General features: G+C 40.9%; 1 protein-coding gene across 1 annotated transcript; it reads left to right on the plus strand.

The window, feature by feature from the left end:
* The first annotated feature begins 14,201 nt into the window (after nt 1–14,201).
* On the plus strand, nt 14,202–54,069 carry dipk1c (divergent protein kinase domain 1C). The gene is made up of 4 exons (XM_043688446.2): nt 14,202–14,623; nt 34,187–34,882; nt 38,389–38,553; nt 46,353–54,069. Exons 1-4 carry the CDS (start codon nt 14,435–14,437, stop codon nt 46,554–46,556), a joined length of 1,254 nt encoding a protein of 417 aa, XP_043544381.2. The 5' UTR covers nt 14,202–14,434; the 3' UTR covers nt 46,557–54,069.
* The last annotated feature ends 18,020 nt before the right edge of the window (nt 54,070–72,089 follow it).

Genomic DNA, 72,089 nt, shown 5'->3' on the forward strand with positions numbered 1-72,089 from the left:
AAATGTTCAATGGTACTCACAGTGTTCATTTTATTAATTCATTTGGTGGGATGTGAGCATCGCTGGCTGGCCAGCATTTATTGCCTGCCCTTAGTTGCCCTTGAAAAGATGGTAATGAGTTGCCTTCTTGAACTGCTGCAGTCCATCTGCTGTGGGTTGACCCACAATGCCATTAGAGAGAGAATTACAGGATTCTGACCCCAGCGACAGTGAAGGAGTGGTGATATATTTCCAAGATGATGAGTGGCTTGGAGGGGAACTTGAAGGTGGTGGTGTTCCTATATATTTGCTGCTCTTGTTCGAAAATTGCCCAATTGTTCCTAACCACACATTACAAAAACAGATCTTGGACACATTAACCAAAAATTAACAATTTATTATTAAGAATGTAAATGTACTAGAACACATAAACAAGATAATTTCATTAATACTGATGATCTAAAACTCAATCTGTTCTGTTCATAATCCAAAAACACACAAACAGAGTCACACAGTTATGGGATAAATCAGAAAGAAAATAAAAGAACTCTAATTCTTTTATCCAGAGGAGGGGTAACCTGGAGTTCGGAAAAGGTGTGGGATTAAGGAAGCAGTCACAAGGGGACTCGGGCTCCTGGCAACACCAGAAAAGAAGGTATGCACTGGGGAATGGGCTGAGAGCAGCAGTTATAAGGGGTATTGGAATGATGCTGGAAGAAGAGAATATGCTACCAGGAGCTGCTGAAGTCATCACAATGAGCAGTTGCGAGGGGACATGGGCTGCAGGCAATGCCAGAGTGGAACGGTACACTAACACAGCCAGCATGAGAGTGGCTGATGTGGACTTCAGGCTGTGAACAGCTACTAGACTCGAGGTGATAGGAAAAATTCCTGCCAGCAGGCAAATTGGTGTGTTGCGACCATTTGATGATGAGTGAGAAAATTGGACTTTATACACAGAAAGCTTTAACTCGTTCTTAAAGGCGAATGAAGCGTCTGAGAACATCAAGGTACCATTTTTTTAGCACACTTAGGAACAAGACCTTTGCAATTCTGAGGAGTCTGGTACAATCAGAGAAACGTGTGGTGAAGACATTCCAAGAGCTACGCAAAGTGTTGGGGAGTTATTTCACACCCAAGCCATTGACGATCATGGAATGGTTCTGGTTTTAAAAATGGGTATGGCTAAGAGACCAGTGTGCATTTTACATAGTAAAAGACAAAATTCCTGCCTTATTCAGACCCTCATGGTTACAAAACTTAAGATTGAAATGCAGCATGGTGAAGAGACAGGCGACTCTAACATGAGTTTGCAAGAGATCCTGGACAAGTACAAAGATATTTTCAAAGGAACCCTGGGGGAGAATGAACAGAGACAAAATTAAGTTACAGCTGAATCCGGAGGCTCTTCCTAGGAATCTGAAGGTGTTTGGGTACCATACGCCATCCGGCCTAAAGTGGAGATAGAACTGGAATAGCTGGTGGATCTGGGAGCATTGGAACCAGTAACCATCAGTGAATAGGCTGCTCCCATCATTCTGGTCTTAAAAAGAGATGGCCTGATAAGGATTTGTGGTGACGTTAAGGTGATGATCAACCCAGTCCTGAGAGCAGATCAATTCTTCCTTCCACTATAGAAGACCTATTCAGTGGTCTGGCAAGTGAAAAACATGTTCAAAAATGGATCTTTCGCAGGCCTGGGTGTTATATTGGTGTCACAAAGAGGTTTCAGCCACTGCTGACAATAGTGAGACACAGGGGACTTTTTCACTGCAGCCAACTTCATTTTGGATTCATGTCAGCATCAGCTCTATTCCAGAGAGTCATGGATCAGTATTAAGAGGATTGCCAAGAGTCCACTGTTGTCTGGATGATATTTTGATTACTGGATCCTCCAAAGAGGAGCATTTGAAAAATTTAGAAGGAACTGTTAAAATAATTGCAGGAATACAGCCTACAAGCGAATCAATGGTAAAGGACGATACAAAGATTTTCATCCAAGAAGATCTCTAGATCAGAGAATGTGTCTCAGTTGAGATTGTTCTTGGGACTTGGAAATTACAATGGCAAGTTCATATCTGATCTGGCAAGTGCATTAAAATTCCTGGTTATTTGCTGGAAAAAGGACGGCTGTGGAAATGTTCCCAGGAGTGTGAGGTGGCTTACTGGGATTTGAAGCAAACCTTAAAAAGGTCTGAAGTGTTAACCCATTTTGACTCAATTCTGCCACCACAGTTAGCAAATGATGCCTTGCCTTATGGGGTTGATGCTGTAGTGTCGCACATCTAAACAATGGAGAGGAAAGGCACATTGCATTTGCATTGAGGTCGGTAATAAAGACGAAGGAGCATTACGCTTAAGTTGAAGAGGAAGGATTGAGCATCGTGTTCAGAATTAAGAAGTTTGCCCATTTCCTTACCAGCAGGCACTTTGTGCTACAGACTTCTAATCTCCATTTTTGGCCCATTTATGGGAATACTGTCAATGGTGGCAGCATGCTTGCAGAGATGGGCTCTGGCTTTGTCAGTTAACTCAAATGGGATCAAATATCAACCGGGGAGAAGCATAGCAATGCAGATGCGCTGTAAAGGCTGCCATTACCAAGGAATGAAGATGTTCCTGACTGGAACCTGAAAATTATTTACTTTTCCAGGATGACATGGTACTGTTGTCAGAGAATCAGTTCCTTAGATAGCACCTTCCAAGCCCATGACCACTTCCAACGACAAGGACAAGGGTAGCAGAAACACAGGAACACCACCACCTGCAATTCCCTTCAAGCCACTCACTATCCTGACATGGAAATATATTGCTGTTCCTTCAGGGCAATATGGATCAACCTAAAGCACATGGGCTGTAGCAGTTCATGGAGGCAGTTTATCACTACCTTTTCAAGGGCAACTAGGCACGGGCAATAAATGCTGTCCAGCCAGCAATAGCCACATTTCACAAGTGACTTAAAAAAGAGGAACGCAATATATTATTAAGGTTAACTCCAGTCCCTGATTATTAAAACAAGATAGAGGTTAGTTAATTACTACTTAACATGTTCAATTATCTGATCGAGCACTGCTTCCAGACATTTCTGTTTTAAAGTGAATGGGTTCCCCACACACAGAGTCTGGCAGTGGACATGGCAGTGATCATCACATTCTCTTGGGAGTTGCTCTGATTTTCTCACAGGATTTATGCTGTCCTCAGCTCATTATATATGCTTGCACAAATAACCCACTGGAAGGTGGGCAGAAAGTTCTTGCTCTGTGGCAGTACCTTCTGGGATTGATGGTCCAGGCACCATATTTTGAGGCCAGCCTTACAGCCCTTCACTTACTGCAGTATTGCTGGTCCCTATGTTAGTCACCTTCATCCTGCTCAGAGATGTATCAGAACAGAAAGATTCAGGTTCCGCTGATCAGAGACTCTTTATAGCTGATTCCAGGCTGTCCACAAAATATTGGACTGGCCATTATCGTTTGATGAGTTGAATAAGGCCCACAGATCTTCTGAGAACAGTAAAACTCCCAAAAGCAATGACTTACCAGCCAAGTTATATTAAAATATGTGGGACTTGATTGGCCAAAACCTGCTGGTGTACACAAGTCTTGCTGGTAGCAAATGTAAATCCATGAAGAATAGCATCATGATCCTCATCTACAAGTGGAAGCTGGAGAGGGAGGAAATTAGAATTTGGTGACAAATCTCACAGCTGGATGTGGATTACAAAGTCAAATGCTCTGCAATCAGGTCAAATGCTCTGCAATCACTGATTTACTGTGCCCAAATCTGCATGAGAGCCTTGTGTTCCTCAGGGATACAATTGCCTACATGCTGAACAAGACAGTTAACACCTGTCTCATCAACTTGGATCAGGAGAAGACCTTTGACAGGATATTGCACACCTACACGAGGGACATACTCTCCAAAATGGGCTTTGGGGAGGGAATCCACAATTGGATCCAACCGCTTTACACAAACATCATTAATGCAGTGTGAATCAATGGGTAGGAATCAGAAAACTTGCTGATCGAATCCAGAGTCAGGCAGGGCTGTGCCCTCTTCTGTCTTTTTAGTGTGTTGCATAAAACCTTTTGCCAAGTCAATCAGGTGGAATGGCTGAGGCGAGCCTGAGAGAAGTGCCTATCCCAGGCAGGGGAAGCCTGTAGGTCAAATCCTCCCTCTATATGGATGATGTCGCTATTTTCTGTATGAATTTGCTGTCAGTGCACAGACCCTTAGCATCTGTGACCAGTTCGAACACACTTTAGGACCCCCCAGGCTAATTGAGTCAAGAGGGAGGCCATTTTCTCTGGGAACTGGCTGACCGATCCTTAAACCCTTTGATTTCACAAGAGATTTCTGCAAAGTGCTAAGAATATGATTCAGAGGAGCCTGGGTGTATGCTAAACCAACGCGAGGCAGAAATTGAGCAGGTGAGAGCACCGTTCCCTTTCCACTTCATCTGGAGATCAAAGATGCACTGTGTATGCAGGAACGCCACATACAAAGCTCTGGATAAGTGAGGGAAGAACGTACTTAACTCTGCCGTTATCTTATGGTTGCCATTGTGTACAGTCCCATCAAGCTGTGCATAAAAACCTGGTACACAAACACCAAACATCACTATGTACTGAGTTTTGGCTTGTCCAAGTGTTACAAAGGATGGTCTGGCCTTGTTGTTATGGAATGTTGCAAGTGGTTACACAGTACTATATAACTGTCCTGAAGGAAAAATTGCAAAGGTAAAGCAACTTTGATCATAAGTCTATCATATGTCTTTCAGACCCTGTGGGGAAAAGAAGAGGGTTGATCCTGTTGGGTGATTCCTTGGGCAGACTGTCAAAGTCATTTGGCAGAATGCTTCTCTGCCAGAACTTTTCAACAAGCACCAGGACAGTGATTGGCTACTGGTAAGAAGGGCATTCCTGGTCAGATCTTTTATGCATATCTTCATTCTTTACACCACCACACACTGCCTTCGTAGTGGCTACGGATGGGAGACTGCCGCACATTCCTTCTGGAATGTGCCTTTGGAGAAAGTGAGGACTGCAGATGCTGGAGCTCAAAGTTGAGAGTGTAGTGCTGGAAAAACACAGCAGGTCAGGCAGCATCAGAGTAGGAGAATCGACGTTTTGGGCATAAGCACTTCATCAGGCTTGTGGATCGAGGCTGAGATAAATGGGAGGGGGTGGAGTTTGGGGAAAGGTAGCTGGGAAAGTGATAGGTGGATGAAGGTGAGGCGATGGAAGGGTCTGCAGGATGGTGCCGAGTTGGAGGCTTGGGACTGGGGTAGTGTGGGGGGAGGGGAAATGAGGAAGCTGTTGGAATCCACATTTATCCCGTGTGGTTGCAGGGTCCTCCTCCAGGCTGGCATTCCTCCTCCAGGCGTCAAGTGGTAATGGTTTGGCGGAGGAGGCCTAGGACCTGCATGTCCTGGAGGGGGAGTTACCTTCATCCACCTATCACTTTCCCCGCTACCTTCCCCTCAGCTTCAACCCACAATTCTCATTCTTGATGAATGGCTTATGCCCGAAACATCGATTCTCCTGCTCCTCAAATGCTACCTGACCTGCTGTGCTTTTCCAGCACTACACTCTGGAATGTACCTTTGCAAAAAAACTCTGGAGAGAGGTGCAATAGGTTTTTTTCCTGATTTTCGTCCCAGCTAAGTACACAGAACTCTGTGGTCTACAGGCTGTTCCCTGGGACATACAAACATCACCTGGAAGACCATCAACTCAGTGAACAATATGCTTGGGCTTCACAAAACCTCTTGGTCTTACAGTGGAAAGCACTGACTTTGACCAAGTGTTGCAGACTGACACATTTCAAGATCCAGGACTATGTACTGAGGAATGACCATAAGACATAGGAGTGGAAGTAAGGCCATTCAGCCCATCGAGTCCACTCCGCCATTCAATCATGGCTGATGGGCATTTCAACTCCACTTACCCGCATTCTCCCCGTAGCCCTTAATTCCTTGTGATATCAAGAATTTATCAATTTCTGCCTTGAAGACATTGAGCGTCCCAGCCTCCACTGCACTCTGAGGCAATGAATTCCACAGGCCCACCACTCTCTAGCTGAAGAAATGTCTCCACATTTCTGTTCTGAATTTACCCCCTCTAATTCTAAGGCTGTGTCCACGGGTCCTAGTCTCCTCGCTTAACGGAAAAAATTTCCTAGCGTCCACCCTCTCCAAGCCAATTTATTATTTTGTAAGTTTCTATTAGATCTCCCCTTAATCTTCTAAACTCCAATGAATACAATCCCAGGATCCTCAGCCGTTCCTCATATGTTAGACCTACCATTGCAGGGATCATCCATGTGAATCACCGCTGGACACGCTCCAGTGCCAGTATGTTTTTCCTGAGGTGTGGGGACCAAACCTGGACACAGTACTCCAAATGGGGCCTAACCAGAGCTTTATAAAGTCTCAGTAGCACAACAGTGTTTTTATATTCCAACCCTCTTGAGATAATTGACAACATTGCATTCGCCTTCTTAATCACAGACTCAACCTGCATGTTTACCTTTAGAGAATCCTCAACTAGCACTCCCAGATCCCTCTGTACTTTGGCTTTACGAATTTTCTCACCGTTTAGAAAGTAGTCCATGGTTCTATTCTTTTTTCCCAAGTGCAAGACCTCGCATTTGCTCACATTGAATTCCATCAGCCATTTCCTGGACCACTCCTCCAAACTGTCTAGATCCTTCTGCAGCCTCCCCACTTCCTCAGTACTACCTGCCTGTCCACCTAACTTTGTATCATCAGCAAACTTCGCTAGAATGCCCCCAGTCCCTTCATCCAGATCATTAATATATAATGTGAACAGCTGCGGCCCCAACACTGAACCCTACGGGACACCGCTTGTCACCAGCTGCCATTCCGAAAAAGAACCTTTTATCCCAACTCTCTGCCTTCTGTCAGACAGCCAATCCTCAATCCATACCAGTAGCTCACCTCAAACACCATGGGCCCTCACCTTGCTCAGCAGCCTCCCGTGTGGCACCTTATCAAAGGCCCTTTGGAAGTCTAGGTAGACCACATCCACTGGGTTTCCCCGGTCTAACCTACTTGTCACCTCTTCAAAGAACTCCAACAGGTTTGTCAGGCACTAAAACTTGGGACAGCTGTGTCAAGGCACAGTGTAAGGTCTGTCTGCCAAAGTATAACAAAAGCCTGTTAAGTTCTGAGATCTCATCATTGCCTCAGTGGGAATGAGAATAGTTTTCTTGCATGATTAGAAAATCCTTTTGTTTGCGACAGGATGGAAGCGCTGAAGAATGTCACATTCCAATGATTTTTTTTCTGCAAAGTCTGTACAGAACTGGTTTTGGATCTTTGTATTACATATAGATAATTTATGTATAAAGTATTTTTACAATTAAAAAAAGTTTCTCCGGGATGGCAGCAGGGCACCCCTACCTCCGTCACCGGACCTAGGCTGTCTGGATGAAGATCACAGCAGAAGTCAATGTCTATGGAATCCACAGGTGAACCTGGCTTCAGTGTAGGAAGAGGATGAATGGTGCCCTGTGCTCTACCAATGTAAGAGGCTCCATATAGTCACTGCAAAGGGACATTCATAGAGGCATCACTCAGCTTAATTATGCTAGCACACAGTGTGCTCACAAGGAAATATCAGGCCATTCATAGACTACAATATAAGATGGAAGAGATTGTCCAGTACCGATTGATGTTCTGGCTCCAGCATGTGTAGGACTGGAGTGGACAAGGTCAGAAGTCACACAACACCAGGTCATAGTCCAACAGATTTATTTGAAATCACAAGCTTTCAGAGCACTGCTCCTTTGATAAGTGAAGGGAAGCACACAGGCACAGGTTGAGAAATCAAAACGTAGTACAAATAGTGTGAGTGGAGTGCCGATAGGCTGAATAACAAGTCTGTGCAGGTGATCAAAAGTATCAGACAGTGTGAGCAAAGTGTCAACAGCTGAACAGCATGTGAAGGGATGACCTATAATCTGATTAATTGAGGCAAAGCGATCATTACAAAAAATTAAAAATAAGATGAACCTTGAGACAAGCCAAATAGCTGGAAGAACATGATAGGTTTAAGAGTCGCATGTCCCATTCTCCCACTTTCTTCTTGTAACCTTTGATCCCCTTGACAATCAAGAACCTATCTAGCTCTGTCTTAAATGTACTCAGTGACCTGGCCTCTACAGCCTTCTGTTGCAATGAATTCCATAGATTCACCACTGTATGGGTAAAGAAGATTCCCCTTACCTCTGTACTAAAGGGTCTTCGCTTCACTCTAAAGTTGTGCACTTCGGTCCTCGTCTCTCCTGCTAATGGAAGCATCTTCCCAATGTCCATTCTGTCCAGGCCGCTCAGTATTCTGTAACTTGCAATTAGATCCCCCCCCCCCCCCCCCCATCCTTCTAAATTCCATCAAGTATAGACCCAGACTCCTCAAACATTCCACAAATGTTAAGCCTTTCATTCCTGAGATAGTTCTTGTGAACCTCCTCTCACCCACTCCATGGCCAGTACATCATTCCAAAAGTTCATGGCTGCTTTGATTGTGGACTTAATCCCCCTTTCCCATCTGAACCCTGGATTCTCTTATCCCTCAAAAATGTATCTAACTCAGCCTTGAAGATATGCAGTGACTCAGTGTATTGTGTTCTGGGAAGCAAATTTCACAGGCAAACAACCATCGGAGAGAAAGAATGGTGGGAAGAAATATGAGCATTCACTTGCTCTGTCCACAGCTCCAAACCACACCAGGCATAAAAATAAAGTTATCACTGCACCTCTGCAGATTTTTGAGGTATTAATTTTGATCATCAAAATTTAGCAATCTAGTCAACAGCATGTTGATATTATTTTAGAATGTACTCATCGTATTGCTTTTCTTCTGCAATCTTCCGTCTTTCTTTTCCCTCCCACACTCCCTCCTGGGCCTCTGTGCAGCACTGAACAGCCTGAATTCTGATAATTCTGCAGATAGTGAATAGCAGATCTCCAGGCAACGTTACTGTTCATTCATTCTTCTGTGAATAGCTCCCAGTCACTGTGTCAGTTGAATGTGCCAAGTTTCCCTTGCCTGACAGAGCATTTTTGATGTTACTTTGGCAGTAGCAGCTGTTTGGTCTTAGTAATATTGACCCCAGAAAGTTGTAAATAATGGACACAGCTCTAGCCCAATTCATCCACAAAGCATGGAACACAAAGAGAAAAGTTAAAGCACAAGAGGATTCGGGATATGCAGAGCTTATTTAGAAGTCATATTTCGTTGGTAGATGTGTCCATAGGTATCCATTTAGGTGCAAGAAAAATAAATGAACAATGTTTTTAACAATTAAAGATTATTTCCTATGGATTCTGCAGAATTTATTTTCTGGTCTTGGTTTCTACATCTGGTTGATTTCAAAAAGCTAATGATTTAATGTAATATTGAAAATGGATGTTAATAAATGCAATAAGAATTGATATAAAAATTTTCCTGATAATTAGAATTTTTCTGTTATGTCAGGTTCAAGTTTAGGTCCTACTCTCTTGCCCTTATGTTGTTCATCCCAATATTTTGGTTAATATTTTAAAAAAGGTGCAGGAGTAGGCATTTAGCCCTTCAAGCCTGCACCACCATTCAATATGAACATGGCCGATCATGCACTCTCAGTATCCCATTCCCACTTACTCTCCATATCTTTGATCCCTTTAGCCACAAGCGCCACATCCAGCTCCCTCTTAAATATATCTAATGAACTAGCTCCAAACAACTTTCTGTGGAAGACAATTCCACAGGTTCACAACTCTCTGAGTGAAGAAGTTCTTCCTCATCTCACTCCCAAATGGCTTACCCCTTATTCGTAGACTATGACCCCTAGATCTGGACTTCCCCAATACTGGGAACATTCTTCCTGCATTTAGCCTATCCAGTCCCATCAGGATTTTATATGTTTCTATGAGATATCCCATCATTCTTCTAAATCCCAACAAGTACAAACTCAGTCAATTCAGTCTTTCCTCATATATCACGTGGGCGGCACGGTGGCACAGTGGTTAGCACTGCTGCCTCGCAGCGCCAGAGACCCGGGTTCAATTCCCGCCTCAGGCGACTGACTGTGTGGAGTTTGCACGTTCTCCCCGTGTCTGCGTGGGTTTCCTCCGGGTGCTCCGGTTTCCTCCCACACTCCAAAGATGTGCAAGTCAGGTGAATTGGCCATGCTAAATTGCCCGTAGTGTTAGGTAAAGGGGTAAATGTAGGGGTATGGGTGGGTTACGCTTCGGCGGGTCGGTGTGGACTTGTTGGGCCGAAGGGCCTGTTTCCACACTGTAAGTAATCTAATCTAATCTAATCAATCCTGCCATCGTGGGAATCAGTCTGGTGAACCCTTGCAGGACTCCCTCAATAGCAAGAATGTTCTTCCTCAGACTAGGAGACCAAAACTGTTCATAATATGCAAGGTGTGGCCTCACCAAAGCCCTGTATAACTGCAACAATACATCCTGATTCCAATTCTCAAATCTTCTCACTATGAAAGCTAGCATGCCATTAACTTTCCTCACTGCCTTGCTACACCTGCATACCAACCTTCAGCAACTATTCTACCATGACAGCCAGGTCTCGTTGTACCTAACCTTTTCCTAAACTGCCACCATTCAAATAATAATCTGCCTTCCTGTTTTTGCGACCAAAGTGGATATCCATATTATATTGCATTTGCCACTCAGCCAGTCTGTCCAATTCACCTTGCATCCTCTTAGCATCCTCCTCACAGCACATACTGCCACCCGGTTTAATGTCATCTGAATACTTCTAGATATTGCATTCAATTGCTTCATCCAAATCATTAACATATATTGTGAACACCTGGGGTCCCAACACTGAATCCTGTGGCACCCCCACTCATCACTGCCTACCACTCTGAAAAGGTCACTTTTATTCCAACTGTCTGGAAGGAAAATCCCTCGACATCAAACACAAATTCATACATACATGTTCAGAAATGCGCACATATTTTCCTGTTTGCTTAACAAGATTAAAAATAAAATCTCACGAGTTGTCAGAAGCTAAATTCCTTGAAAATGTTGCACACTGCCGAGACAGATCAAGCAATAAGAACTTAGTCTACTACATCAGGCCAATTATGCTTTATCAGAGTCTTTCTCCTTGAAAATTATCACAGCTCTTTATTCCCGCAGTGATGATGTTTTGACAGCTTTCCAACCGGAGGGACCAATTTACTCCTGGGAATGCGCTCAGTGTACCCGCTAAATCTTCAGCCTCTTCTCAAAAATAGACTTTCACTGAACCCCACATAGTATCTACACATGATGGTTTTAATTGTGTTGCTGACTGTTCCCCTTATATGTACCATGTGTAAAACCATTTATTTCAAGGCATTACTAAGATGACGATGCTTCATAAACTTATTTCATTGGCTATCAAGCACTGGTTGCCATAACAGGCGTAATGCAAATGCAAAGCTTTTCTTTTCCTGGAACACTGTCAGCAGGAAGGTTATCAACCAGGATAAAAGTAAATTATGGGAGAGCTCAGAAAATCAGAATAAAAACATCAGGCTGAAGCATTTGCAACAATCTTTAGAGCTCAACGCACCATCTCAGCCTCCACCAGAGGTCCCCACACCCCCACTGATCCTTCAACCCCACCTCCATTCTCATCCGATTATGATTCTCTAACCCACCCTACATACACCTCTCAAAACACTGATCATCCACTCTACCTTCGCCTCCAACCCGATTCTCATCATTACCAGACTCATTTATGCAGTCATCCACAAACCCAGTCATCAACCTACCAGCTCACCCACTACTCATTCTACCCACCTTACACTTTATACAGTTAGCACCCTTATTCACCTGTCACCCTATCCAGTAACTTAAACATCCTGTGTTCTCTTCATATGCTTTTAGCCCCAACATATCTCACAACGACTGAATCCTGTACCATCCTTACCATATACTTTCAAACTGGGTTGAGGTACCACTCAGCCTAGTACTGGGTACACACATACCGTGGGACTCCGAATCCTTCTTTCAAAGGACGAATCATTGAGCAGAGCCCTTCGACAAAGTTGACTAAGTGGCCCATTGCTCCTTTAAAGAGAAGACCAAAGTGAAAAATGGTGAGGGTTATCATCTATTATTACATAGAGGTTTAGTTATTTCATATCAATTTTTTAAAATTTCTTTTATAGGATTGGGGTCAGCATTTGTTGCTCATCCCTAACTGGCCTTGAATGGAGTGACTTGCTAGGCTATATCAGAATGCAGTGAAGAGTTAACCACATTGCTGTGAGTCTAGATCACATGTAGGCCAGACCTGGTAAGGACGCCAAATTGCCTTCTCTAAAGGGCATTAGTGAACCAGGTTTTAGCCATCACGGTTACCTTTGTATTCAGGTCACTGTTGCACTCAAACCTTTCCATTCCTCAAAGCTGCTCTTCATTTCCTGCTGGATCATCCAAGCCCAGCCTCTCCAGGAATGCAGAGCACATGTAGGGGAGAAAGGATATGCTCCCATTTTTGCAGCATTGACCAGAGTTTAAATGTGACCAGCTCTTAAGCCCAGTTGTTATTAATTGACTTGTACCATCAGCAGCCAAGATGGATTTTCAAGTTGCATTCTCAAGCATTTAGTCAAGACTTCTGGATTACCCAGTCCAGTGGCATTGCAATTATATTTGCAATCATCTCTCCATTTCTTAGGGAAAAACGGACAAGAAAGGAAACATAGATGTATAGGAAATAGGAAGAGGAGTAGGTCATTTGGCCTTTTGACACTGCTCTGCCATTTGATATGATCATGGATGATCATCAAACTCAGCACCCTGTTCCCACTTTTAACCCATGTTCCCAAATGATTTTAGTCCCAAATGATTTTTATCTAACTTCTTCTTGAAATCATAAAATGTTTCAGTCTCAACTGTGAATCCCAAAGGATCTCCACTATCTGGGTGAAGAATTTGCTCCGCAGCTCACTCTTAAATTATTTACCCTGTAATGTTAGACTGTGACTCATGTAGTATGGAAGACCAAGATATAGCTGGAGTTCACTTCAATCTATCCATGAAAAGCAAGACTCTGATTTAAAAGCTTAGTCTTGCAGCTGTAAAACAGCTGGTTGTTCAGCAGATCTGCATAACAGGATCTATAAGGAAGTCTGCAGGAGGGAGTGGAGGGATTTTGGCAACTAAATTTTGGAATCAGTAAATTCATTGTTAAGATCAAAAATTTGAGGCATAGTCCAGGCAGAATAAAATGGAAAGATGGTATTAAGCAATGTTGAGCTGGACTTGAGTGCAATGGTGCAGGAGTTGGTAGTGCATGGAGGTAAAATTGATAGCACTCTGACCTCTGAAGCATGAAATGTCCTAAGCTGATTCCAGGACATGTGTGTAAACCAAACTCTGACTTTCCAAAGCACTACTTAAAGTGGGCTGCATTGTTGGAGGTGCAATATCCTCCTTTGCTCTGGGAGGGGGGAGATGTGAAATCTGCTGTGAGGAGGGTAGGAGAGTTCTTCCCAGTGTTGTGACCAATATCTATCAATTCATCACAAAAAAAAGGTGATCTGGTCATCACTTCACATTGTTACTAAGTTACCTCTGAATGACATTCGTGGGATGCAAAGGGATCAAGGAGCAAAAATTGAACTAGACTGGCCCTAATGTCAAATCAAACCTATGGGTATCCCTTCTGTAATGGCTAGAAGCTCGTCATTGCATAGTGTTAATGAGGCTTTGCTGTGTAACTGGTCCTTCCACTTTCTGACCGAAACATGGAATTCTTTCTGGAGCCTGAACAAGTCGCGGATTCTCAGATGACAATTTATTCCTCAGATATCGAGGTTCTTGACAATCCACGTAATTCTGCATATACCTTTATCCTTTCCCTCCAGCGTTATACAGACATTTCATCCAATCGCGGTAATTGAAATGATATTTAATCAAGTTTATTTTCCTTTCTGTCTTCTTCAACCTCTAATTTAAAAAAAAAGTGAAACACAGGGTGAGGTCCCACTGGGAAACGTTATGATACTCTTAACAGTCTGATTCTGGCACTCGGGGTTGGGGGAAGGTGGGGGGAGTAAAAATGCGGAAGTACGTGATTTAAATGCAAAAGCAATCTGGGAACCTCCAGGAGAAATGAAAGTCTTGGGGGATAAACGTGAGCGGGGCCAGTGGGAGGATTTGCTGCGTCTCTTGTCTGTCTTTTGGGGCTGTCACACTGATGTGGTGTGTGGGTGGCATCTCGCAGGCGATGTATGGGAAGGGCTCGCTCCACTCAGATTGCTTGTGACTGTAATATTGCAGCTTCACTGGGACGTTCAGAGACTTGTGGCTATCTGAAGGCTGGCCCAGAGAGATGTCGGGTCTATTGGAAAGCAGCTCGGTCAGGACACCGAGCTCTCCCCCACTCGGTTCAGGGGGCTGAAGGCTGAAGGTGCTGGAGCCATGCCTGCAGTTATCTGGACTCCTGGTTTTAGGCAGTTTCGAGCGAAATTGCTCAGGAAACCTGTTTTCCTCTGCTTTCTCCTGTGGATCGGTTGCTGGCTGCTTTTGAACGCGTCAATCTTCATCCGCAGGAGTCTTTTCGCGGAATACTGCACTGATCAGAGGAGTAAAGGGATCCTCCGTACACTGGTAAAAAAAACTTTCACAATATAATGGGTGAAACAGATGTGCAGAAACTAATTGCTGCAGTAACCATTGATGCGGGAATGTCTGGACTTCGCCCATCAGGAGGATGCAATTTTACAAATGAACAGAAGCCTATTCTTTACTCTACACTTTATCGGTTAATCGTTCTATCCTAAGAGAAGTGTGTTACATGAAAAATAAGTAAAACTTTCCCAAAATATTCCGAAATTTAGGCGTCATTGCATAACAAAGCCCTCGGATTCCCTTGATGTTGTATGTCGGCCAGGATTTGATGCTCCAAGTCTATTTATTCAGTTGTTTTTAATCGGGGAAGTGGGAGAGAGGTAGTTTTAAATCGGATAATTATGTAAGACCATCAGGTATCAAAATAAGTAATCATTAATACATTATTAGGCGCCTCCAAGTTGCACGATAAGTTCTGTTCATTTTTTTTTTGAGTAACAGGGAGTTCTCACAATGTCTACGAAAAGCTGGGAAACAGACAAGAGGGATGCAGCAGCTTTATTTGGAGTCCGCGTTGTAACCTAATTTAAAGTGAGCGATTAATAAATGACTCTGATTGTGGTTATTTGCATAAATCTGCATCTTTGAAAAGTTACTAAATCAGTGCAATTTATCCCTATTCAAAAAAAAGTTACTAAAATATTATACAGGTTTAAAAGTCTTTTAGTTTCTATTTGAAGATAAATTACGCTGCTGCAACCGGGGCCCCTTTCTGACAGCGAGCGGTGCCTCTGCTGCGGACTGTCTGTGAGGAGGTGATTCAGAGGGTAACTAATGATACCTCCTCAACCCCACCCGTCCCGGCAAAGGATGAGCATCGACACCGAATCAAACTTCAGTTCATAAACTTTCAAGTTGCTTGTACACACCGTCACCGCAGCGAAGTAATTTTAACCTTTTCTTTGTTATTTATCGCCACCCACCTAACAATTTGATTTCTATCCCTTGTAATCGCAGAACAAGCAGTGGAGGGAAACTGGAGAAGCCTCTGCACCAAGCTCCTTACAAGTCACCCAGAAATACATTTGCCTTTAATAGTTAAATAAAGTCTGCCCCGAGGAAAATTATATTTAGCGAGATCGGTAGTTTAGAATAGCGTTTGAAGCTTAAAACAAATCACTCCCCCCACCCCACCCCCTCATTGAAACGGGATCGGATTTGTGTTTGGTTTAATTTTCGAAATATTATTCACCAAATGTCCAAACAAATTCCACTGATTGCCTTACTGGCTACTAGTAGCCACTGATTTAGGTCGACACATTGAGATAGGATTGTACTTTCTGGCAGAATTAGGAGCAGGATAATGCTATTCAACCCCTACGGACTGTTCTGCCATTCAGTAAGATCAAAGGTAAAGGTAGAGGTAAAGTCTCCCTTGCCCTACCTGAACATAAGGCTACTCTCTCAACAGAGAGAGAGAGAAATAACTGGTGATCACTTAACCTGAGGGCAACCATGCCTCAGGCAAGGGGAGATGTTGTAACCTCAACCTGGGCAGCAATTGAACCCACCTATTGGATTCACTCTGCTTCCCAACACTGAGCTAACAATCACCCTATGCCCTGAGCACCATATTCCTGTCTCCAGTAACCACTGATTCTCTTGTTCATATTGAATCTCTGTCTCCCTTAAAAATATTCAATGGCGCGCCTCCACCTCCTCGCTGGTAAGAGAATTCTAAAGACTCAAGACCCTCTGATAGAAGTGAGATACCCCATATTTTAAAACCAGGTCCCCGAGTTCTAGCCTCTCCTGCAAAAAGGAATATCCTGGAGATTATTCTAATTGAATTACTAAACCTCCATTAGCTGGATTCAGAGACTGCACCAATTGTAGATTACATTTTCCAGCCTGTGGCAGTGTCACTCTTTGCAGTTGTCCTGTAAGTAAAGTGTTCAACTAAAGATGGCCTAATTCCTGTTGCATAAATGAATTGAGTTGAATTTTGTAGTTGGCGTTCTCATGTCAAATAAGATTATTTCAATGATCAACAGTAAGACAGACTATTCCTATCTTCCAGCATGTGCTGTTTGTAAATTTGGTCATTGAGAATCATAGTATCATAATTGAACTGACAGTAATGAGTACTTATGGGAGTCACAGTTGAATACTTTGCAGGTAACTGTGGCTGTTTTTATGTAAAAATATCAAAACAGAATAAAGTCAGAACTTTTGATTTCTATTTTACTTGAACCACTGGCTGTTTAGAAGACAAAATAGGCCGATAAGAATTTTTACTTTGTTCGTATGTTTGGGTGCAGAAACAAATCTATTTCGTCATTAGTCCACTGTTGGTAAGGACAATGTATTGGATTTGAATTTTAGGTGGGTGTGGAGGTAAAAGTGTGCATCTGATTCTGAGACAATGTGACCGCTCCAGCAACAGATTAGGAGTAGCCCACTGGAAATTTTATAAAGTCTGTATTTAATTACTGTTTTGCAATATCACAGGAAAACCATTGCTGTCTCCCTGTACAATTCAATTTCATTTGGTGTGTGTGCTCATTGCATGTACAAAGTGTTCTTCATACACAAAATCATAATTAATTCAGTTTTCCAAAGCAGCAATGGAAAGCAAGGAAGCTGAGGGGTGACCTGGTGGAATACATAAAATTGAGAGGCATGGATAGGGTCATTTTCCCAGGGTGGATATGTCAAATACTTGTACTATGGGGTATAGTTTGTAGTGAAAGGGGAAAAATTTAAAAGAGATAGCAAGACATGTCATTTACACAGCAAGTATCTGATACCTGAAACACACTGCCAGGGAAGGTGGTAGCAGTTTTAGGTGTTGGAGGTGATTTCCTCGAATTCCAGGACCAGCAATTGCTGTTTTATATGCTGTTGCATTGTTTTGGAACTTTGGAAAAAAAAGTCAAAACAACAGCATTTTAAAAGGGAGAAGAACAGACAAAGGAAACACATGGTGAGGCCAGTGCAGGAGAGAGAGAGAGAAAAAAAGCTGCACAGTTACTGCCTTTGCTGTTTGAATTTGTGTATCGCTGGACATCGAAGTGCATCTGGAAAAATAACAAACAGTGAAATTCACAACTAATCTTGGAGGAACTGTTGGACGAAGTTCACAGCACAGAATCAGATAAGTTAATTGTTGTTTTAAGTCTGTCCAAGAGAAAGGCTGCAGTAGTGGGTACAGTGGATTCTTTCTTGATTATATCTTTTTGGAGATAAGTCTCTTGATTAAACTTAAAATATAAGCCATAGCTATTAATTTAACCTGGGGCAGTGTTTGTAGAGGAATAAGACAGTGTTATTTTCTGGGTCTGTAGATTGTGAAGGAGCAAAAATAGCCTTTACAGTGATATGTACTTCTTGTCAGTTGTGGGAGTTTAAAGAGAATTTAAGGGTGACTGCGGATTATATCTGCCATAAATGCTGTTGGATGCGAATCTTATCAGATCAAGTGGATTGGTTGGAGAGACAAATAGAAATGATGAGGAATTTGCAACAGCTACAGTATGTGATGGATGGCAATTAGAGGAAGGGGGGAAAGTCTCAGATACAGTCACATAGATGGGTTAACTCCAGGAAGGGTAAGAGAGGTAGGCAACTAGAGCAGGAGTCTTTTGTGGATATACCCATTTCAAACAGATATGCTGTTTTGGAAAATGTAGGGGGTGATGGATTCTCAGGGGAACGTAGCACAAACAGCCAAGTTTCTGGTATTGAGACTGGCTCTAATGCAACGAGAGATACGTCTGCTTCCAAGAGATCAATTGTGTTAGGGGATTCTGTAGTCTGAGGTACAGACAGACGTTTCTGTGGCGAGCAGCGAAAAAGGGGAATGGTGTGTTGTTTCCCTGGTGCCAGGATCAAGGATGTCTCAGAGAGGGTGCAGAATGTTCTCACAGGGGAGAGGGGCCAGCAGGAGGTCATTGTCCACATTGGAACCAACGACATTGGAAGGGAAAAGATTTGAGACTCTGAAGGGAGATTACAGAGAGTTAGGTAGAAATTTAAAAAGGAGTTCCTCAAGGGTAGTAATATCTGGATTACTCCCAGTGCTACAAGCTAGTGAGGGCAGGAATAGGAGGATAGAGCAGATGAATGCATGGCTGAGGAGCTGGTGTATGGGGGAAGGATTCACATTTTTGGATCATTGGAATCTCTTTTGGGGTAGAAGTGACCTGTACAAGAAGGACGGATTGCATCTAAATTGGAAGGGGACTAATGTACTGGCAGGGAAATTTGCTAGAACTGCTTGAGAGGATTTAAACTAGTAAGGTGGGGGGGGGTGGGACCCAGGGAGATAGTGAGGAAAGAGATCGATCTGAGACGGGTACAGCTGAGAACAGACGTGAGTCAAACAGTCAAGGCAGGCAGGGACAACGTAGGACTAATAAATTAAACTGCATTTATTTCAATGCAAGGGACCTAACAGCGAAGGCAGATGAACTCAGGGTATGGTTCGGAACATGGGACTGGGATATCATAGCAATTACGGAAACATGGCTCAGGGATGGGCAGGACTGGCAGCTGAATGTTCCAGGATACAAATGCTACAGGAAGGACAGAAAGGGAGGCAAAAGAGGAGGGGGAGTGGCATTTTTGATAAGGGATAGCATTACAGCTGAGCTAACGGAGGATATTCCCGGAAATACATCGAGGGAAGTTATTTGGGTGGAACTGAGAAATAAGAAAGGGATGATCACCTTATTGGGATTGTATTATAAACCCCCCAATAGTCAGAGGGAAATTGAGAAACAAACTTGTAAGGAGATCTCAGCTATCTGTAAGAATAATATAGTGGTTATGGTAGGGGATTTTAACTTTCCAAACATCGACTGGGACTGCCATAGTGTTAAAGGTTTAGATGGAGAGGAATTTCTTAAGTGTGTACAAGACAATTTTCTGATTCAGTATGTGGATGTACCTACTAGAGAAGGTGCAAAACTTGACCGACTCTTGGGAAATAAGGCAGGGCAGGTGACTGAGGTGTCAGTGGGGGAGCACTTTGGGGCCAGCGACCATAATTCTATTCGTTTTAAAATAGTGATGGAAAAGGATAGACCAGATCTAAAAGTTGAAGTTCTAAATTGGAGAAAGGCCAATTTTGACGGTATTAGGCAAGAACTTTCAAAAGCTGATTGGAGGCAGATGTTTGCAGGTAAAGGGACGGCTGGAAAATGGGAAGCCTTCAGAAATGAGGTAGCAAGAATCCAGAGAAAGTATATTCCTGTCAGGGTGAAAGGGAAGGCTGGTAGGTATAGGGAAGGCTGGATGACTAAAGAAATTGAGGGTTTGGTTAAGAAAAAGAAGGAATCATATGTCAGGTATAGACAGGGTAGATCGAGTGAATCCTTAGAAGAGTATAAAGGTAGTTGGAGTATACTTAAGAGGGAAATCAGGAGGGCAAAACAGGGACATGAGATAGCTTTGGCAAATAGAATTAAGGAGAATCCAAAGGGTTTTTACAAATATATTAAGGACAAAAGGGTAACTAGGGAGAGAATAGGGCCCCTCAAAGATCAGCAAGGCGGCCTTTGTGTGGAGCCACAGAAAATGGGGGAGTTACTACATGAATATTTTGCATCAGTATTTACTGTGGAAAAGGATATGGAAGATATAGACTGTAGGGAAATAAATGGTGACATCTTGCACAAATGTCCAGATTACAGAGGAGGAAGTGCTGGATGTCTTGAAACGGTTAAAGGTGGATAAATCCCCAGGACCTGATCAGGTGTACCCAAGAACTCTGTGGGAAGCTAGAGAAGTGATTGCTGGGCCTCTTGCTGAGATATTTGTATCATCGATAGTCACAGGTGAAGTGCCGGAAGACTGGAGGTTGACAAACGTGGTGCCACTGTTTAAGAAGGGTGGTAAGGACAAGCCAGGGAACTATAGACCAGTGAGCCTGACCTCGGTGGTGGGCAAGTTGTTGGAGTGAATCCTGAGGGACAGGTTGTACATGTATTTGGAAAGGCAAGGACTGATTCAGGATAGTCAACATGGCTTTGTGCGTGGGAAATCATGTCTCACAAACTTGATTGAGTTTTTTGATGAAGTAACAAAGAAGATTGATGAGGGCAGAGCAGTAGATGTGATCTATATGGACTTCAGTAAGGCATTCGACAAGGTTCCCCATGGGAGACTGATTAGCAAGGTCAGATCTCATGGAATACAGGGAGAACTAGCCATTTGGATACAGAACTGGCTCAAAGGTAGAAGACAGAGGGAGGTGGTGGAGGGTTGTTTTTCAGACTGGAGGTCTGTGATCAGTGAAGTGCCACAAGGATCGGTGCTGGGTCCTCTACTTTTTGTCATTTACATAAATGATTTGGATGTGAGCATAAGAGGTACAGTTAGTAAGTTTGCAGATGACACCAAAATTGGAGGTGTAGTGGACAGCGAAGAGGATTACCTCCAATTACAACAGGATCTTGACCAGATGGGCCAATGGGCTGAGAAGTGGCAGATGGAGTTTAATTCAGATAAATGTGAGGTGCTGCATTTTGGGAAAGCAAATCTTAGCAGGACTTATACACTTAATGGTAAGGTCCTAGGGAGTATTGCTTGGAGTGCAGGTTCATAGCTCCTTGAAAGTGGAGTCTAAGGTAGATAGGATAGTGAAGAAGGCATTTGGTATGCTTTCCTTTATTGGTCAGAGTATTGAGTACAGGAGTTGGGAGGTCATGTTGCGGCTGTACAGGACATTGGTTAGGCCACTGTTGGAATATTGCATGCAATTCTGGTCTCCTTCCTATCGGAAAGATGTTGTGAAACTTGAAAGAGTTAAAAAAAGATTTAGAAGGATGTTGCCAGGGTTGGAGGATCTGAGCTACAAGGAGAGGCTGAACAGGCTGGGGCTGTTTTCCCTGCAGCGTTGGAGGCTGAGGGGTGACCTTATAGAGGTTTACAAAATTTTCCCTGGGGTTGGGGAGTCCAGAACTAGAGGGCATAGGTTTAGGGTGAGAGGGGGAAAGATATGAAAGAGACCTAAGGGGCAACTTTTTCACGCACAGGGTGGTACGTGTATGAAATGGGCTGCCAGAGGATGTGGTGCAGGCTGGTACAATTGCAACATTTAAGAGGCATTTGGATGGGTCTATGAATAGGAAGGGTTTGGAGGGATATGGGCCGGGTGCTGGCAGGTGGGACTAGATTGGGTTGGGATATCTGGTCGGCATGGACGGATTGGACCGAAGGGTCTAATTCCATGCTGTACATCTCTATGACTCTAAGCAGAAATAATAGCAATGTTTAAGAGGCATTGAGATAGATACACAAAAATGCAGGAAATAAAGGGATTCTGATATTGTGCAGGTAGATGGGATCAGTTTAGAATGGCATATGGTTAGCATAGACGTGATAGACCAAAGGCTGATTCCCTTCTGTACTGTTCTATGTTCCATAATCCATAAAAATTAAGTAACTGTGCACATCTTTCAAAACAAATATTGTTTCCTAAATATTGTTAGCTGCCTCAATCATGTATGTTTTATCACACCATACGATTCTCCCCTCCCTTAAGGAGGATAACCTTTCTGATCTGGAGATATATTTATAATTTTTTAAAACATTTACATATATTTAAGCATTTAATTCCACACAAATATACGTGTGTGTGTGTGTGTGTGTGTGTGTTAAACATGTGCCCAGGTGTGTATAACTACACTCTGTAAAAACATCTAGTGAAGACATTTGGAATCTAAGAAACTGAGTTTTAATCTTTTATTCTTTCATGGAATGAGGGCATCATTGGGAATCCCAGCATTTCTGTTCGATTCTAATTGCTTTGAACTCAATGGATTGCTAGAGACTTCAGAGAGCAGTTAAGAATTAACCACATCACTGTGGTTCTGGAGTCACATGAAGGCCACACAGGCAGGGATAACACAGTTTCTTCCTTAATGAACCAGATTGACTTTTATGACATTCAATGATTGTTGTCATGGTCACCATTACTGAGACTATATTCCAGATTTTCATTTCAAAATTGAAAAACCAGCATCTGCTGTGGTAGGACTTAAATCCATAACCCCAGTGGATTCACATGAAATAGTGACTAATATCATTACCATTATGCCATTGTCCCCTCAACAGTAAAAAGCTCCTGGATATTCTCATATATCAGTTGGCTGAAACAGCACTGACATTTAAAAAAGTAATTTATTGGATATGTGAAACATGTTAGATAAATTCACAGTGTATACAGAATAATTATAAACCAGGAAAAGAAGATATATTAATAATTCTTTTGATAAATAATAAGAGTAGGAAATAAATGAATGGCTGAGCCTGAATAGGAGCTAAAAAGGAAATGTCTTTGTGGAGGCAGCAGTTGAGGGACTAAAAGAGTACTTTGCATCTGTCTTCAATAAAGAAAAATAATCCTTGCAATATAGCAACAAAGAAGGGAACAGTAGGAATACTGAAGAGAATAGAAGAGGAGAGAGTGGAGTCACTTTAAAAAAGTCAAGAGTCCTCAAAAGAGAAAATTTATTCAGTCTGGATGGAATGTATCCGAGGTACCCAAGGAAATGTGGGTTAAAGTTGTGATGGATCGGGAGATGTTTTCATTACCTTGTTGAATAGGGGGTGGTGATGGTGAGCTGGATGTTTGCCAATGTTACACCCATTCCACTGAAAGGATGAAGGACAAAGCAGCTAACTTGAAGCTGAACAAGTGGTGAGAAACTTTAAGGTAATAATCTGAGACAAAAATAATTTGCATTTCAAGAAGTTTGGCCACACAGGAGAGTGAAAAAGGAATTTGTTACAGACAATTATGTTTGACTAACTACCATGTGTTCCTTGATAAAATAATGGATTGAGTTGATGAGTTGTTGATGTTACATATCTGTACTTGTGAAGGAATTCCACACAAAAAAATTGTAACAATCTTGTAGTCCATAGAATAAAAAGGACAGTGGCAGCATAGGATAAAGATAAAAGTCAAAGGTAGCAATGAATAATGTTTCTCTGACTGAAGGGTGCTATGCAGTTCTAAACACACTAAAGGTCACTAATAGGACCACAGTATTTTGATATGTATTAATAATTTGAACTTGAGTATGTAGGGAATAATTTCAAAGAATTCAGAAATCTTTGTAAAAAGACATGATGAGAACAATAATAAACTTTAAAAGACATTTAGACTTCAAGAGTGATGAATTGGTCAAACATATGATGGACTATATAAAAATGGAAAGGATTACCTGGTGGTAGAAAAAAACAGAAGAGAAGAAGGTGCAGGGACTGAGTTCTTTCACAGCAACAGACCAAGGTAAAGAGGCTGTTAAAATTAAGTATGGATTTCTTGGCTTTATTATTCAAAAAACATAGTGTGCAAAAGTAGCTAAGCTATGCTCGACAATTATAAACCACTGGTTAGGCCTCAGCTGGATTTTATTAAATTCTGTGTTCACTTCTGGCACCAAATTTTAGGAGGAATGTCAAGGCCTTGGAGAGAGTACAAAGAGATTTATTAGAACGATACCAGGAAAGAGGGGTTTCAGCTATATAGAAAGACTGGAGATGTTGGGACTATCTTCCTTATAGCAAGGAAGGTTAAGAGGAGATTTTCTAGTGGTATTTGAAAACATGAATAATTTTATCAAGTATTAAAGATACACTGTTTTCATTGAAAAAAGCACCAATAACCAGACAATATAAGGTAATTTACAGAAGATTAGAAAATGACGCAAGGAAATAGTTTTACGTAGTAAATTGCTATGATTTGGAATGGACAAAGTGAAAGGTTGTTGGAAACAGATTCAAACAGTAATAATATTCTGAAGGGAATTGGATGAAATTCAAGGGGGATTTTAGAGAGAGAAGTATAGGGAAGAAGATTTATTTGGCTGGTTCTATCAAAGAACTGCATCTTGCTGTGAATAGTCCCTTTCTAGCCTCTATCAGTCAAATGTTTCAATGGAAGAGTCTTTCCTTTTAATTGTCAGTCTGTGGCTATATTTCAAATTATAATAGTTTCCTTGAAATTTCTTTTAATGAATAAACATTTATTTCACATCAAATTGCCTAATGTGAGAAAATTAGACAAAAATATAGTAAAAAGCAAAATGCAGTAGGAACAAAGTGAGACTTGGGGATATGAGACAAGGGAGGGGATACTGAGACTCGAGTTTGGATTAATGGTAACAAATGTAGGGAGTTATTTTTTAACAAATGATGCTGATGACACTAACCAGAAAGTCTGGTTCAGCTATTCATTTGTCATTGTTTATTGCTTTATTTGGAATTTCAGAAGATGTAGCGCCTGTGCTTCAGGTATATTCCTACTGTGTGACAAATAAAACAGAGTTCAAACGCGCAACTCAGATGAAGGAGCAGACATATTTTCCAAAACAAAAACGGGAAGAGGAGATTCCTTCTGGGAAACAAGATTAAGTAATAGCCCAGAAATTATGATTCAGCCCATGATCCTCTACTGCTCAGACTTCTGTTATTTGATTGATGATAATATGGAGCTCCCCATTTTGGCAACTGTCCTGTAATTTACTCCCAGATAAATCATTAGTTTCTAAAAAATATTTATTTAGGAAGTTGGCTATCAACAGATCACTGAGTTTATTCATCATATGTGAACAGCTGTTTGGTTAGCTGTCTGCATTCCTGTAGTATATTAAATCATAAAGTCATAGAGATATACAACATGGAAACAGACTTTTCGGTCCAACTTGTCCCTGCCGAACAGATATCCCAACCCAATCTAGTCCCACCTGCTGGCACCCAGTCCATATCCCTCCAAATCCTTCCTATTCATATACCCATCCAGATGCCTTTTAAATCATGCAATTGTACCAGCCTCCACCACTTTCTGTGGCAGCTCATTCCATAAATGTACCACCCTCTGTGTGAAAAAGTTGCCCCTTAGGTCTCTTTTATATCTTACCCCTCTCACCCTAAACCTATGCCCTCTAGTTCTGGACTCACCCACTCCAGGGACTTTGTCTATTTATCCTATCCATGAGCCTCATGATTTTATAAACCTCCATAAGGTCACCCCTCAGCCTCCGAAGATGCAGGGAAAACAGCCCCAGCCTATTCAACTCTCCCTATAGCTCAAATCCTCCAGCCCTGGCAACATCCTTGTAAAACTTTTCTGAACTCTTTCAAGTTTCACAACATGCTTCCGATAGGAAGGAGACCAGAATTGCATGCAATATTCCAAAGTAGTCTAACCAACATCTTGTACACCTGCAAAATGACCTCCCAACTCCTGTACTCAATACTCTGACCAATAAAGGAAAGCATACCAAACGCCTTCTTCACTACCCTATCTACCTGCAACTCAACGTTCAAGGAGCTATAAACCTGCACTCCAAGGTCTCTTTGTTCAGCAACACTCCCCAGGACCTTACCAATAAGTGTATAAGTCTTGCTAAGCTTTGCTTTCCCAAAATGCAGCACCTCACATTTATCTAAATTAAACTCCATCTGCCACTTCTCAGCCCAGTGGCCCATCTGATCAAGATCCCATTGTAATCTGAGGTAACCTTCTTCGCTGTCCACTACACCTCCAATTTTGGTGTCATCTGCAAGCCTACTTACTGTACCTCTTTATGCTCGCATCCAAATCATTTATATAAATGATGATTACATACCTACATGCAACTCAACATTTACACCAATCCTTGTGGCACTCCACTGATCACAGGCCTCCAGTCTGAAAAACAATCCTCCACCACCACCCTCTGTCTTCTACCTTTGAACCAGTTCTGTATCCAAATGGCTAGTTCTCCCTGTATTCCATGAGATCTAACCTTGCTAACTAGTCTCCCACAGGGAACCTTGTCGAATGACGTACCTAAAAGGTAAAGTTGCCATAGTCCTACTGGACTATAGCAATGCTCTCTCACTAGAGTGAGAGTGATTACTAGTGGTCATTACCATTTCTCAAGCGAGGGGAGAGGTTGAGAAGGACAGTCCATCATGGTAACCACAATATATAAGATTTTATAATGGTATGGAGGATTATGTAAAGAATTACACCTATTAAGCATGAGAGAAATATTTCCTCAGGCAATATGCATTCAGATAACATTACTAGAAATTTGTCAGGCCAGAACCTTCAGTACAGAAAAACAATGTATATTAGACAGTTTTGCATCAATCCTCTGTATAGTGTTTTAGCTGTATTTAATCTCCTACAACATGCATTTGTTCAGAAACTTTTTGAAACTTGTGAAATTCCAAATTTTTCCAAGCAGTTTTTCACATTTATCAAAAAGCAATTTACTTTAAATGTAGCAGCAGAAGTGAGGCTAACAACTTTACTGAACAGGATAGCTGTGTAATAAGTACTTGCTGCCTGCTGCATGGTGAGTAAGGATTGGAAGGAGAGAGAAGGGGCAGCATAGAATGCTGCCAGTGCCAAGAGGTCAGTGAGATGGCACCATTTTGAACACATTTTGAACATTACACTAAGAACTACATAGGCCTTACGCGAAAAGAAACAAAACTTGTACAGGCTCCATTTCACCTGAAAGTAATTACTGATGTCGACTTGGGTAATATTTACAAACTAGCTTTGCTCTCCTTTGGTGCAAACATCACTGCTGCTTTGAACTTCCAGACCAGTGAGTAATTTAGGATACCTGTGAGTAACTTCACTACTATCAGCCAGTTTGCTGCTCGTTGTATTATTAGATGTGGCAAATGCATTCTTTCAGGAATATATGCCTACTTGCAACTCAACATTTACAATCTGCAAGAGCAGAATCAATTAAACTAAACACTTCTATGATGTGGAGATTTCTTCGGTCAGTAGGTAATGGGCATTCAGGATTCAGAATCTTAAGCTTTAACCACCTTTGCTCCCCTCACCTTCACATTCAACAAAGCTCCCCTGCTTTGCAAGGTTTGTTTTAGGAACAAGAGGCTTTTGATCATAGGGTCATAGAGATTTACACCATGGAAACAAGCACTTTGGCCCAACTTGTCCATGCCACCTAGTTTTCACAATTAATCCTGTCTACTTGCCTGCATTTAGTCCATATCACTCTATACCAATCCCATCCATGTACCTGTCCAAATGTTTCTTAAATGGCAAAATTGTACTCGCCTCCACTACTACCTCTGACAGCTGTATCTCTTGCCTCGCACCTTAAACCTATGCCCTCTCGTTTTAGACTCCCCTAGCATGGGGAAAAGATGTTGGCTATTAACCTTATCTGTGACTTTGATGATTTTATAAACCTCTAGATCGTCATCCCTCAGTCTCCTACGCTCAAGGGAAAAAAGTCCTAGCCTATCCATATAACTCAAACTTTCTAATCCAGGTAACAATCCTAGTAAATATTTTTTGCAATCTTTCTAGTTTAACAACATCCTTTCTAAAATAGGGTGGCCAGAACTGCACACAGTATTCCAAATGGGGCCTTTTTTTTTTAGATTAAATTACCTATAGTGTGGAAACAGGCCCTTCGGCCCAACAAGTCCACACCGACCCGCCGAGGAAAACCCACCCATACCCCTACACTTACCCCTTCACCTAACACTATGGGCAATTTAGCATGGCCAATTCACTTGACCTGCACATCTTTGGACTGTGGGAGGAAACCGAAGCACCCGGAGGAAACCCACGCAGACAGAGGGAGAATGTGCAAACTCCACACAGACAGTCGCCTGAGGCCTTACCACTATCTACACAGCTGAAACAAGACGTCCCAACACCTGTACTCAATGCTCTGACCGATAAAAGCAAGTATGCCAAAAGCCTTCTTTACCTGTGACTCCATTTTTAAGGAGCTATGAACCTGTAAACCTAGATCTTTTCCATAACACTCCCCAGGTTCCTACCTTTGACTGTGTAAATTCAGCCTTGTTTGACCTATCAAAAAGCAACACCTTGCATTCATCTAAATTAAACTCCATCTGCCATTCCAAGCCCACCAGTTAATCAAGATCAAGTTGTATTCCTAGTGGGCGGCACGGTGGCACAGTGGTTAGCACTGCTGCCTCACAGCGCCAGAGACCCGGGTTCAATTCCCGCCTCAGGCGACTGACTGTGTGGAGTTTGCACGTTCTCCGGGTGCTCCGGTTTCCTCCGGGTGCTCCGGTTTCCTCCCAAAGATGTGCAGGTCAGGTGAATTGGCCATGCTAAATTACCCGTAGTGTTAAGTAAGGGGTAAATGTAGGGGTATGGGTGGGTTGCGCTTCGGCGGGTCGGTGTGGACTTGTTGGGCCGAAGGGCCTGTTTCCACACTGTAATGTAATCTAATCTAATCTAATAACAGTCTTCACTGTCCACTATATCACCAATCTTGGTGTCATCTGCAAACTTACTAACCATACCTCCTAAATTCTCATCCAAATTATTTATATAAATGATGAATAATTGTGGATCCAGCATCAATCCCTGTGGCATACTGCTGTTCAGGGACCTCCATTTTGAAAAACAACCCTCTACCACTACCTCTACCTTCAAGCAAATTTTGTATTCAATTGGTCAGCTTTTTCTGGATCCCATGAGATTTACCTTTACTCAACAACCTACCATGCAGTATCTTGTCAAAGGCTTTGCTGAAGTCCATGTAGACACCGTCTACTGCACTTGATGTAGTTTTAAATTACGTGATTGGCTCACTTTACAACTTCCTCTAGAGTTTTAAGGCTTGTGTTATCAAGCAATATCTGCCCCTTACACTAAGCATTGCATTGCATATCTCACGGAACAATAGGATTAAGTGTCATGCCGTATATGAAACTAGAATGTGAATTGTTTATTGATCAAGCAACATGCTGTTGCTTAGCAATGTTTAGCTCCAGTCCTGTGCAGCAGGATCTCTAGCATCTGCAGTCCTCACTTTCTCTTAGCTCCACACCTGTCATATTGTAGCTGGGATCAAAATGGCTCTTTGACGGTGCACCTCTAATTTTAATTTGGTTTTAAAGAGAATTCAAATTAAACAAAATCGCATGGTAAAAATGATTGAGCTTGATGTTTATAAAACTATTTATTGTTAAATTATTGAACTACACACTGGGGAACAATGTTGTCTCAGTGAACACTTCAATGCTGAGGGAGTGCTGAATTGTCTGAAATGACATTCTTTTGATAAACCCCTCCCTGATTGCCTGTTACAGTGATTGGAACATTTCATCATTCAACAAGGAGCAGTCAATACTCCCTTGGAGTCTTTATTTGTATAATTGTTTGGTTAGTTTGCTGCCAACATTCCTTCTTTCTCTCTGCAGAGTCTAGGGCTTTCTAATTATCAGTTGTATTGATATACTACAACTGCTCTAAATAGAGGAAACAGTTAATTATATAGCAAGGTAGCCTACTGCATGATAGGAACAGCTAACTTTTTTTAAAAATTCACTAATGGAATGTGGGCATTTCTGGCAGGGCCAGAATTTATTGCCTATCCCTAGTCGCTCTTGAGAAGCTGGTGGTGAGCTGCTTTCTTGAACTGCTACAGTCCATGTACTGTAGGTTGACCCACAATACTGTTAGGGAGGATGTTCCAGGATTGTGATCCAGCAACATAAAATAAGTGAGGGTAAATTTCCAAGTCAGGATGGTGAGTGGCTCGGAGGGTAATGCAGGTGGTAATGTTCATGTGTTTCTGTTGCCCTTGTCCTTTTAGATGGTAGTAGTTGTGCATTTAGAAGATGCTGTCTCAGGACCTTTGGTGAATCTCCGCACTGCTTTTTGTAGATAGTACACACTGCAGCTCCTGAGTGTCGCTGATAGAGTAACTGAATGTTTTTGGATATGATGCCAATCAAGTGGGCTGCTGCGTCTTAGATGTTGGTGGGGCTATACTCAACCAGACAAGTGGGAAGTATCCCAACACACAACTCACTTGAGCTTTGTATTCAGTGGACAGGCTTTGGGGAGTCAGGAATCAAATTATTTGGTGCAGGATTCCTAGCTTCTGATCTGCTCTTCTAGCCTTAGTATTTATATGGTGAATCCAGTTCAGTTTCTGGTCAATGGTAACCCTCAGAATGTTGATGGTCAGTGATTCAGTGAAGGTAAAGTTAATAAATGTCAAGGGGCAATTGTCCCTTATTGGAAACGTTCATTGCCTGGTACTTGTGTGGTGTGAATATTACTTGCTACTTTTCGGCTCAGGCGTGTTGTTCAGGACGTACTGCATTTAGACATGGACTGCTTCAGTAATAGATGCTGAACATTGTGCAATCATTAGCAAACATTCCCACTGGTGACCTTATGATGAATGGAAGATCATTGATGAAGCATCTGAAGATTGTTGGATCTAAGACACTTGCTCCACTTAGTAACTTAGGACAATCAGGAGCTGTGCAGAACACATCTGCTCCCCTTAGGAACTCATGCAGATCTCAACTTTCTCCGCCCAAAGACCATATGACATAATCCAAATGAGTACAGTTTAATGTCAAATTTACATGACCTCTTTGGGGCCCATGACCTGATACAACATGTTGGCCAATACTTTGCCTCAAAAAGCGCAACTAAGAGTTTATGAGTGGACCAGTCATTTCACTGCTCAAGATAGAATGTGCTGCTAAGTAAAATGGGTGCTGTTACTTTAATATAAAAGAGTATGCTGCAGAGTAAAGCAAACTGCCAGCTAACTTTTTTTGTTTCCTCCTTGTTACATGGTAGGTTCTTTGCTTCAGATTGTGTGAGCTGCAGTCACCCGTGCCATCTTCCAGTTCATATGGAGGTCAAAGATGGACCGGGTCCGAAGGGACTCGCTGTACAAAGATCTGGGCAACGGGAGAAAAAATACACCCAATGCCACCCTCACCCTGATGGCCACCTTTGTGTGTGGCTGCATCAAGCTGTGTGTGGATCCCCGGTACGCAAACACCAAGTGTCACTACGTACTGAGGTTCTACCTGTCCCCGGTGTTGCGAAGGATGGGCCTGGCCTCGCTGCCGCAGAACGCTCCAAGTAGTTGGATCGTTCCATATCACCTGTCCTTCGTGGAGAAATTTATGAAGAAAAACACCTTTGACCACAAGTCCACCAGGAAGTGGTCAGCACGTAGTGTCCTTGAGACCCTTCGGGAAAAGGAAAGGGCGGATCCTATCGAGCGGTTCCCTGAGCAGACTGTCAAAGCCATTTGGCAGAATGCCTCATCGCCAGAACTTTCCAACAAGCACCAAGACATGGCTTGGCTGGTGGTGAGAAGGGCTCTGCCTGTGAGATCCTTTATGCACGCCCGGACTCTCAGACGCACCACACGCTGCCCTCGAAGTGGCTGCGGGGGGGACGAGACTGTCACACACCTCCTTCTGGAATGTGCCTATGCAGAGGAAGTCTGGAGAGGAATGCAGTGGTGTTTGTCGAGGTTCTTCCCGAGCAGTGCCGTGACGCGGGACTCCGTGCTCTACGGCCTGTTCCCTGGGACGCACACCGAGACGAACATCAACTGTGCCTGGAGGATCATCAACTCGGTGAAGGACGCTCTCTGGGTGGTCCGAAACCTGTTGATCTTCCAGCTGAAGGAGTTGACCCCGACTGAGTGTTGCAGACTGGCACATTCCAAGGTCCAGGACTACGTGTTGAGGGATGCGCTGAAGCTTGGGGCAGCTGCCGCCAAGGCGCGGTGGGGAAAGACCACCGTATAACATCTTCCTGTCTAAGAAGAACAGGGGGCCCATGCAGTCATTTGGGCTCTGCTGACGCCTCAGCTAAAAATTTAATCGTACAGACCTGTAAATAGGAATGATTATTCTGTTTTCGGTATGCAAACAAATGGAATGTTTACATATGTATGGCATGTCCAGTTGTATAGATCATCAAAGTATTTTATGAATAAAGTATATTTTTGAAATAAAAAAAAGATAGACAGCATATCATAGAGTCCCTACAGTGCAAAATGAGACCATGTGGCCCATCAATACTGCACTAACCCTCCAAACAGCATCTCACCCAGACACATCCCCACACCTGATCCACCACAGCTAATTTACCTAGTTTGCACATCCATGCACATTACAGGGTAATTTAGCAGAGCAAATCCACCTAATATCCACATCTTTGGAATGCGGGAGGAAACCAGATCACCTCATAGAAACCCACACACATACAGAAAGAACTTGCAAACTCCACATAGACAGTCACCCAAGGCTGGTATCAAACCTGGTTCCCTGGCACTGTGAGACAGCAATGCGGAGCCCTTTAAGGGCTATTTGCTATGGCCAATAAAAGATACATATATTCATAGCACAATACTGCATGGAAACAAATCCTTTGGTCCAATTCACCCATGCCAACCAGATATCCTAAACTGATCTCATCCCATTTGCCAGTATTTTGCCCATATCCCTCAAAAACCTTCTTATTAATGTAACCATCCAGATGTTTTTTAAATGTTATAATTATTCCCGCCTCCACCACTTCCTCTGGCAGCTTGTTCTATACACTCACCACTCCTCCACATGAAAATGTTGCCTCTCAGCTGCCTTTTAAATCTTTCCTCTCTTGCCTTAAACGTATGTCTTCTAGTTTGGAACTCCCCTACACTAGGAAGACAACTTTGGCATTTTATCTTTTCCATGTCTCTCATGATTTCATAAACCTCGATGAGATCACCACTCATCCTCCGACACTCCAGTGAAAAAAATCCACAGCCTATTCAGCCTCTCCCTATAGCTCAATCCCAGCGAAATCTTTATAAATCTTTTATGAACCCTTTCAAGTTTCATAATATGTTCCTTTTGCAGGGAGAACAGAACTGCATGCAGTATTCTAAAAGTAGTCTCACCAATGTCATGTTCAGACACAACAGGTTATCCCAACTCCTGTACTCAATGTACTGATCACTGAAGGCAAGCCAACACCTTCTTTGCCACCCTATTTACCTGTGACTCCACTTCCAAGGAACTAAGAAACTTTGGGGTGCAGGATCATTGTTCAGCAACACTCCCCCACTTCCCAGGGCTCCACCATCAACTGTATGAGTCCTTCCTTTGTTTTCCTTACCAAAAGTTTAATGTCTTACATTTATCTAAATTAAACTCCATCTGCCACTCCTTGGCCTATCTGATCAAACTCCCATTGAGATACCCTTTTCACTGTCCATTACAGCACCAATTTTGATGTCATCTGCAAATTTACTAACACTATCTCCTATATTCACACCCAAGTCATTATATAAATGATGAAAAGCAGTGCACCTAGCACTGATCCTTGCGGCATAATACTGGTCACAGACCTCCAGTCCAATAAACAACCCTCCCGCACCATCCTCTGTCTCCTACCTTCAAGCCAATTTTGTACCAATTGACTAGTTCCACCTTAATTCTATTGATTACTGACTAGTAATCTTGCTGACCAGTTTACCAAGCTCTTGTATTAATTTTCATAAACCTTGAAGAAAAATATTGGAACATTCGGAATTTTTGAGAAAAGACTTAACAATTCTATCCAAGAAACAATATAAAGGTTGATGCCCAAATATTCCCTGTTACACAATATTTCAGAAGTAAAGATTTTTGGCACAGGCAACTTTCAAGTTTGATTGAGTTTTAGAAACATTATGCACATATTTTGTAGCCCTCTGTTTCAGTAAAATATTGTACAGCTGACTCTCTGTGTTTCTCTGTTTGTTTCAGTGTCAGGACTACAGGCAAGGTATCCTAACTGGAGATTTATGTGAGGATTTATGTGTGACACAGACTATGGTTTACAAACGCTGTCTTTACTACGACAAAGGGAAGAAAGTCATCCAGGCTGATTGGAATGGTCAGCCCATAATTCTGAAATCCAAACTGGAGGACTTCCTGAGCTATGAAAGTCTGTACCTATTGGATGAGCGAGAAAGCAGACCCATTCCAGATGTTGATATCCTCGTCTTTACTGCATTGGAAATCAAACATTCCTTGGGCCTGGATGTGAAGAATGTCACAGTACCGCAGCTATGGACCAAACACCTAAAAGGCAGGACAGGCTCGTTCTCTAGGGCAGAGCTGGCCAGTATGTGGTCCCTCTTTCAACAGGAGGAGTATGTGTTTTTCCAGTTGCTGCAGGACCTCAGTAAGCATGTTCTCAGAGTGATTGGCTCCTGTGGACATTTCTATGCTGTCGAGTACCTTACAGCTGGTCACGCTTGGCACCGCAGCCTGTTCTCCCTTGAGAAGCTGGTCCCCCTTTCCTGGCGAGGCAGTAGCAGAAAGGCATGGTGGCAGGTGACAAATGGAATCGCACTGAGTTTCCTCGAATTGGCCAGACATTTTGAGAATGATTTTTCTCACCAGCTTCACCTTTGTGACATCAAACCGGAAAACTTTGCCATCAGGGCTGATTTAACGGTAATTTCTCAGCAAGTAGGGAATGGGAATCAGTATCAAAAACACAGACACATTTGTTTCAAAATTCATACATGAATTTAAAGAGTATCTTAAATCCAGACTTATGTCTTCGAGATGAGGAGAAATTTCTTTGTCCAGAGTGTGACAGCCAAAGGAAATCTCTGCCATAGAAAGCAGTTGAGGTCAAAACATTGAATGTTTTCAAGAAGGAGTTGGATATAGTTCTTAGATCTAAAGGGATCAAATGATATGTAGAGCAACTGGGAACAGGATTCTGGGAAGAGCTGGATATTCAACTATGATTATACTGAATGGCAGAGTAAGACCAAGGGGCCAAGTGGCCTACTCCTCCTAAATTCTGTTTCTACATAATTAAAGACCAACTATGATCCAATTGAAAGGCAGAACAAGCTAGAGTGGCTGAGATAAATCAGTTCCTCTTCCCATGTTCCTAGATTTCAAGGACATAGATTGAAGTGCACACAGGACATGTCAATAAAGGGGAGAACTGTGTGAAGTTCTAGCTCATGATTGTTAAATGGACCAAAGCACATAAGTGAGTGTGGAACAGAGACACAGCACTTTTCCCTGACAGAGGATTTATTAACTTGTGCACAATTCTCCTCATACTGGTCCAGAACCACAAGTAAAACCCTGTTTACTAAATTCACTTGACAATAACACTAGTTATCATGCAGTAATTCCTGCTAGAATTGAATGTGTGTCTGCATATATCTATGTATGTATATCTGCACATGTGCATGTGTCTACACATGCATCTGCATCTGCATTTGTGTGTGTATATCTGCACATTATGCACATGTTTGTGTCTGCCTGTACATATATAGTTTGTGTTTATGTACGTGTCTGTCTATGGATATTTTTGTAAATGCGTGTGACTGTGTGTGTGCATATGCATGTGATTATACAAGAGTGTGTGTCTACACAGTCAGTGTATATGTATGCAGGTGTATGTATGTGTGGGCTGATTGTGATTTATTCAATTTTCAGATATTAATACAGGTAAAAGATAAACTTCTTTTTACTAAAAGGGATGTTAAACACTTAAGTCAAGTGATTAAATGTATAATTTAATCCATTAATTTCAAATTCCTCTCTCCATTATTGTTCCGGAGGTTGATCTAATTATTATTAAAAGGTTGAATATTGTCTTTAAATTAACTGAGAGGGGATCAGATTCAAAGTGTTTCTATGGTAAGAGGTTTTATATTACATTAAGGGTTTTTTGCATTGCAATATCAGTTTCATGTATAAAAGAATAAGACATTTTTATAAAGATATCCATTTTTTATGTTGAAACTGAGACTGGAACCTGTGATTCTCCAGAAGCTCAAGCATTGTACACAAAAGAGAATGTTCATGGAATTTAAGTAAAACAGCAGGCTCTGTGTTCATCTTCTTGTTATCTTAACAATGCACAAGAGGTCAGTTTCATCTTCACACTAAGTCTCTAGGGCATAGTACCTGCCTCCAGAATGTTAACAAGAGTTTGTTATAGATCAAAGGAAAAATGAACTTGGCATTTTCACATTGGCCTCAATGGAACCTATTCCACCTCAAGTCAGTTATCTTTACGTGTGGTGGAAGATAACACCTATAATCACAGTTCCGAAATTGTCATACGAGTGTGTCAAGGGGCAGGCAATGGAGGGAGGGGATACTGTGTGATTATCTCTGAAATAGCATTGTTGAAATAGGTAGGGGAGTATGGAGTATGTCATTTATTATTCATCTCACCCAGTTAAGTCATTCATATTAAATTTGATCCAGACCATACAGCCTCAAACTTAACAACATAAAACTACTCACAAGTAAAGCAACAAAAGCAAAGGAATGTATACAGTTTATAGTGTAGTTGATTAATGCAGGATGTCCTAGGACACTTTCCAGCTAATGAAGGACTTCCTGGCAGTTAAACTTGGATCATGGTGACTGGTGATCTCCACTCAAAACCTGTTGAAGCTCAAGGAGTAAGAGAAAAAACAGAGGTCTTTGGAAGAAGAGGCACCAAAGAATCCGCAAATGCTGCAGAGACTTTGCAATGATTCAGAGTTTCTGGGTGTCTGCTCCCTTCACTCAGAGAGATAAACATCCTGTCCCTAGTTGGCCACTGGGAAAACTGCTTGGTCCACCAGAAAGGCTGTGCCTCAGGCCTATGTGTACTGGTAGACCCTAAGTGATAATGAGGTTTGCCAGCGGAGACCTGGCATAACTATGCTGACACTGGGCAAGTTCCTGATTGAGGGCATTGCAAATCCCAACTTCGAGAATTAATGACTGTTTATACTAATAGTCTTGGAGGATGTACGGAAGCTCAATCTAGGTGGTGGGATGAGTTTGTTGGAACAGTCATTGATTTTCAATTTTACAAGTAAGCAAGTACATATGAAGAGCAGATCAGAGGCTAGGAATCCTGCAGTGAGTAACTCACATGACTCCCCAAAGCCTGTCCACCATCAACAAGGCACAAGTCAGGAGTGTGATAGAATATGCCACTTATCTAGATGACAAGAATTTGAACACTCAAGAAGCTTGACCCGATCTAGGTATAACAGCCCTCTTAATTGGCACCAAATTCAATACCTTTCACAATCATTTCCTTCGCCACGATGTACAAGATGCACGGAAACAACTCACTAAGGCTCCTTCAGCAGAATCTTCTGAACTTCTGACCTCTACAGCTTATAAGGAGGAAGGCAGCAGATATATGGGAACACCACAACCTGCAATTCATCTCCGTGGCACATACCATCCCCTGGTTTGGAAATGTATTGTCATTCCTTCCCTGTCACTGGCTTGTGTTAGGATGTCCCTCCCTGACACAACAGTGGGTGTATCTACAACACATGGACTGCAGCAATTCAAGAAGGCAACTCACTACCACTTTCACCAGGGCTATGAATCCCGCAACAAATAGAGATGGAAGTACTAAATGCCCAATAAATGCTTCCCCAGCTGATCTTCACATCTCAAGAACAAACATGAAAGAAATTACTAAGACAATTTAACCATCAGAAGGGGATGATATCAATATTAAAAGCCTGAATTGAATTTGAATCAAAGTGCTGCCCTGTCATCTTCTTCCCATAGAAAGTCTTAATCTAGAAAAAACTAATAGGAAGGTGTTTATTTAATGCACAAGTGCCTTTAGTGATGGTTGAAAGTTTTGCATTTTCAGTCTTTAATATCTAGAATCAAGTAAAAATATTTGTTCCTACAATTATATTTGATCATGGTTAAATTCATTCCTTGTTCAATTTCTGTCTTTATTTAAACCACACTAAGTTTCCCATCCATATCTCATTAACATAGCAAATAGAAATGTTTCTGAACACATTTAAGGTTGTATTTATTAATGATGATTGGGAGCATTTTCTATCATATGTAAACTCATTTATAAAAAAATTATGAACAAATAGCTCTTTATTAAAGACTGGTAAAACTAAATTGAGGGTTTAAATAGTACTTCCATTTTACTGTTACAGGTTGTTACAATTGATGTCGATATGGCATTTTTTGAACCCAAAATGCGTGCCATCCTTGAACAAAATTGTACAGATGATGAAGACTGCAACTTTTTTGACTGTTTCTCCAGGTGCAATATTAAGACTAAAAAATGCAGAGCAGACCGTTCAAATAATAACCTCCAGGTAAGTTGTAATTTTTTACTTTAAAATTTCATAAATAATTGTTTTTAATTATCATTAATTTTTGATGTAATATTCTAAATGGAATATTAGATGCAATTTATGACCATTATGAATATAACCAGCAAATTGGTTCACAAATTGGCTCAGTGGTTAGCACTGCTGTCTCACAGGGCCAAGGACCCGGGTTCGATTCTAGCCTCAAGTGACTGTGTGGAGTTTGCACATTCTCCCCCTGTCTGCGTGGGTTTACTCCCACACTCCCAAGGATGTGCAGGTAGGTGAATTGTCATGCTAATGTGCCCATAGTGTTCATGGATGTGTAGGTTAGGTGCATTGGTCATGGGAGATATGGGGTGGGAGTTCTTCGGAGAGTCAGTGTGGACTTGCTGGACCAAAGGCCTGTTTCCACACTGCAGGGATTCTATGAAATCCTAGCTCCAGCTTCTTCTATGGCTGAACAGTTACTCATTGCCTTTCAAAGGCTTCTGTGTTTCTTGTCTCTCCAAGTGGCATTTCTATCCCTGTTTATCAACTGTTATAGTGAGGAAGCAGGCCATTTGGCATATCAAGTCCACACCACTCCTCCCAATAGCATCCCACCAACCCTGCATTTTCCATGGCTAACCCACTGAGCCTATACATCACTGGACACTATATGCAATTTAACTTGGCCAATACACTTAACCTGCACATCTTTAGACTATGGGACGAAACTTGAGAACATGAAGGAAACACGTGCAGACACAGGGAGAACATGCAAACTCCCATAGGCAGTCACCCAAGGGTGGAATTGAACCCAGGTCCGTGGCCTTGTGAGGCAGCAGTGCTAAGTTCTGAGCCAATGTGCATGCTGCATCTGCATGCTAGCTTTCACTAACTTATGATCAAGAACCTTTGACATTGACACTTTCCAATATCTCATAATTTAAGAAATATTCTGCATCTTATTTCTTCCTATCTTCTTTACACGTTTCCACAGTATATTCCATCTGCCATGCTTTCAACCACTCACTCAGCCTGTCTAAATCCCCTTGAGGTTTCGTGGCATCTTTTTTGTTGCTTGCATTCTTGCCAAGTTTTGTACAATTTGCAAACTCGGCAATATCACAAGTAATCTCCATATTACAATTATTGATATAGATGGTGAACAACTAGGCCCAAGCACTGATCCTTATAACCTCCATTATTCATAGCCTGCCAACCTGAGAACAGCCCAGATTTGTGTGTTGGGCTTTACCCAAAAGCCTTTTCAAAGTTCAAATACATCTCATCCAGTTTCCCACTTATTGGTTCTATGATATTCTCAAAAATGTTAGTAGTTTGTCAAACAAGATTTCCCTTTCACAAATCCATGTTGACTCTACCCAATCCAACACTTATTTTTTAACTGTCCTTTGTAATCGATCGTAGTATGTTCCCTACTGGTGATACCAGGCAAACATGTCTGTAATTGTCTGTGTTCTCTGTCCTTTCTTTCTGAAACAATCATGTTACATTTGCAACTTTCCAATTTGCAGGCACTACTACATAATTAATAGAATTTTGAAAGACGATGCATCCATGACCTCTGTAAGTGGGTTTTCTCTTTCAACCTCTAGAGTGAACACTATCGGGACCTGGTGACGACATCTTTTAGTCCTGTTAATTTGCCGAATTTTACTTTTTTATTAACACTAATTCCTTTAAGTTAAACACTCTCAGTAGACCTTTGGATCTTAATTATTTCAGGGAGACACAGTGTTCTTCCTCTGTGAGGACAGATGCAAAGCAATGATATGGCTTTTCTGCCATTTTTCTAATGCCTATATTCCTCCTGTCTCTGCCTATAATGGACCTTCATTTTGTCCTTGCTAATCCTTTTATTTTCACATATTTATAAAAGGAGAAATTGGAGAGAGACCACTTGTAGTGGTTTAACCTGAGGGCCTCCGGTGAGCAGAAATGTTGAGTCCCCACTCATGTAGCCTGTTCTTCTTCCACCTCTCACTTGGAACTCCCTTCTTCCCTCGAACCTTGTAGACACCTTCTTTTCCCTCTTGCACACTCTTCTCCCAGCTCCCTCTTGCCTCCTCCTTCTCCCAAGCCCTTGCAGCCTTCTTCTGTTCCCAGCAAAGCCTCTCCACAGTAACATCCCCTCCTTCCAAAGTTAGCTGACAGTAATCTCCCATTCAGGCACAACCTGACAACAGCATTCTGTTTAAAATGTTTTCTATAAACAGTCACATTTTTAATTTGAAAGAATACATCTCCACATTTGAAATTAAATCAGCTTCACACATGACATTAAATATTATATTAAAGTAACAATGTGAAATAAAATGATGGATACATAACTTGTTTTTAAACTTGCATTTTTTTCATAGCTTGTAAGTCATCATAAATATGCAACAATTGTGTAATTATAAACATGGTGGTAATAAGGGCATCTTTTGAAATTCATATACAATTGACCAAAAACTGGGAAGATTAGCAAGACTCATTTGTCAGTCCAGATATGCAACGACATGTGCTTTCAATATAATTCCCCGAGCACATTTTAATCAGCAACATTAAATTTATAAAAATCATTAACAAACTATAAGAACGGAAATTGAAGCAGATGGTAACATTTAAAGTATATATAACTGCCCTTTAAAAACAATTACTATTTCTGCCAGATCTTACAGGGAGACACTTGAACCACTGCCTGGAGAAGTAACAGTTTATCAGTGTTGTGCACTTTATTAATCTATAAACCAGCCAACAAATTCAAAAGATTTACAGATTCACCATGAGCTGTGAACCTCAAGAGCTGGCTGGTTGATTAACCCTGCTCCATTATTTACTCAGGCAAATAGCATCCTGCCCTTTGACATCCAGTTATGTTTTAAGAAATTGCTGGATTTTCACATTAATTGGCCTTAAACCTACTGCTGAAAGACAAGTCGGGTAATTAAGAGGTTGTTTGTTCAACAAAGTGATCAGTTTTATTGCCACAGAACCATGCTCACATAGAAAGGGAACTGGTTAAATATTTGACTTTGTTGTTAAATCTTTCCTTGAGTTATGAATTGTTGCTAGTGACTTAGGAAAATAATTTTACATTTCTTTTAAAATGACTTTTCTGACTCTTAATCTACTCTTTTTTTCTCCTCTCTTCACTTCCCATTCGGCACCTGATTGACTGATTTTAATGCACCACTAAAAGTCCCAGAAATTAGTTGTCCTCATTCTTTGTAACAAGTTGCAGAACAGAGAAGTTTCCAGCTAAACTGAGCAGGAAAAGCTTCTCTCAAAGGCGTGTGTCACTGGGGTGACTTTCTCTCTTTGAATTCCGGCAAGCCCTTAGCTGGGACAGGACATACCTAAGGAACTGTGGCAGGTCAAATGAAATGGTCTGAACTTGGAATGACAAATGGGTTTGGGTTAAGTCAGGAGGAACACCAGGTAGGATGTGTTTGGTCTGGTTAACTTATTGGTGAATGTGAGAAAATAACAAATTCTGAGGGGCATATTCAAAAATTCTCTGATGTTGAATGATCATCCATTCACTGGAAATGCAAATGAGGGATTTAGACATGGAAATCAGCAGCGATTACTTATTTACAAATTAATGTTTCTGGATTGGGGAGCATACTATTTCATTTAATTTTATTGTTAATGTATATTAGAGAAAGTTTAAATCCGAAATACTGCAGATACTGGAAATCATAGATAAATGCACAAAAGGCTGAAAACCCACAGGAGATGAGGAAGTGTCTGTAGTTGGGAGGAGAAAGGAGTGAGAATGTTTTCAGTTCTGTGGTCAGGGTTGTCACTTGGGAACATAGCTACTGGCTTTATCTGGATCTCAACCTCATATAGCAGGTTCAAGAGGTGTCCATCCGAATTTTTAAAGGGACAAGGCCTATTCAGGGAGTGGGCTCAATTGAGGCAACATGTGCGTTGCTTCTGAAAAGCAAAATAACAAATGCAAACAGCTTCAAGGTTGTGATTGTAGAGCATTAACTCTTCAGGAGGCAACCTGTCACTGCAGCCATGAAACCCCATACTTAATTCTTTTTAAAGACATTTTTACCTCAGGATCCAGAGTGATGAAATGGTAATGACATTGCCCTAATAATCCAGATCCCTGTGCTAATGTTCTGGGGATGTGGTGTTGAGTGCAGCATGGCAAATGATAACATTTAAAGTAAAACATTTATCTAATGACAGCTATGTAGTAACTGCCAATTGTCAGAAAGACCCTCTAACGTTCTGTAAGGAATGAAAATGCAGTCCTTACCTGGTCTGGCCAACATGTGACTTCAGACCCACAGCAGTATGCATTGAGTCTAAATTGCTTAGGTATGAGCATTAATGCTCAGCCAGTAATGCCAACTTCTCAAACAAATAAAAATCATCAACCCAATTAATCTATGAACACAATAATTATATGTCAACCAAGAATGTCTGCTGCCACTCTTGGGAATACTTTTAATAGGCAAGTACAAAACACACATGCCCAGTATCCCTGCCAGTACTCTTATGCTATCCAGTTTGGGTATATTTATTGTGCTTATTTAGATCCCACCATGTTTTTTGCTGGCAGGGAGCTTCACAAAGAATTTACATGTAGTTTTCCACATGCACAATGTGAACCTTTGGGGGGTCAGAAGAGACACAGGTGAAATCTACAAGCTTTCAAAATATACAGACTTAATCATTCCCTCATTATGCTGCCATGGAATATTGGCATCAGCAGCTTGGCCAGCATTTGGTAACCAATGCTAATTGCCTTTGAACTGAGTGGCCTGGCTACCCAATTCAGAGGGCAGTTAAGAATCAACTACATTGCTGTGGGGCAGTGCTCACATGCAGGTCAAGACAGCAGATTTACTTCCTTAAAGGGCATTAATGAAACAGTTGGGTTTACATGCCGATCAATGATAGCACTATGGCCACCATTATGAGACTAGTTTTCAATTCTATTTTTTTTAAAGTGAATTAAAATTCCACCAGCTGCTGTGATGGAATTTGAAAGCAGTTTCCCAGGGTAATAGCATTGTCTTTAGATGACTGGTTTAGGACATTACCACAACACCTTTATCTTTCCAAGTCATTTATGCATGCAATTATGGATATTTCAAACTCTATGATGTGATATATGTTTTGCCTGTCATGGTTTGCAATAGTTCCAGAGGAAGTTACTTAGAATTGCATTGAACCTTCAGCACAGGAGATTGCCATTTAAACCACAAGGTGTAATGCTATTGTTTGTGCTCCATGCCCTTCCATGTGCTCCATGTCTTCCCATTCTAGTGACCTCTTCCCACTCTAGGCTCAAATACTTCTACACCCTATCGTATGTTTTAAGTTATCTGCTTTTTTCACTCAAGCAAGATAAAGTATGAAAGACATCTCAGAAACAAATGACAGGCAGAGACTATGAGCAAAGTGTTTGAGTCACAAGCCAATACTAGTTGCTTTCTTTTTTGGGAGGAAGACATAGCCTGTGGGAGAAAACACATTTCTTTGAAGGGAAAATACTTTATTTGGTTGATTGCTGTTCACTGTGATGTGATAGTGAGATTCCCTAAACCAAGACACATCTCACTTCCAATTTTTCTCAATTAGATTTTAAATGAATATTTTCCTTATGTAAGAGTTGTTTTGGGTCACACTTTCACAGTACAGGTGCACAATCCTTTATCTGAAATGCTCGGGACCAGCTGGTTTCCGGAATTCAGAATTTTTCGAATTTCAGAATAAGTGACAGTTTGATGGTGAAAATTTTAAAACTCTTCCTGGCCTTGAGAGAGAATTGAGGCCTGCCAGTGCTGAGCCATGCCCCACATGTCACAGCTGAGTGACATGCATCAAGTGGGTGTCGACTTGAGTATTCTGTTTGCATGCCAAATAAACTTGTTAATGAGAAAAAAAAACTTTACCAAAAACCTTCAGACTTTGGAGCTTTTCGGATTTCAGATAAAAGATTGTCTACCTGTAATAGTGGAACTATAATTGTATGTCAGTATTCTTTAGGCCAAGGAGGAGCAATATCAGGCAGGATTCCTGCTTTTGCTTATTATTCAAAGATTAAATTCATGTTAAATATGTCTGTGTGAGTATCAGGCAAATTAGGATCAATGAAAGGTGCCTACCCCCAGAGCAATTATTTAATAACAACACTGTTGCTCATGATTCGTGAGAGGGTATTTTCATATGAGGTGTCTGATGGTGGCTGGTGTTCCCAGGAATAGTGTTTCAGGAAAAGCTGTTGGATAAATCACAGTTTTCTCCTTACATTAAATTGTTTTCCACATCATCAGCCCTTTCCTTTGACAAAGCTACTGTGTAACTGGTTCTGTCAGAGCATAGCAAAAAAAGCCTAAATTAATTTTCATGCCTCTTTTGTTCATCATTCCTTAAGGACCAATGACTATCTCCAATTAGCTGAGCATTATAACCGTTAGTGAGAATCTGGATCATTATTCTGATCCAGCCTGTCTTTTCTTTCATGTGTAGATGCCTGGACTGCTTTCTCTTAAGTCATCTTTGTTAAGACCATAATATATATGAGCAGAAGTAGGACATTCGGTCCATTAAGTCTGCTCCGCTAATACCATCCATGGCTAATGTGACACATTTTCTTGTGATTTTCCCCAAAATCCTTGATTCTCTTACAATTAAAAATCTGTATACCTCAGTCTTGATTATATTTAGCATCCAACCCATGACTACAAGGGCACTGCACTACTCAATCTTTAAACTCCAACGAATACAAACCCAACCTACTCAACCTCTCCTCATAAGTCAGTCCCTCCACATCTGGTACCAGCCAAGTGAACCTTCTCTGGATTATCTCCAACATTCGGTATATCTTTCCTTAGATAAGGAGACCCAACTGTTCACAATATTCAAACAGTGGTCTGGCTAGAATCTTATATACTTTCAATGAAACTTCTTTATTTTTAGATTCCATTCCCTTTGAAATAAAGACCAACATTCATTTTTGCTTTCCCTATTACCTGAAGTTGGATGCTAGCTTTCTGTAGTTCTAAGGACTCCCAAATCCCGCTATTGCATAGCTTTCTGCAGTTTTTCTCCATTTAAGTATTCAGCTTCTCTATACTTCCTGCCAAATGCATAACCTCACAGAATATTCTATATTCCAAGGTTCTGTCTGCTTGCTTAACCTGTCTATATCCGTCCACAGCATAATTGTGTCATCCTCATCACTTGCCTTCCCCACTTATTTTTGTCACCTATGAATATGGCTACAGTGCATTCACTTTGCTCATTTAGGGTCATTAATCTACACTACCATTAATATTATTAATGTACAAGTAATTGTGGCCCCAGCACTCCATTAGGTTGCCATCCTGAAAATGCCTCTCTTATTCCAAAGCATTGTTTTCTATTAATTAGTCAATTCTCCAAGCCTTTATGCAAGCTTTATGCACAACCACCTGATGAAGGAGCAGCGCTCTGAAAGTTAGTGCTTCCAATTAAACCTGTTGGACTATAACCTGGTGTTGTGTGATTTTTAATATTATCCAAGCTGATATACTATCTGCAGCACCATAGGTGCTTGTCTTATTAAGTAGCCTAATGTGTGGTACCTTATCAAATCCCTCCTGAAAATTCAAATGTATCGCATCTACTTGTTTGTCTTTATCTATGCTACTTGTTACCCTCTCAAAGATTTCTGGTAAGTTTATCAGGCATGATTTCTCCTTCGTGAAGCTTTTTGATGTGTTCCATCTATCAGTACGCCATCATGATATCATTACCTAAGCTCAGACATGATGATTAACTTTTTGATTTGCTTTTCACAGGTTATTTGTGATAAGATTTTTCGCCCCCTGTTCTCACCGAGGCTAAGTGAGCTAAGGGTGTATCACCCATTGCAAACCCAGTTGTATAAAGCAGTGCAAAGATGTGCTGAGCTGTCCGATCAGGGTAGTGTGGACAAGAAAACAATGGAGATTACATTCTCTGAACTATACAACTTGTTTAAGGCCTGCCAAAGAGACATGTGAAATCTAAACAACAAATTGTCTGGCCAAGAAGTCAAACAGCTGACTGTTGGAACTTGCTGTTGAAATGTGAAGCTGTTTACATGGTTTACCATTATTCTCATATTGTATATACCATGATAAGCAAGTAATGCGGCAGAGAGTCAGGAGATAACTAAATTGAGTTATTTAAAGCTCTATTTTAATATAACTAAAAGCTATTTCCTCCACCATTTGTCTCTGCTCATTTTGTAGTGGATGTTTCACTAGATGCTGTCGGCTGCCTCACCAACCCAGCAAGCTTTGCAGTGATGGTTGGGAGACATGGATCCCCAATAGTCTCTCTTCGGGAGGAATGTACTCCTCTTAAAAACATTATGGAGAAAAAGAGAGAAGAGACAAACATGAGCAATGGCAGGTTGAAGTGTTTTACCACTCGGATTGAACTCCAAAATTGGCTGGCCGTGCAATTGCTTGTGCCATATAGTTGGGTCCACTTAGAAGCAGTTGCCCCACTAAGACAAATAACAAAATAAAAATAGAAGCTTAATAGGAGTGGCAGCCTCTGTGAAGACAGCAACAGAGCAACAGAAATGACAGCATTTCAAGTCCACTATGACTCCTTTTTGGAAATCATGTGAAAAATTATCAGCTTGGCTTCACAGGTCAGCACAACATTGAGGGCTGAAGGACCTGTACTGCACTGTAATGTTCTATGTTCTATGTTCTAACTTGACCACCTTGAAGGCTGTTGGCTCTTGGTGACCCAATGTTCCCCATGGTCCACTCGGTGAAGACCAAGGAGATGGCTAATTCATTGAATATTGAACAGGCTGCAGTTGACTCAAGTGTGATCAAGAAAAGGCGTTATATAGGAACCGTTTATTCTGCAAATGCCATAGGGTGCGAGAAGTCGCTTAAGTAAAAGCATTCAGGTGCATGAGTAGTAGATGTGTGCATGCTTAGGAGTGGTAAGGCATGGTAAAGTGTGACCTCCACCACTATCACCTCCAGGGAGAAACTTAAATATCTGTAGCCAGCTGTTTCTTCTCGTTCAGCCAATCAACAGAATCAAATTGTGAGCACAAAACACCAAGTGTTTAAATTCAATGATCTTCTTTTAAGAGGTAAATTCTATCTTTAAATATGCTACCCTGGGAGATCACTGGAAATTGAATGGATGGGTGCTTGCTATAGATGTGATTGACAAGCCACATCCAAGGCAGGTATAACGGGCTAGAAAAAAGAACAAAGAAAATTACAGTACAGGAACAGGTCTTTCAACCCTCCAAGCCTGCGCCAATCCAGATTCTCTATCTAAACCTGTCACCTATTTTCTAAGATCTGTATCCCTCTGCTCCCTGCCCATTCATGTATCTGTCCAGATATATCTTAAATGATGCTACCGTGCCCACCCTACCACCTCCACTTGCAGCACGTTCCAGCCACCTACCACCCTCTGCATAAAGAACGTTCCATGCATATCTCCCTGAAACTTTTTCCCTCTCATTTTGAACTTGTGACCCCAAGTAATTGAGTCCCCGCTCTGGGAAAAAGCTTCTTGCTATCCACCCTGTCTATACCTCTCATGATTTTGTAGATCTCAGTCAGGTTCCCTCCTCAGCCCCCATCTTTCTAATGAAAATAATCCTAATCTACTCAACCTCTCTTCATAGGTAGCACTCTCCATACCAGACAACATCCTGATGAACCTCCTCTGCACCCTCTCCAAAGCATCCACATCTCTTTGGTAGTGTGGCGACCAGAACTTTTGCCGGAGATAGGACCTAATTCTGCATCACATACATTGATTCAACACATAGTATGTTGTAAGCTTTACAATGTAATGTGTTGATGCTGTCCATCAGTTTCTCTATTACAGAGGCTACTGAGAAAAAAAGAAGTGATTTAACATTGGCAGTTGTTTTAAAACAAGCACCACCAGATTAGCTAAGCGTCACACTTCTCACTTATAATTTTTGCTGATGTCTATGTCAAAGTTGTCCCCACTGTGTTTTGTCCACAATCTTAATGCGGTTTGTAAATGGCCTCAAAGACCTTGGAGACTATCCAGCTGGTGAAAAAGCCAATATATCTCATGAGTTAAAGTTTGTCCCAAAGCTCTTAATATAAATGCATATTCAAGCCGGACTAATAACACCGATGTCAATGGATATTGGATTTTTCTTGGAATGGATGTTTCGGTAATCAAGACCTTGCTTAAATATGGGAGGATGACTTATAAAATACAATCCTCTGTTTCTGATGTAAGTATCTTGTGAATGCTGAACTTGTACAGAAATCAGAGACATTGGATATTGTTAAACTTACTATTTTATAATAATCACATTTCCTGGAGCTAATTTTGCATCAAAGCTATTTACAGTTTCACTGCACTGTACAGCACAGTGACAAAATTAACTTGACTTTTTTGCTCCTGCTGAAGTTGAAGGTTAGAGATTGAGATTTACTTTCCAAATATTCAGGTTAACTACGGAATACCCAACACTCAACAATGAGTCACTGCCTCAGGGGCAACTCGATGGCCAAGTGGTATTCTTGCTAGACTATTAATCTAGAGACCCAAGTAATGGTTTGGGGGCCTTGGTTCAAATTTCATTGTGGTGAGAATTAAGAGTCTTATGACGACCATGAAACAATTATCAGGAAAAAAAATGTTTGGTTCACTAAGACCCTTCAGGGAAGGAAACTGCCATCCTCAGCTGGTCAGGCCCACATGTGACTTCATACACCTGGCAAATTAATTGACTCTTAGGCACCACCATTCAATAGGATCATGGCTGATTTGACTTTCCTCACATCCATTTTCCTGCATTTTCCCTGTAATCTTTGATTCCCCTACTGATGAAGAATCTATCTACCCTGGCCACAAGGACTCTGTCCCCACAGCTTTCCAAAGCAAGGAGTGTCAAAGACTCTCAACCATCTGAGAAAAGAAATTCCTCTTCATCTCATTCTTAAATTGGCACCCTTTTATTCTGAGGCTAAGCCTTTAGGCAATAAATGCTGGCTTAGTCAATGACTTTCATAGTCTGTGAATGAATAACGTTTTGAAACAACTACTGATTTGCTCTGATGAATGCTGGAATAGTTTTCACTATTCTTGTTGAACTAAATTAATCTGATTTATCATTGATTCTCTATATGCCATAATCTGCAATACGCAGTTTAATGTGCCTGCATAATGAGCTAAACTTTGCACCATTAACATACAATTATTTAATTGCAAAAATATACTGTATTCATAAAAAATCTTTATGTACATACACAGTTACTGAAGCACTTCTGTACAGTCTTTGCCTAAGAACAGACATTGGAATTTGGCCTTCCCTGTGGTTACAAAAATAAAGCATTTCTTACTCATCCAGGACTATAGTTACATATATTTGATGCACCAAGAGGGTCTGATAACTGAACAGAACCATATTGTGCTTGACATTAGATGCACTGATGTAGACACACAATGTTCCTTTTTCTGCTATTTGATATGTGGTCTTGACCTGCAATATTTTTCTTGCTTTGATGTTTATGTGAATATGATCTGTAAACTTTTATGCTAATTCTGTGTCTCTGGATTCAACCAATTGGCTAGCTTTCTAAAAGTGCAGAGACAGAATTGCCTTTGCGGTATTCCCATTCAGAATCAACACCACACCAAAATAAGCCTTTTGTTTCTCTTATGGGCCTGATTCATCCTGCAGCTTCAATTTCTTGTTATATTAGCATCTACAGTGATGGTTGGTTGCCAATTTTCATAATTGGTCCAGGCGAAGACTGCACTGGAATACAATGTGACCTGTGTACAGAAATGGTCCTCAATTGTTCAAAACATTTATTGTTATTGTAGTCGTTCTGATGGTTACATGCTCAAAAATATGCTTTCAGACTGTCTGCCAAACCAGCTGGTAGAATACACAGTAATGCCCATTACTTAAAGGACAAAAGATTACTTTATACATGGATTTCTGTTGTTATTGTTGCAGTTTGGGGACCGAAACTACTATGAGCTAGGTCTCCACTGTTTAGAACAATCATTTTGTGTCAGTGACTATGCAACAGCGAAGATTGATGGTATAATATGTAAATCCCATTATGGATGACCATAAGTCTGGCAACTTTTATATAGCTGATGCAACAGGAGGATTTAATCTGGCAGTAGTGACCCTTGATTGAATAGATCTTGGCTTCTATCTGGCACTTGAGTGCTCCTATGGATTACAGTCCAAAAAAAAAGAAATGTTCAACATACATAGCATGAAAACAAATGCTTATAGTTAACACATTCCAATATTGCTATTGATGTCAGAAGACCATATTATATTTGATTACTGTGTGGCTGTCTTATGAGTGCCTGTTTTTTGTTTTTGGAATCCAATTTAACCATGGGTTAAAAATATTCTGCCCTGAAAACGGACCCATGTTTAATGATTGCAAAAGCAGGTATGCAATAAAGGAAGTCTTCCAAATAAAACACTAGGTGTGTCTAACTGCTTTAAAACATGGGACGCATTTCTCCTAAGATTTTACTAAAATACCGAAACAAGTTCAATGTACAATTTTTAATAAAAGTAACGTTACTGTAGATTTTACTCATTTGAAACAAGTGAATATTGAGCATGACATTCCTAACTAACTGTAAATAGTATTGCTGTAAAAAGCCCAGCTTTGTTGAACCTTTTCATTTTGCTGGTAAGAGAACATTTCACAAGAAATACCAAAGTAATGAAGAATAAGTTTTGGAGTGACACGGTAGCTCAGTGGTTAGCACTGCTACCTCACAGCACCAGAGACACAGGTTCGATTCCAGCCTCAGGCAACTGTCTCTGTGGAGTTTGCACATTCTCCCTGTTTCTGTGTGGGTTTCCTCCAACAGTCCAAAGATGTTCAGGTGAGGTGAATTGGCCATGCTAAATTGTCCATAGTGTTCAGAGATGTGTAGGTTAGGTGCATTAGTCAGGGGAAATGCAGAATAATAGGGTAGGAAAATGAGTCTGTCTGGGTTACACTTCGGAAGATCTGTAGGGATTCAATGAAGATACTTCTATTATATTAGAAATGTTTGTTGATGAATGGACAGTGATTGTTAAAGGTGTTGACATGGAAAATACATGAGTTGGATACTTAACTTGATAGTTAACTGCCAATCACAGAAACACATTTGATGTTAGATACTGTGTTTAGTATTTTGTAAGCATGGTCTGCACCATATATGTTATGAACATCTGAAGGTCTGTGCTGGTTTGATATAATCTTCCAACCAATAGGACTTACAAACTGTATACCTGGCACTGAAATTCATATACTATAATACTCATGGTGTGTGATTATCAGAATAACATTTTGTCTTGACTATAGCATTCTGTTCGTGGTACCATTACTGTATAGTAGCTGTGTGAAGAAGCCAGCTTCAAATTTTTAACATACTTTCAATTACCAGGGTAGTTTAGGGTAGACTGCACTTTTCACGACTGAAAATGGTGCCTTTTGGGCCTTTAATTTAACAAGTTCATTCTCGAGGGCAATGCCTTGACCAATCAGAATCCATTGCCAGCCAATTATCATGCTCTTCTCACACTGTATAATTATATTCTTCCCCATAATATCAGTATTCTTGTGAATTACCTCATTGGTGCGAGAAAACTCTTAAAATATATCTTTCAGAAATATTGAGGATTAGTTTAGTTAATAAGTATTTCAATTTTTATAACATCTTAATAATTCCCAGTTGCTTTCCTTTCATTCACTTACTGTTATTTATTAAGTTCTGTTTACCAAATGATGGTGTGCAAATAGTGTCTCTTTATCGATAAAGCAAAATTTGTGCTGTGGCTAAAGGATCAGAGAATGAATCGTAAAATGGTTAAAGCACAGCAGAACGGCATTCATCCCATTTTATCTGTGCTGACACTCTACAACTTCCCTTGCCCTTTCCAGGCAGGCTTGGAACTTTCCCCCCCAGATAGTTATGGGAATTACTTTTTGAAAGCCACAATCGAATTTGCCAATAATACACACTCTCAGGCAATGCTTCCTAGATTCTAACAATCTGTGAAAAAGTTTCATCATATTGCCTTTGCTTCTTTTGTTGTTCACATTAAACTGGTATCCTCTGGTTATTGAACCTTCCATCAATAGCAACAGTTCTCCCCAGCAATTTTTCTCTAAGCCCGACATGATTTTGAACACCCCAATCAAATCTCCTCTCAATCTATATTTTTCCAATGAGAACAGCACCACTAAATCAATCCTGCATTCTTGTAAATCTATTCTGCACTCTCCAGTGTCTTCACATCCTTCCTCCAGTGTGATGAACAAAACCAGATGCAGTACTCCAGCTGAGGCCCAACTCACATGTTATAAAATTTTGCAAAAACCTAGATTCTTTCGTATTGCATGCACCTATTTCAAACTAAGGTTTGTGCAAGTCTTATTTTACGCTTTCTCAACCTGTCTGACACCTTCAATGTTTCATGAACATTTACACCTTCCTCCCCCACCCCCTGGCCTCCATACACCTGCCTTTCATTCCCCCACCCCAAATTTCTGCTGCTGCACTCCAAGACTTATGCTGTCAATCAGAATATGTTCCTATAAATTTTTACACTTCTGCATTTGGGCAGGCTAGCCTCAAATTACAAAGTCTGTCCTTTGTCCCTTTTTAAAGAGAAGTATCATGTTGGCAATCTTCCTTTGGCCAGAGGGAATCAAAAATAATCACAGTTGTTGTGTTATGTCTCAATGTAGGAACAAGAGATAGAGTAGACCATTCAGCCCATCGAACTTACTTTGCCACTCAATAGGTTCAGAGCTGACCGAACGCTTAAATGCCTTTTACTCACCCCACTGCTAAAGTATAATTGGTAATCAGAGATATATCACATCAAGAAAAAAAAAGTTTCCTCACCTCAGACATACATGCCTTATTCTTAAATTGTGCCCGTTGGTTCTAGAGTGCCCAACCAGGAGAATCACACTGCTTGCACTTTTCATGTCTGTCCCTTTAAGTAGCTTGTAAGTTTCAATGAGGTCATCATTCATTTTTCAAAACTCCAGAGAATAAGTTCAGTTTGTCCAATCCCTCTTCAAAGGGCAGTTCTGATATCCCAGGAAGTCTGGTGTATCTCTATTGCACTTCCTCTATAGTAATAATATAATTTTTCTGAGGTAAGGAGTTATAAATTGCACACAGTGCAATGGGTGTGGTCTAACTAAACTTCTATACAGTAAAAAAAACAAAATTTTACTACTCCTGTACTTAAAATGTTCTTACCAAATCAAAACATACCACATGCAGTATACCTTTAAAAGACACACTCATGGTGTCATCACAGTATCTTAGCATGTCACTTGAGGGTGTAAAGGACGCAGGCTCCACCTTGGCTGGAGCCATTTGAAGGATGAGACACTGGTAGAGGTTTTAATCAAAATAGCCTAATAATAGCGCTGCTACTTGTGTACCTGTGAATGTAATGTCTGCATGTAACAGTGAACTATAATAAACATTCCACTGGATTCTTCAATACCATGTTACCCAGAGCCTCTCCTATGTTGCAATAGATAACATAAGCATTTTCACATTAGGTAGATACCCTGCTGGAGACAAAGCACACGTGAAATGTCACCAATATTAATTATCTTACTTCCTTTAACAGCCGATGATACATTTTGTCTGGAGTTGGGATTTTATCTATTTTCAATCTGTAATCCCAGTATGGAAAAAGGCTGCTTTGTTTTGTCAACAACTTTAATTTCCCATAAAGGAGTGAATTGTACCTTACTGTACATTAACATGGGCAAATGCACCAGACAGAATTACAAGGTAATTATTTACACAGAGTGTATTATTTACACAGAGGGTGCAGGTTTATTTGACTTTGAAACTTTGAAAGAATTCCAAAATAAAGATTTCTGCTTAATATTATATCAAAAGCAAAATGGAAAACTGTGATGTGGCACACAGGTCTGGAGTCAGTCAGAATGGTAGAACAAACAAAATGAATGAACTTGCACAGAAAATGCTGTTTTTGCAGATTTGCAGATTTCTAATAAAGCTGAGGAATCTGTTAAATACTATGTTCTGTTGCCAGAATGCTTTAGCAGATAGAAGTCTTGAATGACTTGGATTTGAAAGCAAGCTGTGAGTTGAATATGGATTAAAGACATACAACATCTAATTATATGATGAAAGATCAGAAAGAAATAATTAATGGGTGTGTGAATGTTGCTGTAAAACTGGAAGGATCTCCCTAAATTGCTAATCTATTTGTAAAAGTATTGTTGCCCATTGGTGCATAGCTACTCAAGTTAGTAGCATTTTCAAAAACATTAGCTTACAGATTAAATTGACAAATCGCTGGTACTACTACAGAGGGTGGAGTACTTGAAATATTACAGGGGTATTAATCTAGAAATCCATTCTTTGGAGATCGGAGTTCAAATCCCACGATGACACCTAGGGACGTTTTGACTCACTTCATAAAATAACTAAAATTGAAAGCTACTCTCAGTAATGGTAACTATGAAACTATTATTGATTGCTGTAAAATCCAATTGTTTCATGAATGCCTTTTAGAGAGGGAGATCTGTCATTCTTACCTGGCCTGATCTACATGTAACTCCAGAAACACAGCAATATGATTGATTCTTAACTGCTCTAGCAAGCCACTCAATTCAATGGAAATTAGGGATGAGCAACAAATTCTGGACATGACTGCAATGCCCACTTCCCGTGAAAGTATAACTTAATGAAATAATTTGAAAGACTATTTGTATTTTTGAAATATATACTGGGAAAAATTAAAGTTTGAATACTGTAGCATTGCAAAGAATGTATTATTTGTTTTCTTATAACTCATGGATCATGTAACTTTTAGCGAAGTTGGATTTGATATTTTTGGAGTTAATACCAGGTAGCTTTGGGCTGAAAGGCTGCTTGACAATACCCTTTAGATTTGTTTGAAGTTGCAATTTGTCATAAACCTGAGAAGTAGTTGCATGCAGACCTCCCGAAGGCCAAAACAGAACTCTCTTTCTGTCACCTTCTGAATAAAACAAAAAAAAATTCTAAAAGGAAGAACTCCCAACTCAAGCTAAGACCTTGGTCCAACTGACTGGCTACTGAATTAAAAATCCACTTTCATCCTGCAGTTGATAACAATGTAATATCATTATCAAAACCAAAATAACTACATTTCATTCCTATGGTTCAAAAAACTAGTTCCTTTTTACCGATATTTTCCATCCATATCTTTGTAGAGATGCCTGTCTCGTGAATGAAAGTCGCCACCAGTAAAGCCCTCTTACTTGTTGCCGTGGCACTGCATCCTCCCCCTGGTGTGGCCCCACCAATGACTACTGGATTGGGTGGTGCTGCTGAGCAGTTGCCCTCCTGCTCTTGAGGAGGGCACATGGCTGTGCTTAATGGGGGTCTTTAATTGTCAGCCATTGACAAGAGGCACCCAGCTGCTGAGGCAGAATCAGCTCTTGCTTTCAGGCTCTTTGGTGGGAGCTCCCTCGCAAAACTAAATTCAGCCCCAGTTTTGAGCTCCTTTAGTTTTAGTAATTCATTCACAGGATGTGGCTGGGATAGTATTTATTGTCCATCTCAAATTACCTAATGGACAGTCAAAAGTAAACCACATTGCTGTGTGTCTGGAGTCACATGTCAGCCAGGCTGGGTAAAAGCAACAGGTTCATTCCCTAAAGAACATTTGTGAACCAGATCATTATTAGACTCATAATTCCAGATTTTTATTGAATTTAAATTCCACGATCTGTTTGGGAGGAACCCAGGTCCCCAGAATAACTCCTGAGCCTCAGGATTAATAGTCTAGTGATAATACCAGTAGGCTATCGCCTCTCCATTTTAGACCCAGGATAAATATCAGAGAGAAAAGGAGGGAAATTGACATGGGGTATGGAGAGGCGTTTGATGGGTGGTAAGTAAGGTGAATTTTGAAGAAGGAAGGGAAGAGAAAAAAACAGGTATTGTCCACTCCAAGTTTGATGTTTTGCACCACTTGTGCAACATTTCTGGGCTGGTTGGCTTCATTTAACACAATTCACTTGAAAAAGCACAAGAACTGTACTCAGCGTCTGCATCATGCCTCAAAATCACCCACAAGAATCAGTCTCAGTCTCAGCTGCTTTCAATAAAATTGCTAAACCGAAAGCATTGACGAGAGACCAAGACGTGTCCCCTAATTTTCCCCGGATAAATGTGTAAGTTGTGTGTTCTTTTTTCCTAACATCGCTAGTAGGGATTTTCTTTTTGACTCATTGACCTGTTTCAATTGCAAAGAGTCACATTTACTGGGGACCACATCCCTCCCTCAGATCAAAAAGCTGGCTGGCAGCTCACAGGTTTTAATTCAGGCCATCCCACAGAGATAGTACACCGCTGGCTGGAGGTGAGGGTGGAGGTTTGCAGGAGAGGTGAACCTATTCACGTGAGATTGGACTTCAGTCTATCTGGGCCAGGAGGATCCAACCTCAAGAGCTGCTGGCAATCTGACTGGCCTGGAACAACTAGTGGCCACTGTTGGTACTACAGGCAATGCTTAGGAAAGAGGAATATGGATCCTGAACTTAAAAGGTAATTCCAGGGTTTCCAAACAGATCACGGATTCTAGTGGAAAGATGGAGAGGGACTGAGGGTTTAAAACCATGGGGTATGATGCAAAGAAGGTTACCATACTAAGTGGAAAAATGGTCCCTCAATTGACATAGTGGATGCCATAAAGGAGGTATCCGTCATTCCATCCTGCCTTTTATCCAGACATGTAAAGGTAATAGCATGGCCTTACATTTTCTCTCACCCAGTGGTACTCCAATGATTGAAGCAGAACAAAGTCCAAGGATAACCTTTAATCAGCAACTTAAGTCCTAAGGGTGGTGTTTGGTTGACACCTTGCCTGCACCACCTCCTGCCCCTTTTACATGAGGTACGGTGGGGTGAGGGGGGTGAGGGATGTTGGTCAAGCCAGTGGCTGACCACCAACTTTAATTTACATGTCCCCCCACCCTCAATCACCAAACCTCCAGATTTCCAGTACACTGGTGGGCTGGGGATAATATTCATCCCCTTCAATTCCTTGGTTTTCAAGATCTACATGGAAGTTGTTAGTGGTTTAGACAACAAACTATTTAATACCAGGTTATCCAAGAGGTAATGCAAAGGCCCAAATGTGGCCTACCCTCAAGCTTCGGATTATTTGAGGATACCATGAGGAGATGCTCCTCCAATCAGAGACGACCATTCTCTGGAAGTAGCATTTGAGAAAAGTTAGTTTATATCTAAAAATGAATTTCTGATTAGAGGAGCAACAAACTGTGGGAATGTAGGTAAATTCATTCAACCTGAGGCCTGCAGACCAGGAATGATGACAGCAGGAACAATTAATCTGCTGAGGGTGAAAGGTTGGGGGAAAAAAAATCAGAGGTACCACATGTCATCTGGTCGTGTGTGAAGGGAAAGAGGTTCCGAGTCATCAGGCAAATGTGGGGGAAAGGCAGGTTGGTGTGGCAAAAGTGGCTTTCCCTTATCTGCATAGGTGACAGCTTCCTGTAGAAGCAGATCAGAAGGTACAGTGGGCATCTGAACCCTCAGGACTAGAAATACCACAGAGAGAGAGAAAGGGCAAGTTGAGTAGAGAAGGTGAGTAAGGGAGTGTGTGCATGTGGTTGGCCATCAAAGGGGAACAGAGTGTGCACATATCAGAGAAAGGAACAGCGTGTTGATAAGGGGGAGTAAAAGTGAAAGTTTGCAAGCAACTTGAAGAGGGAAAGGGAAGACTCGTATGTGTACGAGTTGTGGAGAGGTAGATGATATATGCATGTAGGAGAGGGCAGTTGAGTTTACACACAAGATGCACACAAGGAGGAAAGTGTGTCAACACTAAGAGGGGGCCAAACACACAAGCCCTTCCCGTCCACATTCTCCTCTAGCAAAACCTAATTGCAAAGCAAGTTCACAGAGGAGGCAAGACTAGGTTGAAAGGCAATTTGCTTCTTTTCCCTATTTTCATATGAATGCTGCCAAGGCCAACTCATGACATGCACCCCTGAGGTGAACACATGGTCAGCATTAGTTAAACTCACACCCTTAGCTTCGACATGGTCCAATCCTGCCTTTTCCTGGTGATCAGAACTTGGGGCCTAATCTATATCTCTCTAGGTTTGTTTCTTAACCAAAAAAAGGAAAACAAAATAGCTTTTATTAATTAACTTTGCTAATTGGAACTTTTCAGTGGCCATTTTTGTTAATTACTCAATTATTATCTTGGAATTGTTTTACTTCTGAAACTCATGTTCACTATGGTGGTAAATGTGGCCTTTCTGAAAAAGACTCACCGGTCCCTGAGGAGAGGTGGGGATTGGGGAGGAGTCGCGGAGGTTGAAATGTAGCCCATTGCCTCAGTGTGAAATGGCTGGATAATCCTGGTTTAAAAGATGTGATACGTACAGTAATAAGATACGAGGCAGGCTGTTGTAATGTTTGCTTCCCTTTGACTTCATGTCTCTTTCCTGAATAAAATAACTTGTGCTCAATATCTTCTGATGCTCTTTTAGCCTTGTATGTTTAAACTAAACACTAACTGCAAAAACTGAACAAGCTTCCATTCAGTCCCCTTGATATTTCCAGGTTAACAAATTTTCCAAATCACTCTACATTAAGTGATCTGAGTGCGTGCTCCTTCCAACTCCATTTTGATTTAGTCCCATTCCTATCTCTCCCTCACCTTTGATGGTTTGATTGCCCTCAATTGACTTTGCAGGTAAATGAATAAATCAATTGCAAAAGTACGATGGGTTTACTGGTGGTGCTTAACAGGTGAAAAAATAAAACACTATGGGTGACATGGTGATGGGGACAAAAATAAATGTTCAGTTGTGCATAAAAGTACTTCTGGATGTAAAACGATGAAAAGAAGTAAAGTTGAGAGTGGATTATATTGTTATTGTTCATGATGTCTATGGCTGTCAAAAGATATCATCAGATAGCTGCTGCAACATGGTCAGAGCTATGTGATGGCTGACGCAGGTAGTCTGGAGTCTATGGAGTCAAAACTTCTTGGTGCAGACCTCAGGCTGTACTCAAACCTCAGACTCCACTCTTGGAAAGAGGCCCAGTGCCAGCGGTCTATGTCTAGGGAAAAGCCCCACGGCAGCAGTCTGGGCCTGAGGAGAGGCCCCGAACTAGTGGGCTGGGCCTGGGAAGAGGCACCTCGCCAGCGGGGTGGGCCTGGGAAGAGGCACCGCACCAGCAAGCTGGGCCTGGGTAGAGGTACTGCACCAGAGGGCTGGGCCTGGGAAGAGGTGTCAATTTGGAGAGCTAGGAAATAGGGTATGCCACTCCAAAATAATGCCAAATGTGGAAAATGAAGGTAAAATAAATTTCACAATGCTCACTAAAATTTTAGGCTTCTTTAACATACTGACTTCAAAATGAAACAAAAGTAAATGGGGTTAGACTTTAAATAAGGATTTACTGTAAAATTGGAACACTCCAGGAGCAGAATGGTATGAGTAGGGTGAGGAAAATAGATTGTACATTTTCCATCATACTGACATTTGCCTGTATGTGTACAGTGCCAACAACACTGAAGAAGATTCGCACACAGTGGTAATGTGACAAGACTAGTAATCCCAGTCTAATGTTCTGAAGATACAGGTTTGATTCCTCCCCCAACAGCTGGTAGAATTTGAATATGATAAATAAATCATATTGCATATTGAAACCTAGTCTCAGTAACAGTGACTGAAACTATTATCAATTTTCTCAAGAAAGCCTTCTGCTTCAGTAATGTCCTTTAGGGAAGGAAATCTGCCATCCTTACCTGGTTTGGCCAATGTGTGATTCCAGACACATAGCAATATGAATGGATGTGATGGATGGGCAATGAAGGCTAGTATTGTTAGTGATGCCCATATTCGGTGAAGCCATTTTAAAAAGCCACACAATGTACTGCACCAACTCACAGCCTCAAAAGTAATGTTCACTACCACTATCTCCTCAAATGGAATTGATGTTCATCGTTAACCTCGTTAGCAATGCTTTTGTAAATTAGAGCAAAATTGGGCAGGGGATAAAATGAGGGTCTGTTCCAAACTTCAAGATATTCCATAATGCTCATCAGAAAGAAGAACTATTTATCTTTAATGATTACCTTCAATGCTGTTTTATCTGAAAAGGTAGGCTTTTCATAGAGTATAAAAACACCTCATGCAAACTTTGTCAAGGTCATGGTGTTCCTGGAGAGTCACATGTACATTTCTCTGCAATAATGTATGATCATTCTTCCATAGCAACATGGGAACATAAGACAAGGATTACCATTGGAGTTTAGGATCATCAATATTATTGAAGATTACTAATAGGATTACCAAAGGGATCAAGAATTACCTATGGAATTTAAAATTGCCAAGTTTGGCTTCAACGATAGTAGGAAGGTTTGCAGTTGCTTACAGTTTTGCGGTGGGAGACAGGGAGCAACTAGCATGAGCCACTGTAGCTGAGAACTAACAGTTAAATAACATTGAGCTCTGACGAAGAGTCACTTAGACTCGAAACGTTAGTTTGTTCACTCTCCATGGATGCTGCCTGACCTGCTGTAATTTCCAGCAATTTTTTGTTTTCATTACAGATTCCAGCACCCGCAATAATTTGCTCTTACAAGGACATTGTCTGTTGAAGAATTTCTTATTAATGCTTTTTGAAAGATAGCTACAATGCTCAGAGAGCATTTGGAATGCTTCCACTTACTACACCAATAAGGGCTTTCATGTTGGTCTCGTGTCCACCTGTGTTATTAGGCTTCCATGTAGTTGGAGATATCTAGGTCATCTTTGACGGATCTATTATCCAAATTAAGAGTTGTGAATGTGAGAGAAAAACAATGAGATCTCGATGTAAACACCTACTTAGTTTTAGAATGGTATCTGCGAACAAACCTACGTGAAGAACTACAGAATAAACAAGCATTGAATGAGATGCACTTACAATTATGACATCAATATATACTCTTGATATATGCTCCAGGGAGCTAGTGCATGTACTTTGGTAACTGCTCAAAAAGACACCCAAGGAAGCCCTTAGTCAGGATTTATAATTTTGACTCCAAGTCAATCAGAGCAAATCTCCATGTCATGCCTTTTAATTTTCTTCCTTTCTGCTAGATGCCCACTTCAGAACACCCCAACACTTCTGACTTTAATTAGTATTTTTTATTCTGAACTGGTATAATAAAAACATCACATCTCATGTATGTGCCTATAGTCAGAGGATGTACTTACAGCTAGAAGATGTGAACGTGATAGGAAATGATTGGATAATATAGTCACATGAATCAGTTTGAATATAATTGAATAATATTTCCATGTTTATCAACTGGAATGTAGAATGTGTGTATACTTCTGGATAGAATTATGGATGAGTAAACGTGTCGCCTTTTGATTGAAAGTATTATTTATAATAATAAATAACAGCTTGTTATCTGTTAAAATAGTATATTTTTGTAATAAAATTTTGCGCTGAATGCCCTTTTTTGTGTACATCCACTATGTATGCATGAATAAACATTTAAACAAAAAATCCAACTCTCCTATGCTCAAGGGAAAACATCCCTTGTCTATCCAATCTCTTTCAGAACAACCTTATCATGTAGAGTTTCTAGGTTTCTACTACCCTTGGACAGAAGGCATACCTCCTATTTGCACTTTTGCAGAGTCCAGCTCTCAGTCTGAAGATTATATTCTTTTAAACTCTCACTCCCTCTAGAACAAACAGATCATTGTTCTCTAATCTATTTATACCTATCCTTTCAGTCACCTTAATTCGGATATTCCTTAATCTTTCAAACTCACAAAGAACAAGCCAGGTTTATGCAATCGAACTCATTCTCACTGTAATCCCTAGTATCGTTCTGTCCTTCATTTTTCACCAGGTTCAATAAATCCTTCACGAGGTACACTTCCCAGATTGAATCCAATACCCCAGGTAGGATCTGTCTGAAATCTAAACTCCATCAGAATGGGGAGCCAAATAGATTGCAGAAACTGTATGTCTCACACCCTTCCAAGGACATGTGACATACCATTATTGAGCAGAGGGAATAGAATTGGAATTCGATTCGTTGCTTTGTGGTTTATGGAGGCCGGTGGCCATCAAAATCATCAGCTCCTTCCAGTTATGTGTGATGTTGATAAGGTAGGTGTCTGAAACCTGAGATGCATAGATTATACCTGGTAGGAGCAGGTAAACCTTAGGGATTTATTTAGGTAGCCAATGTATACTTTTGGAAAGGTAAGTTATCCCTTGGATCTGGCGCAGGTACCGCCTCCCACCCACCCTTCAGCAAGGTAAGGTGCCCTTTGGTGCTCGTAAGGTCATCTTTGGGAGGCATAGTATACCCTTTTAGGGGAGGTCAGCTGTTCTTTGGGATTGTTAATGGTAGACATGATGTCTATAAAAGCATGCAAAAGCCCTTTGGCACTATCATACTGTCAAAGAAAGATAGTTTTGACAAAGAACTGTCAGAACTGACAAAAAAAATTAACAAGCTGTCAGAAGAACTGTCAAAACTATCGAAAGCTGTTAAAGTTGCCAAAGAACAGTCAAGCTGTCAAAGTGGAGAGGTGATGAACTAGTGGTGGTATCACTGTGTTAGTAACCCCAGAGGTCTAAATAAATATTCTAGGAACTTGGGTTTGAATCTGACGAAGAGAAATGGTGGAATTTGAATTCAACAGTAATCTAGAATTAAGATCAATTGTCAGGGAAAAATTAATCCCATCTGATTCACTAATGTGCTTTAGAGAAGATGATATTTCTTGTCTGGTCTGAAATACTAGTAATGCAGTTAACTCTTAAATGTTCTTTAATCAGGCCTACTATATTAATTAGAAAGTTGTATCAATCATTTGGAGGGAAGATAGAAAATGAAACTAGATGGACCACCTGGCATTGACTAAGGCACAGGCAGCCCTGTCAACCCTGCAAGATCCTCCTTACTAACATCTGAGGGCTAGTGCCAACGCTGGGACAGCCATCCCACAGACTAGTCAAGCAACAACCTGACATACCTGAAAGACAAGAGTACCAGACACCACCATCACTATCCCTGCATATGTCCTGTCCCACTGGCAGGTCAGACCCAGCAGAGGCAGCAGCAGGGTGGTATACAGTTGGGAGTTACCTTGGGAATCCTCAACATTTACTTTGGAGCCGATGAAGTCTCATGACAACAGGCCAGACATAAGCAAGGAAACCTCTTGCCATTTACCACATACTGTCCTCCCTCATCTGATGAAGCACAGAGGGTGACAAAATTCATTCTGGGTATGAGACTAAAAGTCCATCACCAAGAATGTCTCGGCAACATCAGGATTGTTTGAGTCTAAAGGACATTGTTGCTAAACTAGATCTGTGGCAATTGGTAAGGAAACAAACAAGAGGAAAAGAACATATTTGACCTCATCCTCGCCAATCTTCCTTCCAGGATGCATCTGGCCATGACAGCATTGGAACGAGTGACTACCTCATGGATACAGACAACAAGCAAAACGTGTCATTTACAAAATACCATGCAAGAACTGTAAAAAACACTACATTGGACAAACAGGCAGCAAACTAGCCACCAGGATACATGAACATCAACTAGCCACAAACAACATGACCCTCTCTCACTAGTATTCTTACATACAGATGAGGAAAGACACCACTTTGACTGGGACAACACATCCATCCTCGGACAAGGCAAACAGAAACACGCTTGAGAATTCCTAAAAGCGTGGCATTCCAACCAGAATTCGATCAATAAGCACAGTGACATGGACCCAATTTATCACTCCTTGAGAAAAAGAACAGGAAATGACATCACCAACCCAAAGAAACCCAAACATATAAATAGAAAGCAGGAATCATTAACAGTGCTTCGTCTGGAGGTTAACTAGTATGGTGATGAAACATCTGAAAATGAACCTTCCAGCTCAGCGAGCAAACCAATATCCAGTATCTCACAGTACTTTTGGAGTCCTGTCATTATATTGAGGATACCCTCAGTGCCAAACAATACACAATCACTCTGCTAAATGGATAGACTTCAAACAGATCTAGTAGTTCAAGTCTGGGCATCAGCAGCAGTGAAATTGTACTCCAACCCAACATGCAACCTTATGGACCAGCATATACCCTATTCTACCATTATTGTCAAGCCAGGGCATCAACCTTGATTCAACGAATTGTGCAGAAAGGCATTCTAAGAGCAACACTTGATATGCCTGGAAAGGAGTTGTCAACTTGGTAAAGCTACAAAACAGAACCACTTGCATGTCAAACAACATTAGCAACAAGTGATAGAGCCAAACATTCTGCAACTGATGGATTAGATCTAGATCTGCAGTCTTGTCACAGCCAGTTATGGATATTGGCAGACAATTAACCGACTCAAATGGAGGAATAACCCAATTGTCAATGATGGGGGAATGTAGCACATCCGTCAAAAGATAAAACTGTAGCATTTGCAATAATCTTCAGCCAGAAGTGATGAGTACGTGGTATATCTTCAGCAGTCCAGCAGATGATTGTGTGGAGTTTACACATTCTGTGTGTGTTTGAGGCTCTGCCAGATGCTTTAGTTTTCTCCCACAGTCCAAAAGATGTGCACATGCTGATTTCCCCTGTAGTATCCAGGGATGTGTAGGTGGAGACTCAAATGGACTGAATGGCTTCTTTCTACATTGTAGGGATTCGATAATTCTATGGTCACAGATTACAGTCCTCAGCCACGTGATATCAAAACATGCTTAGAAGCAACAGATACTGAAAATGTTTTGGGCCCTGACAACATTCCATCAATAGTATTGAAGCATTGTGCTCCAGAACTTGCCACTCCCCCTAACCAAGCTGTTCCAACACTGGCATCTACCTGGCAATATGGAAAATTACCCAGATGTGTCCTGAATACCAAAAACAAAGACAAATCTAAGATGCTAATTAGCACCTTCTCATTGTACTGTCAATCATCAGTAAAATGATGAAAGGTGTAATTGACAATGCCACCAATCAACACGTGCTGAGTTTTGTCACAAAGTCGGTCCATTTATTTCTAAAAGCTATTCCTTTTCTCAAGGATACAATGTCCTTGGTTTTTTTCAGAGGGGTTATAAACCAGTTCCTGGTTCCAATTAGACTGGTTTGGTACAGAGATAAAAGGGTACTGAGAGGCCTTTTTGTTTATATATAAACAGATGAGACATCAGGCCAAAGTGGTCATGTTTTAGAGGTGACATGTATAATGAAAGGGGAGTGGTCAGCTCTGCAACTGAGCAGTTCAGTCCAGAACTAGTTAGGAGTTCAACAGTGTGGGAACAGGTTGTGAAATTCTCTCTCTCTACTCTTTTAACTTCAACTTGTAAGCATTTTGTTTTACTGCTTTTTAAGGGGATTTGCTTATTGGAACTGTTGTGTATAATCGGAACAGCAAAATTAAGTCTACTTTGGATAGACTGAGTTCTGTAGAGGTTCTTTATTCTGTTGTAATTTTGTGAATAAATTTCTGTCTGTTTTAAAATCTAGTAGTCAACCTAACTAACCTACTCCGGGTAATTCTCACTATATACTTACTGAAACAAATTGCGAAGGTATGGTCTGGGTTGCCTGCTCAAAAATGTTTTGAGTTGTCTGGCCTAGTCCATAAAAGACTAGGGGCTTTTTGCAGGATTTTAAACAGTGAGTGGTAGGCGCTAGTGTCTTCACTTCGGGTGTTGGTTTGGTTGGGTAGACAAAGCTTGGGATAGTAATGGCTCCTTCAGTCGCCAAAAGGTTTCTGGAAGTGGATGCAGTGACTTAGGAAGTTTTGCAAAAGGTGAATAAGACCAAGCTGCAGGAATTAGCAGACAAGCTGGAACTGGAACTGCCTGCTTTGTGAGGAAAGGAGAGATAATTGCAGCAGTAGCTCAGCATTTAAACTTACTGGAGAAACCATCAGAGTCTATAGAGATGGCAAGAATTCAATTGCAAATGAAGCAGCTATAGTTAGAGGTGAGAGATAAGAAAAATGCAACAGAAATGAAACAGTTTGAATTATAATTAAAACCAGAAGAGAGGGAAAAAGAGAGAGCAGCAGAACAGAGAGAAAAAGAGCAGCAGAAGAGAAAGAAAAAGAGAAGGCTTTTGACCTTCAAAAAATGGTACTTAAAAAGGAAAGTCAGCTTAAAAGGCTGGAGATAAAGGCTAAAGGTAGGCTTAGTGATGAAGAGAGTGAGGATGAGCAAGCCCCTGGTAGTCAGAAGCAGAGTGAGAAACTGCTTAAGTATGTTTAAGCATTGCCTAAATTTGAGAAGGATGTGGAAGCCTTATTTGAAAAGGTGGCTGGACAAATGCAGTGCCAGTGGCAATGTGGGTTTTATTGATCCAAACAAAACTTGTAGGTCGGGCTAGTGAGGTATTTGCATCCCTACCAGAGGAGGTATCTGGGGAGTATGAGGTGAAAAAGGCCATTTTAAGTGCATATGAGCTTGTATCAGAAGCCTACAATGTTTCAGGAATCTAAGGATGGACCCAGGTCAAACCTACATTGAGTTTGAAAGGATCAAACAAAGTAATTTCGATAGATGGATAACAGCTTTAAAAATCAAGCAAACCTATGATGCCCTTAGAGTGGTAATCATTTTGAACGAATTCAAAAATTCACTGCCTGAAGTAGTGCGAACTCATGTGGAAGAGGAGAGAGCTAAAACAGCAAGGTTAGCAACTGAAGCAGCTGATGACTATGAGCTGATCATAAAACCTGGTTTGGCTTTCAGAATCAATTTCAGTCCATGAGGATAGAAACTGGGGCAAAGAGAAATCCTCACGTGGAAAGGGAAAGGTGGATCTCAGTGAAGATCATAAGGATAACTTACCACAGGGCAAAAAAGAAACTCTTGAGGGGGACAAAGAAGTTAAAAAGCTCTGGTATTTTCATTGTAATAAAGTGGGCCACACAAAATCACAGTGTTGGTGGGCTAGGACAAAGCCAGGTGTAGGCATAAAGTAAGAGGACCATTACAATTGATTAAGGAGAAATTAATAAGTCAGAATTCAGAGATCACCTATTTGGACTGTGTGTCAAATTTTAGAGAATAATTAAATAGAGCTGGAGAGTTGGTGGGACAGCATTTAAAACTATCACAGCATACAATGAAACAGGAAGCGGATATGAAATCACAAATTTGCAATTTTACAATTGGGGATAAGGTATTGGTGTTACTTCCAGTAACAGGTGAGCCTTTAAAAGCAAGGTTTAGTGGACTTTATCAAATTAAGAGGAAATTGAGTGAGGTGAAGTATTTGATAAGGACTCCAGACAGGACAAAATCTCACAGAGTGTGTCATGTGAATATGCTCGAAAGGTATTTTGATAGGGAAGCAAAGCAAGAGGAGAAGGTGTTAATGATTACAGCACAGAAGGAAGAACCAAGTTCAGAGGACTGTGTGCAATTTGATTTGAGGAATGTCCAATTCAATGAAGAAGTTGTCAAAAATTAGGATAAACTACCTTCCACAAAGAAATCTAAATGACATGAAAGAGTTATTACTATCACATGGGGAGCACTAACCTCATTGTGTATGATGTAGATATAGGAGATGCTGTTCCGACTAAGCAACTTCCTTATAGGCATAACCCTCTAAAGGTGGCACAGGTTCAGAGGGAGATAGAGCCCATGCTCCAAGATGGCATAATCGAAGTGAGTTACAGTGATTGGAGCTCACCCATAGTCACGGTGCCATAGCCACATGGTACCCAACAGTTATGTGTGGACTATCGCAAAGTCAACACCATTACAAAGACTGCTGCATATCCAATTCCACAGTTGAAGGACTGTGTCAAAAAAGTGGGACAAGCAACTTACATTTCCAAGTTGGACTTGCTCAGAGGCTACTGGCAAGTTCCTCTGTTAGAGAGAGTAAAGGCAATTTTAGCTTTCATAATGCCAAATGGACTATCTCATTTCAAAGTCATGCCATTTGGTATGAAAAACGCTCCAGCCACATTTCAGAGACTAACTAGTGAGGTCATTGCTGGCTTACCTAATTGTGTTGTTTACATTGATGACCCTGGTGATTTTTACTCACTCATGGAAGGAACATTTACAGCATTTATCTGACTTGTTTGATTGAGTTCGGAAGACTGGCTTGATAGTAAGAGTTTAGGTCAGAGTGGCACTGGAAAAGCACAGCAGGTCAGGCAGCATCCGAGGAGCAGGAAAATCGACATTTCAGGCAAAAGCCCTTCATCAGCCCTTCCTGATGAAGGGCTTTTGCCCAAAACTTCGATTTTCCTGTTCCTCAGATGCTGCCTGACCTAATGTGCTTTTCCAGCACTACTCTGATCTAAACTCTGGTTTCCACGATCTGCAGTCCTCACTTTTGTCAGGTTTGATATAAACCTAGCTAAAAGTGAATTTGCCAAAGCCCAAGTCAACTTCCTGGACAAGGACAAATGGCCCCATGGAATGCGAAAACGAAAGTAATTGGGGAGTTTCCCACACTGTCGACAAAAAAAAGCAGTAATACGGTTCCTGGGATTGAGTGGATTTCACCAAAAGTTTGTGCCAAACTTTAGCAGCATGGCTGCTCCACTCACCAAATTGTTAAAAAAAGGCAAAAGTTTCAGTGGACAGCGGACTGTCAAAAGGCATTCGACAGCCTAAAACCTGTGTTAATCACTGCCCCAGTATTAGCCACATCAGATTACACGAAGCCTTTCAATGTGGCTATCGATGCAGTGATGTTAGTGTTGGTGCGGTACTCCTGCAGGAGGATGACGAGGGAATAGAAAGATCCATCAGGTATTTTTCTGGCACGTTGAATGTTCATCAACAGAAATTTTAAACAATGGAGAAAGAGACTTTAAACTTGGTATTGGCATTACAATGTTTCATTGTTTATATTACCAGCAATGCATCTGAGACAATTGCGTACATTGATGATAACCCATTGACATTTGTAGAAAACTTTAAGGACAAAAATCCAGACTGTTTAGATGGAGATTGTTGTTCCAGCCATTCAATTGGACAATTATGCATGTGGCAGGTTGCAAAAATATGATTGTCGATGCATTATCAAGACTTGAATAAAATACAAAGGTGTTTGATGGCAGGTGTGCCACGGCCTGAATTCACATGTGGTTGTGCAGGTTTATATTTATATAGTTAGTATAGTGCACGTGTGTGTTTTAGACTACTAACCAGTTTGTTTTAGAAATGTTTTAAAAATGAAGCCATCCTTTGATATTGATTTTTTAAGTGGGGGGGGGGGGTGTCACAAAGCTGGTCCCTTTATTTCTAAAAGCTGTTTCTTTTCTCAAGGATACAGTGTCTTGTTTTTTTTTCAGAGGTAATAAACCAGCTCCTGGTTCTGATTAGAGTGGTTTTGTACAGAGATTAAAGGGTATTGAGAAGGCTTTTTGTTTATATATAAACAGATGAGACTTCAGGCCAAAATTGTCATGTTTTAGAAGTAACCTGTATAATGAAAGGGGAGTGGTCAACTCTCTAGCTGGGCAGTTCAGTCTAGAACTGGTTAGGAGTTCAGCAGTGTGGAAACAGGTTGCGAAACTCTCTCTCTCTCTCTGCCCTTCTAACTGCAACCTATAACCATCTGTTCCTTTTTTTAAACTGTTTTTTTAAGGGGGTTTGCTTATTAGGACTGTTGTGTTTAATCGGATCAGCATAATTAAGTCTAGTTTGGATAGACTGAGTCCTATAGGGGTTCTTTATTCTGTTATGTTTCATTGTGTAATTTTGTGAATAAATTTCTGTCTGTTTTGAAACCTAGTAGTCAACCTAGCTAACTTACCCAGGGTAATTCTCACTGTACACTTACCGAAACAAATTGCAAAGTTGTAGTCTGGGTTGCCACCTCAAGAATGGTTGAAGTGGTCTGGTCTAGTCTAGTCCATAATGGTTTGAAAAAAGCTTTCAAAAACAGTAAAAGAATTGAAAAACTGTCAAAAGTACCAATCAAAACTGTCAAAAGGATCTCTCAGGACTTTCATGGGGGCTAGTCAAGTGAGACTATTTAAAAGCATTTTTCTGAGAATTAAAATTAGTTTGTATTTCACTCTATCTGCTGATATAAGGCTGTATGATGGATTTCACAAAGGTCTGTCATCAAAATGAGATGCCTTCCTTTTTAAAGTGTAAAGACAACTGCAAGTAGTTTTTGATTTCTTTTTGATTTGGGACCATGAATTCCAAAGATTGTTGCATTTAATGTCTCTGGCCTTAATGAGGCATTTAAAAGTAGCAAACATGGTGTTATGAGAATGTTTTTCTGAATACATTGAATCTAGTAATAAATTTAATTTAGTAGAATTTTGTATTTTGTCAGCTGTGTATGGATTCGGAGATCTGTCTATCATGATAGTGGAGGAGTCACATATCCTGTCTCTTTCACTCGTGTTGCTATGCCTTCCATTGCAACATCTTGAAAATCTTGAATCAGATCCATTAATCCCATGACTTGCTAGTTGGTCTGAAATGACAGTGATAGAAGTCAGATGGACGATACTTATCTCCCAGTGAATATTATCTGTAAGTTTGCTGTTCTACAAATATTTTGATTCTTTATCTGGAATGAAATAGGGAATGTTGCTAAATGAGGTGCATATAATTTTAAGTGTTCATATCTTATATGACAGTCAATCAATATCAGCTTGACATAATAACATGTTAGTTCCATGTCCCGCTATTCAGTCTGAAGCAGCAATCAACAAGGTCAGACATGTCTCATAGTCTCCTGAAGGACATTGTATTTACATGGTCCTCTCTTCACAGAAATGGCCGATATTACTGTGTGTGTCTGTGTCTGTGTCTAGGAGTCATCAAGAAATGTCTTGAAATGGCAACAGAACCATTTTTTTCAGAACAGTGATAGTTTGCTGAACAACATTCCTTTTTGCAGCTAGACTTACTGTAGGAGAGCTGTCTTTATGTAGTCAGGTGACAAATACACAGCTGGTAACCCTTATTGTAAGCATTTGTCACATTTTGGTTCTTTACGGTGGACCAAATATGACAAAAATAGGCAACTACTAGAATTCAGAGGCAACATGGTTGCTTGTCAGGAGAGCAGAAATTAATTGACTGGCCTTCAATGGAGTGCTAATCCTTGCATTGTTGGTATATCTCCGTTAACATTGGGTGGTCACTAAACCCATTAAAGTTATAAACTTTTTTCTTCAGTTTCTCCCTGCTCAAAGATAAGACAATGTGACAATTTATGGTAACTGAAGGAGGCTATTTGGCCCATCTAGTCCATGTTGGCTCCACATGGAGCAATTTGGTCAGTCCCCTTGCCTCTCTCCATAGTCTTTCCTGTTTCTTTCTTTCAAGTGTCCATCCAATTTCCTTTCAAAATCACTAACTGCCTATGAGTATGATGGATGTCAAAACAATTGGTTCAGAGTTATTCCCTGTAGAAGAATGTTATTTCTCACATTTCCCCTGCGTTTCTTACCAAACACTTTAAATCAGTCATCAATAGTCCTT

Source organism: Chiloscyllium plagiosum, unplaced genomic scaffold, assembly GCF_037043375.1.
Source record: "Chiloscyllium plagiosum isolate Xiang-an unplaced genomic scaffold, Cpla_swu_hap1 HiC_scaffold_4, whole genome shotgun sequence".
Classification (NCBI taxonomy): domain Eukaryota; kingdom Metazoa; phylum Chordata; class Chondrichthyes; order Orectolobiformes; family Hemiscylliidae; genus Chiloscyllium; species Chiloscyllium plagiosum.

Bases quoted from the DNA above. Each gene is read 5' to 3' on its own strand.
- dipk1c (XM_043688446.2), top strand. From the start codon at position 14,435: ATGCCTGCAGTTATCTGGACTCCTGGTTTTAGGCAGTTTCGAGCGAAA. The intron at 14,624-34,186 runs GTAAAAAAAACT...TGTTTGTTTCAG, and splicing joins AAGGGATCCTCCGTACACTG to TGTCAGGACTACAGGCAAGG. The intron at 34,883-38,388 runs GTAATTTCTCAG...TTACTGTTACAG, and splicing joins CCATCAGGGCTGATTTAACG to GTTGTTACAATTGATGTCGA.